Source organism: Lepidochelys olivacea (assembly GCF_965140295.1).
Source record: "Lepidochelys olivacea isolate rLepOli2 genome assembly, chromosome: 14".
In the NCBI taxonomy this organism is placed as follows: domain Eukaryota; kingdom Metazoa; phylum Chordata; order Testudines; family Cheloniidae; genus Lepidochelys; species Lepidochelys olivacea.
The window spans coordinates 3489524-3560564 of record NC_140424.1 but is presented as its reverse complement, the minus strand read 5'-3'; the positions used below and the strand labels follow the sequence as shown (position 1 = coordinate 3560564).

Here is a 71041-nt window from a genome sequence, read left to right as displayed (position 1 = left end):
TGTTTGCAGTGCTCCAAACTGGAGTCGCGGGAGTGGGGGGAAGCGACTGAGGGGCACTGGTGGAGCTTGCCCAGCACCTGCTTGCACTATGCCAGGCTTCCCCCGGTACCACTGCCCCTCTCGTCCAGAAAAGCCAGTAGCCAAGCCCTTGAGGCAGGCCCTGTGTCTGCAGGCCTGTCCCTATGGCACCAGCATACCCGGGGCACCCTAGCCAATCGATGAGACGTGGGATGCTGGCAGCAGGCAGCTCTGCCCCATGCCCTGCCTGAGAGCCCTGGGTCTGATGAATTGTTGTTGTCATCTGCACGGCCGAGCCAGAGTCCATGGGGGCAGCCCACAGCCAAAACCACAGGAGAGGCAGCTGCTGGGCCTGGGACCCCGATGGCTAAACCCACCCAGGCCACGGGCCGAGGAGAAGCAGGCAGATGCCCTGCCCGCCCCGGAGCACGTCCGACTGTCCTGCCGCGGAGCCTGTGCAGCTTGGCCTGAGGGGGGCCCGTGCCAGGGGTGGGGGAGAGAGAAAACAGCACAGACTGCAGCCTCGATTCTCCCTCGCCTGGGTCCTGGCCTCCTGCTGGGATTCACTCTGCCTCTCTCCCGGCGACGATGGGTGTTACCTGTCGCCAGCTGCCAGCCGCCCCCCCACGAGCCAGCTGCCGCTGTGCAGGGGCAGAATAGCAAGCAGGCACTTGGAGGCGCCGGCAGAGACGGGCATTTCTGTGGGGCAGCAAGCGGCACCTCCCTCCCTCACGGGCTCCTCGACGGCCGCTCGCTGAAGCTCCAATGAGACAGGCTAGCTGTGTGTCTCTGCCCGGTTTCCCCCGTCGCTGGCCACGTTCCAGCCAGAAGGAGCCTGCGGCGGGTTTGCCCAGTGCCACTGAATGACCCGCAGACACTGCCCGGCCTCCTCCTGCTCTGTGGATAGACAGCTGTCAATCCACTGACTCGTGACAAAGCCAAATTCCCTTCCCCACTGAGAGCAACCCCTCCAGCCGCTGCCTGCCTGCGCGGCATGGCCGTACAGCCAGCTTTGTAGCGGAGGGTGGGTTCAGGCTGGTCACATTACACCGTTTCGAGCTGCTCCTTCCCACTGGCCCAGCTGCAAATATGCCCCTGTGCTGGTTCTTCGCCTCCCCACCCTGGGGTAGGACGGTTCCCCATGTTGGAGGAAGGGCTGTAGTCCAGAGCTCTTTACATGGCTTCTTGACAACTCCCAGCTTCCCTTTGACCATGGGATTTCCTGGATTTGGTAATCGCGGGCTGGGGCCAGCGGCACGGGGAAGACTGGCTGTGCCCCCCGCACTGGCAGAATCCCTTCCCTTCCCAAATCCCTGTGATACTGAGCTTCTGGACATTATCCTGTGTACTATCGGAGTGCCTCGAGTTCCCAAAGAGCGCAGGGGAATCTGAAGCACAGTGGATAAGAGATGTGCCCAAGGTAGTGGGCAGAACTGGGACGAGTTAGGCTCAGCGAGGCTTCATGGCCACTAGGCCACCTTGAAAGCTCAGGAGGGCTGCTGAGGATTGAACCAGGCCCCTCCGTCGTGCAATGCACCGAGCTACATTCCTCCCCCGCAACGTGCACTCAGAGCCCCACCCAAAGCAACGCGGGCTGCGGATGGGGCGGTGCGTTGTCATTCTGTTGTTCCCTCCCCTCCAGGTCTGCGGCTGCCTGGGCATCTTCCGTCGGTGTGGCGCTCTCCTCGCGGTCTTGGTGCGCACTCACTGTTCTTGCGAGCAGCCCAGACGGAAGCAAACCAAACCAAAAGCCCCCATCCACCCATTTCAGCGCGTTGGGTTTCTTGTTTGTGAGTTTTCTGCCCCTGCACTGTAATTGTCCTAGTGAGAGGTCCATATTTTGATGATGGTTTTCAAAAAAATAAAGAACTCAAAAGGATAATCAAATCGGACGTGACACGCCCAGCCCCCAAACTCTCAGTGCAGAAACTCTGCTGCCAGTGAATGGGACAAATGCGCACTGGGGAAGGGTGTCACGGAGTCCCTGGGCGATGCTCTGGAACTGCTCCCCATGAAGCCAGTCAGGGCTCTGGGGTAGTCGCCTTCCTGTGAGCAGCCTGTCTTCAGGACACACAGCTCACCCAGCTTCCACCTTCCTGGGTCTGACCTCAGAGCATTCAGCATCCTCTGCCCCTCCGTGCGCTTCCCCCCAGTGAGTCCACTCAGGTGGGGCTCCTGGGGAAGCCAGAGGGTCCTGCACCCCAACTTCGCAGTCAGACGGGACTCTCAGCCAGCCAGTAAAACAGAAGGTTTATTAGACGACAGGAACATGGTCTAAAACAGAGCTTGCAGGTGCAGAGAACGGGACCCCTCAGCTGGGTCCATTTTGGGGGGCAGTGAGCCAGACAACCACGTCTGCACTTCACTCCATGTCCCAGCCAGCCCCAAACTGAAACTCCCTCCAGCCCCTCCTCCTCTGGGCTTTGTTCCTTTCCCGGGCCAGGAGGTCACCTGATTCCTTTGTTCTCCAACCCTTCAGCTCTCACCTTGCAGGGGGGGAAGGGCCCAGGCCATCAGTTGCCAGGAAACAGGGTGTTGGCCATTCTCTGTGTCCAGACCCCTGCACACACCTGCCCTCTAGGGCTTTGCAATGATCATACACCCTTACCCCACCCCCTAGATACTTAAGAACTGCATAGGGGAAACTGAGGCACCCCCACAATATTCGGAGGAAACATTAAGAACAGGCCCACTTCGTCACAAAGGGGCCGGGGGGGGAAATTACCATAATCTTCCTCTGCAGGATGACCCCAGATTTGAGTGGAGCTGCAACTGGGGGCTCGGAGCCAGGTGGCGTGGCAGGCTGGTCTGGCTCGCAGCTCTCCCCAGGCAGCGGTAGACGTGTCCTGCCTGTCTAGGTGCTGATGTGGCCCCCGTTGCTGTTGGAACTGAGTGCTGTGGGGTCGGGCTGTATTGTTATCTCCCGTCCAGAGTTGGGAACAATGGCACAGAGCGACTTGCCCAAGGTCCCAGAGGATATCTGTGGCGGAGGTGGAAGTCTCCTGAGTCCCAGTCGAATGCTTTACTGTCCCCTTGCTGGTCTCTGAATGCATCCAGCTCAGAGCTAAGGGCTTTTGCCCTTGCATGTCTCACAATGGAATCACCTGATTCTTCCACCTTTAGACTGGGACCTGGCTGCAGTAACCTGGGCACCGACTGCTTCCAGCCTGTGGGTCCGAATAGGTTTCAGCACCTGTGTTTCCTCCTCTGGGGGAGCCTGCACCAGCCCTATCACAACCACTGCCCTTCCGAACGCCAAGGGGGGTTCTGGGCAATTGGAACAAAGCATGAGAGAGAGAAGGATTTATAACAACAAACAGCCCGTAGGCATGTCAATCTCTCCGACCGTCCTGCCGTCCCATAACCGCAGCCTGGGCAGGCCTGGCTTCTCCAGTCCCCCTCACAGACTCCTGGGTCAGAGCCTGTCAGCCTGGTTCCCCCGCAGCAAGTGTCCTTTAAACCTTCCGAGTGTTCGTTGTTCTTCAGGGCGCTTCTTTGAGCCCTTGCAGGCTCTAGCCCTTTCTGCTCCCGTCAGTCCCATAGGCTGGTCGGTGACCGAGCTGGTGCCATCAGAGCCAGAGGTTCTGGCATTGTGGCTTTAGTAAGTGGAAGCCGAGCCAGGGGACATCTTGAGCCACCTCCTCCTTCCTGCCGGGACCAGTCCAGACCGTCGTCCACTGGGAAGCGCTGAATCAAAGACACTCATCCATCCAACGCCGGGTTATAACCAGGACGCGCCAGCCTTGTGCTGGGAGCCCTCTTAGCCACGGAGGTAGCCCTACTCCTCCACACTGAGGAAGCCTGGGGCGGTTTTCTCGTGGGGGATCTGCTCTTTAGTTGCGTGGGGAGTTTCTGCTGATCAGCGTCCCGACGGTTTCCACCTTGGGGCACGTGGCCTGCGGGAGAAAACGTTTGTGTGTCGTTTCTGCTGTGCGATGTTGCTGCAGGTGTGTCTTTGGGCCGGCCCCTGGTTCCGTGCCCTGCGATGCTGCAGCAAGGCTGGGCCAATGCGTGGCAAAGCTGCACGTGGATTCAGAGCCCTTGTGTGCCTGGCCAGCAGGGTTCAGGGGTGTCCTGATAATCCCAGGACAGGCAACGCACCCCACGCCCAGGAGCGCCCTCTGACCAAGGGAAGGCTGTCCTACCCTGGAGGGAGACTGGTCATCCGAGATGGCCACATCCGTCAGCCCAAAGCATGTCCTCCCCTCCGCTCCAAAGTACCCATGACCAGGCTGATAAGGAAATGGGATCAGGCTGGGGACTGGTGCCATGGGCAGCAGACAGCAGGACCAGGGCCGGGGGGAACATTTTCAGGGGCAACTCAGCACTTGGCTTCCATGTTAATGGGTCTCTTGTGTGGAATGCTCTGCCTCCTGAATACATCCAACCAGGGCCCTTCACAAGAACCACACCACAAATTCCCTGCAGCTGGGGGAGTGGGTGGATCAGAGGTTGATACCAATGCACGACGCCCATCACATTGATTTGAACCCAGCTCGGCTCAGTGGAGACCACTTATTACCCTCTGCTGGCTGTCTGGTGCCCCACGCGCAATGGATCTAAGGGGTCTCAGACCAGCTCCTCACAGGCAGGTGGCTGCATCACAGAAAATGCCTGCATCCTTTCCTGCTGGCTTTGGGAATATTGTCAGGTGCCCAGTTTGGGGATAAACGCATTAGAGATACGAAGGCAGATGGGACAAGAGGCAGACAGCTGGTGCTAACTGACCTCCTTCGTGGCATCTAAGCAGAGAGGCCAAGGAACTAAATGGCTCCTGGAGAATGAGCTCAGACCTGCCCCGCTGCTGCATGTACTGTTTGTTCTGCGACTAAGCGGCGGTCTGCCAGGGGCTCATCAGACTGGCATTGCATTGACGTGCACGCCACAAAGCAGGCGCCCCGAGGCATCCGTCTCCTTCTCACGAAGGCCACTTGTTTTGTCGGACTTGTGTTTAGGCAGGCAATAAATATAAAGGTGGGTACCTCCGAAGATAAATAACCCCAGACAAGGCAATCCATCCACTCTGCCCTGAGCCCGGCCTGCGCGATCAGTCGAAAGGTAAACGTAGTGGTGAAGCGAGGGAAGGAACTGGCGGAGCAGGGCGAGCCGACGCCAAAGGACAAAGGAGTGGGCTATCGGCCGGCCCGCTGTAGCAATGAGCAGTGACAGCACGACACAGAGCTTTTCGATCCATTCGTAGCCCGTCATCTTCTAAGGAAGACAAAGCTTTTCAATTCTCTCGCCCTCCCTCAGGCAGCGGGGAGAGCGTGAGACGGAGCGAGCATCGCTGGGAGGCTTTATTGGGTATGTTCGCCTCTGGAGGACGGAATCCAGCTTAGAAAGCAAGGGAACTCATTCGGAGGTTGGAAGGAGGTTGCTGGTTGCGGTGTTCCTTCGTGTGCTTTGGAGAGGAGAGCTGCACGCGCGGTGGTACCGATCAGATCGTAGCCGACGTGCAGGAGCAGCCTAGCCTTAGCCTTCCATGCTGTTGGCTGTGGCTTGCTGTTCCGCAAAGCCCCCTCCGGCCACGGTGCGCCGTTCCCCATCTTTGGAGCTCCACTGGTGCAAGAGCAGCGGAAACAGAGCTTCCAGCCCTGCCTTCTGCAGCTCCCGGCAGGGCAGGGTTAACCTTACAGCCCTGCCTGCCAGTTTCCCTGGCACTGCCTCAATCTTGCAGCTGCATCTTGCAGCTGCATCCCAGCTTCAGGGCGGTGGCCAGCCGCGCCTGGCTCCAGAAAAGCGGCCACACCCTGTCTCTCGTGGCGCGGAGGACAGGCCTCTCTTGTTAATGGCATCGTTTCCAAATAGGCCGGGCTTGGATACAGGGAAAGGCAACGCCCTTTGTGCTCCGGGGCTTTGAAAAATTCCATCCTGGGCTGGATTTTAAGAGATCTCAGCCCGCACCAGGGTCTCAGGCAGGATGCGGGGGAAGGCGGGGGATTTTCCATTGCTCTCAGCTGGGCCTGCTGGGGGCTTAGGTTTTTTGAGAATCGGGCTCTTACCATGCACTGCAGTGTAGGCAGAGGGAACACTCGACGCTGCGGTAAAGGGGAATGCATCCTGTCTCTAATGGTGTCTGCTGGACCTATGCCCCGGATCAACCCAGTCACCCCTAATGGGCCAGGCAGGCTGAAAGGAAGCTGCAGCCCAACCATGGAGCTCGCAGCCTGATAGATTCCCCAAGCCGCGCTGATATGGTTATTCAAGAGCCCTGGTGCCTGTCCACACACGCAGCCATCCATCATTGCAAAGCCTCGCTCGGCTGGCTGCATGGGGGGGCTGCTCAGCAAGAATACAATCAGCAGCCATTGAGCGGCCAGTGGCTGTATATCATTCCTGGAGTCTGTATTCAGGGACATGGCAGGTGCAATCCAGGCTGTCTCCAGCAGCGCACTTCCACCCCCCAAAATTACAGCCATGGCTTTGGGAACATTAAAAGTACCGGATCTTTTAAAAACCCCTCTCTTCTCTGGCCCTGCAAGGGCCCATTGAATCACACTGAGTTCCTGTTAAAAAAGACATCCTGCCTTCCTGCAAGACACATGAGTTTTTCAGATCCACACTCCCTGGCACACCTTGTTTTGGTACAGCAGGGGGAGGGCATAACTATGCTACAGGTCCCTGAGTCGCAGGGCAGCTCTGTGCCTGCCGCTGTATAAGGTTAGAGCAGTCTAGAGGCTGCTCCATCCTATCCCAGCTGATAGTGGTCCATAGGCATACAGGGGATAGCCAGTCAGGGCATGGCCTGGATTCCCCCCTAAACTCAAGGTAGGGTGGTACGGGAACCAAAGAAGCCATCTCTGCAGGTGCGCAGTGCTTCCTTACTTCGCCGGCTTGTGTGCTGCTGGAATGGAGTTAATGGGGCTGGCACGCACCCGAGAAGCCGGCCCTAAAACATGACATGGGAGCGAGTGGGACATGCTGCTAGCTGCCTAGCAAATTCCTCTTCCTGCTCTGTGGCGAAAGGAACCCCAGCGTTCTCCTGGCCCTGGTTCCTACCCCTTCACTGGTTAAATGCTCGAGGCCCAGAATAACGCAACAGGGAGCCGGGGGCTCGGGACTCGGGGGGAGAAGCTCCGAGCAGTGCCTCTGGGGGCCAGCAAGTCGCCCACCCTGAGACGTCTTTACAAGTCGAGTGTGCCGGGATGGAATGCAATTAAGTTGGAGTCCTTTAATCTCCCTCCCCTCCATCTCTCCCCACCCGAAAGGACCAGGAGCCTCTTTGCAGACCTGTTTTTTGTTTCAGTGCCTTTGCGGATCAAGCGCTTGCAGGGTGCTTGCCTCGTGGTTCCCCCTCCGCAAGACACCTGGGCACGCTCGCGCACACCCCTCTTCCACCTACAGGCTTTGCATTCCAGCTTCGTTTCTCCATCACGCTTCGTGTGCAGCCCGGTGTCTGTGGCTCAGCAGATGGCCGGAGAGCGCTTGTATTCTGGGGAAGTGCATCGCCAATGGCTTTACAGTTCGCCCTTTTACAGTCTCCATCCCCCATCGCCGGGTGCAGGTGGAGTTTTATTTAGATCTTTGGTTTTGTGTCTCCTGGTTTGATTGGGGTCTGACATCCATCGGTCAGAGCAGCCCATCTGGCCTGTAGCATGGCTTAGCCAAGGGCCAATGGTTACTAACAGTAGCACGTCTTGCTGCAGCTTTCCAAAAGGGGCAGGAGCTGTCAGGGAAAAGCTCCCAGAAGTGCCGGGATTAAGCAAACCCCAGGACCAAACACACCCAGTGAGAGCGATCCAACAGCCGAGGGCCAGGCTCAGATGATCTCAGATGGCCACGTGCTCCTGCTCCTGCCCGATTCTTGAGCAGGCTCCTCCTGCAAAGTGCTGGGTGCCCTCAGCACCAAAGCCAGCCCTCTCTGTGCTGTCCCGGAGGAAACCACCCATAGGCACCAGGGGACTTCAGCCGCCATGTCCTGTTGAGCCCTGGCCCCTCTGGCAATTGCAGTTCCTCTGACACAGACACCTGCCCGCTGACGGCTGGAGTGAGACAATTCCGTCCTCGCGGGCCTCTGAATCAGCAACTGGTTGGGAACAAAATCTGGGCCCCTCCCAGCCTGGCCTGGGTTGAGACCAGTGACCTTTGGACTGAATGGCTCCATCCTCCCATTTCCAGCCCCCCACGTCAGGTGGATGCAACAAATAGGGGACCGGGGGTGGGGGAGGCACAGGGAAGCAACAAGACTAAGCCGGCTGGTGTGAAAGGCAGCGGTCACAGCTGCTGCTGGGGCATTTTGTAGAGTTTTAAGACGGGATCTGCAGGAGGCCAGTGAGGTGACTTTGTGGGTATGTACAAAGAGCTCCTTCCTTGCATAGCAGACGCCTGTGAAAAGGCACAAAGGAAATGTTTATAATGGACAAGATGGGCTGGGATCATTCGACTCTCCTGATGGTTCCTATTCAGTGGCTGTCACGGAATCATAGGACTGGGAGGGGCCTCGAGAGGTGTCCTAGTCCCATCCTCTGCACTCAAGGCAGGACTAAGTATTATCTTGTCCTCTGGAATGTAATTCAATTGCATAGTCTATTGGGTTCAAGAAGACTTTCGGGGCAAGATGTTACCAAGAATCCTATTTTACATTTATCATAAAGGGTTCCCTACCTGTATTCGGCTGCCAGGGCTTTTCTGACCAGGACAGAAGTTGCTCACTCCAGCCGCTCTCCTGCTGTGCTTCCTTAAAGAGGGCTGGCCACATCCGGCAAGGCGGTTTGCTGAGCAGACGTGCACGGCAGATGCCGGAACCGTGAAGCAGACATGTGAAACTGATCTGTTTCTGTGACTGGCCAGCGATGTTAGCCCGGGTGAGTGAACTTGGAGACAAGTTTCTCCTCTCTTATTTCTTGATGTGAAGTCCAGCCAGCGAGACCCAGCCCTGGAAATGGAGATGAACTTCAGCTGGAATTCAGATTTCTCAAAGCTATTTCTCTCCCCCTGCCCTCCACATCAGTAACAAGAGTTTTACAGCAGTAACTTCTCTGTGCTTTGTTATAGCCTCATACGTTCACCCATTACTTATTTTAAAAGTCATTCCCGCAAGAAAATCCTCTCCATCCTAGCACTATGCCGTCTTCTGCGACTAAGCTTAATTCTCTGTCTGCCTCAGCCAATACAGAGGAGTCCATTGTATCTACCACGGCCTTTAGAGAAAACCTGAGCACTCAGATCAATGATCCCCTTGGAGGTAGACCAGAATCATGTTCCCCATTTTACAGCTGGGGAGCCAAGCCACACAGAGATTCAGTGACGTGCTCAAGGTCACACAGAGCCAAGCTCAGAACTCGGAGGCCATGGCTTCTACCTCCTAGTCCAGCATCTTAGCCGCAAGCCCAGCCTTCCCTTGTGGTAGCCAAAACCCCTGGAGCTGCCCAGCTGTTGAAGGAGAGTGGAGCACAAGGTGACTGAACTGAGCAGCCAGCCGGGGGATGCCGTTGTAAATTCCGTTTCAAAATAAGAAAATGGTCAAGGTGAACGAGACTCGGCAACAGAAAGCAGAAAGCTAGAGTCCCTAATAGCAGACGTTTAAATAGACCGCTGCTGTTGTCCTACTTTTTCCTGTTTCTTTTGTGTGTGAGACTGTGATTTGCTAGCAATAAGTGAAACATTACAGCAAACACCACTCTCCCCCCTCCTGACACACACACATACAAAATGACTTCCCCATTCTCTGGTGAGTGTTGGGCTTTGTTCCTGCTTTAACTGCCTGCCTCACCCTTATGCTTAAAGGGACGCCGCTCTATTGATTTATGGCTGGAAGTGGGCAGTGTGTGGATCACAGCATATTTAATGCCATGCTGGAGTCACGGCATTAATGCCTCTGTGGTCTCCGGCAGTTTAACCATTTGAAAAATTCATGAACATCAGGAGAGAGAGAGATGGTAGGTGGGTGTCTTCTTCCTTCTCCTAATCTCCAAGAAGCAACAGGCCCTTTAAAGTTTAGCTTTGCCAGGCTCCCTGTGGCTCTGGCATGTTCAGAGCAAAGCTAACCTCTAAATGCACAGACAAGAACAAAGAGAACTGCAAGGAGAAAGTCAGCAACAAGCCCACCATCCGCAGGAGATAAAGAGCACCTGATTCTCGCCAGGGGCAGAAGAACTGAGCATGCTCACCAATTATTATTGGTCAGGGGCCAGATTCCCGGCTGGTGTAAAACGGTGTAACTCCATGGACTTCAGCTGATATTATCGTGGCAATCTGACTCCAAAAGGGCGGTGCCAATTTATACTAGCCGAGGATGTAGTCCTACGATTACGGGTATTTTGGTGTGGAACCGCCACTGTGATCTCTGGCTACATTATCCATGTGTTCGAATAGCACCAGTCATAAGGTACTTCTAGACTCCCCACAACAACCAAGCTAAGTCCCCGAGAGGACCAGAGATGGTGTCTACTAGCCAATGGGACAGTAAATGGTGGGCTGGTCTCACTAGTGCAGGTATTTCCCATGTCCCTAATAAAAGACAAAAGTGGTGTCTCTGAAAATTTCCTGGTTCCTGGAGAAGGAGAAGCTAATTCCCTGGCTGTCCCACCTATCGTTCCCTCCAGGGGTTCTCACCAGACAGTCTGGAGTTAGCTGCATCTCTGGTGTGACTGCGGATTTCCCTTTCTCGTGGCCCCCCACAATCCCACTCCAGTTCCTTGCAGCCTGCTGAGACCGGCACAATTTATCGCACTTGGCACCCCAGCTGCACTCCGCTGGGAAAGCTGCTTTCAGCAAGGACTGACTGAGATCCCGGTGCCAAGAGAGCAGCAGAGGAAGGATGAGGCTTTTCCCAAACACCGACACTGAGTTTCTTCTTTTTTCACATGCCAGCTGTGACTACCCGAGTGGAAAATGGGGCCTGATATGTTTCATGTCCATGATGACAGTGAGAGAGAAACCACTTAGGGTGAACAGGGCCTGATAATGGAGTATCCAGGTATTAAATGGCTTATCTGGTAGAGTGACACTTCAGATTATACCCTCGGCATCCAAGCCTCTCTGAGCTCCTTCAAATGGTTAAAAAAGCCACTTCAGGGCCAGATTCTGATCTCAGCTAAAATAGAGCCACTCCACTGACTTCAGTGAAGTTTCTCCAGATTTACGCAGCTCAGAATCCAGCCCTGAGCCTGGCCCTATTTCAAAATGATGTTCAAGTTCTTCAAACAGCTTCTGATGCCTCAGGGGAAACTTTGATCAGTGTTTATTCGCCTTTTATCCTGTAAAGGGCTGGCTCGTGGTCCCCGTGCGACACTTGTGTTTGCACAGGAGAATGGAATTGAGCCCATTTCTCTATATTCCTCTTCCCCGCTCCCTAATTCATTCTCACTTTCAGAACATTTGCTTGAAAACAGGATCTTTGTTTCTTTGGATTTCATCTGCTCCTGCTGTCTGTTCCCCATCTAGAGACAGAAAATAGGAGGCAAGGCAGGGGAATGATCTAGTCCCGGAATGGTGTAGGGTGGGACTTTTTTTCCAAAGTCCTCTGCGAAGCATCAGCTGTTCTTTAAGATTCTCGCTGATGGAATGATAGGGCATCTGCCTTGACATTAAGAATGAATTGATCGGCTGTTCACCAGCCTTGCTTAGTAGGACAGTTTTCTCTTAAAGAAAAGAAAAGAAAAGAAAATACCAAGTGATTGTGAATAGTTTTCAGTCCCTGATAATAATAAATGCATTCAGCAAATTGCACTCATTTTGGAGCAGCTAATCTTGATGCAAAGCCTTTCTTCTCTGCACCAGAGGGGGGAAAAAACATAATAAACGGGGGGAAATCAATTTCTAATGCACTTTGTTCATTGAATAGGGGAATCTCAATCCAAACCTGTCCTTTCATGTCTTCTGTTAACTCTGTCAATTTCCCACCTCACCCGTCTCCTGTTAGTTTCCAGCATCAACACAGTTAGGCAGTAAAGAAGGGCCCCCAATTTTGTAAGGACATAACAAGGACTGCATGGAAATATCTATGCCTTGATGTATTCTACTTTCCTATTGTGCCATCTGGGGCTGGAGTAGTAGCGAGTGTCTGAATATGGCAGCTTCCTCGCTGTGCCCAAGGGAAGGCCATGATTTTTCAAAGCGATTAGCGATCAGGGAAGTCTCCATTTGTGTATTGTGCACTCATCCTCTGAAAATCAGGGCCCTTTAAAGTGTTTCAGGTTGGACACCTGAAAATTAAGGCATTCAAAATCACTAGCCACTTTTGAAAATCTTAAACCGGAATGGTTAGTCATATGGGCCCAAAATTATGAGATGGTGGGGATTTTCGATCCTATTTTAGCCCATCGTTATCTAACGTTTTTGAAAATCAGTGTGTTTCTAGGATCGACACAAACACAATGGTTAGTTCTCCTGGGCTACCCTGCTGGCTGACAGCAGTCAAACACTGTTCCCAGGTGTCATGGATTCCCGGGGCGATGCTCTGGAACTGCTCCCTACGAAGCCAGGCAGGACTCTGGGGAAGTCTCCTCTCTGTGAGCAGACTGTCCCCAGGGCAAACAGCGCACCCGGCTTCCACCTTCCTGGGTCTGACCTCGGAGCATTCAGCCTCCTCTGCCCCTCCGTGCGCTTCCCCCAGCGAGTCCGCCCAGGTGGGTTCCTGGGGAAGCCAGAGGGTCCTGCCCCACAACTCCGCAGTCAGACGTGACTCTCAGCCAGCCAGTAAAACAGAGGTTTATTAGACGACAGGAACATGGTCTAAAACAGAGCTTGTAGGTACAGAGAACAGGACCCCTCAGCTGGGTCCATTTTGGGGGGGCAGTGAGCCAGACAACCACGTCCGCACTTCACTCCATGTCCCCAGCCAGCCCCAAACTGAAACTCTCTCCAGCCCCCCCTCCTCTGGGCTTTGTCCCTTTCCCGGGCCAGGAGGTCACCTGATTCCTTTAAACGCGGCAAAGAGTCCTGTGGCACCTTATAGACTAACAGACATATTGGAGCATGAGCTCTCACCTTGCAGGGGGGAAGGGCCCAGGCCATCAGTTGCCAGGAGACAGAGTGTCGGCCATTTATGTACACTGGCCCTTTGCTCTGCAACAACTACACCCCCTTATCCCACCACCTAGAGACTTAAGAAATGTGTCGGGGAAACTGAGGCACCCCTACGGTATTCAGAGGAAACATTAAGAACAGTCCCACTTCGTCACCCCAGAGTGGTGCTAATACGTGGACCCACTAATGTGGAAGTAAACTGCATGGAGCCATGTTAGTTTGAAATTGCAGTAATGAGTGAACCTGTCAGTGTTTGGCTCATGGGGGGGGAGAAGACCAAATCTTTTGGGACAGGCCCCCATTGCACCAGGTGCTGTACGAACACAGAACACAAAGATGGTCCCTCCTCCAAAGAGCTGTCAATCTAAGTCAGTGGTTCTCAACATATTTATGGGCCGCATGTGCAGCTCCCTATGTGTTCTGTGGGCCACTTTCACACAGTGTAGATATACTCCTTGTATGGCCCTGAGGATGTCACATGGACCGCAGCTGTGTGCTGATTGGGCCCCAACTGGCCCATGGGCTGCGAGTTGGGAACCACTGATCTAAGTAAATCTTAAGGTTGTTTGGGCTAAAAGTGACCCTGACTTGACTCTGTAGCCATTGCTAGGTGAAGGCCACTTGCTTTCCGAGGCATTTCCTGTCCCTTTAAGAGAGAGAAGGGCCAGGATCCCTCTAGTCCACCATGTCCCCCTGTCCCTTCATGCCCATGCCCTGTGCCATTCTGCGCAGCTACCGCCAGGTTCTCACTGAGTGACAAAAGCTAGCTCCTCCCCAATTCAAGTTGCAAGCTTGGCTCTACGCATGGCCCCTCTCTCCCATCAGAGTAAGAATCCTCAGGTCCCACCCTCCTCCCCCAACACCATTTTGGACCTGATCCTGCTGTCCTTCCTCAAGCAAACCCTGGCAGTGAGCCCAAGCAAGGTCTGCAGTAGTGACTGGAAGGATAGACAGCCAAGATACAAGTGGCATGTGATGTCAGAACAGAATTTGGCCCTAAGTGTTTATACTCTAGTTTAAGAGGATTCTAATGGTAGTGGATTCTACTGATGGAAAGATAGATTTACGCATACAGCAAGACATCAAGTTAGCAGCATTGTATGGGTGTGAGTCATATATATATATGTGTATATCTATAAAACAATACAGAAGAATGTTCAATAGCCTCAAGGTAATATTAATGTGAAAATAAGCAACAATTTCCCCCTTCTGCGTAATGGCTCTCTCCTTCCACCAGAAAGAAATGGTTTGCAACTACATTAAGGAGAGTATAATTATGCATAATAAAAATACGTCTGCCCTTGTGTATGTAAACACAGATTTGACTGAGTACCCTTCTGCAAACAGCCCTTCTGGCTTGCACAGCTCTACAATAAACCATGTTAAACATATGGCTGGTTTCCAAGGAGTGAGGGTGACTCTTAACTCAGGATGGCTGGAAGCAGAAGGGCTGGGAGGTTGGAACGAATCTCGCTGACGAATGGGACCCGGAGCAGATTATCTTTGGCTGCTATTTAACATTTACTCAGACCTATGAAAAGGGATGGGGGGGAAACACTGATCTGGTTTCTTTATTTCCCCTCTCTTTAAAAATGCTCTCTGGTGCTGCTGCCTCCGATAAGATGCTATTATCTAATCACCAGGATGACACCCACGCGGCTCGCTTGCTGTTCATGCCACTCTTTAAACTGGCTGGTGCAAATAAAGTCTCATGGGGAGGCAGGAGCTCTGATCTCTTGTGGATTTACCACATACACACACACTCTCTGTCTCTTTCTCTGACTGGCTATCTGATGGTTAGGCTTTAAGGAATACACTCCCTGGCCGGGTTTTCCTGTAGGCTCAGTGCCCAAGACTCGTTGAATTTCACTCCTTTCAGCATGGCCCTGTTTTGAAGACATGGAGACGAAATAGCAACTTAGCTCAGCTTTGTACCGGTGGTTCTCCGCTGGCGGGTGATCCGATTAGAGCCGACTAGCCATACGGGGTGACGCCTCCTCCTTGGTTCCAGCTGCCATTGCAAGAAGTTGCATGTGCATTTAATGCTTTGCTAATGTTTCATTCCCATGCCCGGGCTGTCTTTGTGTTCCATGTACAATGCCTAGCACAATGGGGTCCTGGCCGACAGCTGCGGTCCGAGGCGGTACAGTAATGCAAATAATTATTATTATAACCAATTATTGGGGATGTAATGTCACAGTGAATGGGGTGGGAGGCAGGGCCTATGCCACCGTGAATGGAAGGGGATGGGGGGCCTGCGCCATCGTGAATGGGAGAGGAGGTAGGCCCTGCACAATAATGAATGGGAGGGAAGGCGGGGCCTGTGCCATCGTGAATGGGAGGGAAGGTGGGGCCTGCGCCATCGTGAATGGGAGAGCAGAAGAGCAGGGGAGTTGCCCAGGAGGGATGCCGGCTCTATGAGAACACTTGTGACCCCTGCCCTGCTTCATCAGAGTGGCTTCCTGTCTGATAGTTAATTATTCATTTCCTAATGAGATGTAAGGCCTGCTTGCATGTTTTTGCTGGCGATTTCCCCTCCCTGGTAATTAGAATCTCTCTTTCTGTTATGCTGGAGTTTGTTCCTTTAAGCAGGTTGTGCTTAAACCTAATCAAGGAGGTGAATCTCCAGAGCGGATGTCAAGCCCTTGTTTTCATTTCTGCTCTGCTTTCCAGTCACCTAGGGATGCTCATGCATCAAGCCACAGAGAAGGCTCTTAATATTCCACAGCAGTCCCGCCACTCACTTCACAGGCGCTGCCCACTGCGATACCTGAAATCCTAGCTCTGCATGTAAAGCTGGGAGTGGGACAAATCCATAGAGCACTCGCTCACAGGGGTAGGAGCTGGGGCTGCTCTGCTGGGACATGTCACGGCCCCACAGTCACCGAGCTATCTGCAGGGGTAATAGGTGGCCTCCAGTGCCCCATGTAATTTTGTGTGCCTAGTATGAAAGTGCTAGAATGGACTAGCTCATGCGGCTATGCTTCCACTGCCCTCTACTGGTTGGATCAGAACTGTTCCCATGTGTGTCATGAGCTCTATACTGCTAAAAGCTAAGAGCTTTTTAGAGCTTCTCAGCTTGAACTCAACACCCTTGTATTTCAGCCCGCAAGGACAGCACACGGCAGCCACCCAGCCTGGAAGGGACAATGGGCAAAAAGTCGCACTCTGCCAGCCAAGGGCAAATGGACAAAAAATACAGTCTTGGCTGCAACTAGCGTCTGGGCTGCAGTGCCCACCACTTCCCATTCCCTGAGTCAGGCTTTCAGGAGCTCCGGCCAAAATTCACTGTGTTATTACCAAACCGCCTCCTGCTTTCACTGGCAGGACCCTGCTGAGCAAATTGAGATTCTGCGACTCACTACATATTTATCATCATCACCATGAAAGACATCCAGGGGTGACCAGGAGCTCTGGAAGGCGTCCAGAAAGCTACTAACAAACTTAAAGCTACGTTGAGAGCAGCAAGTTAGAATGACAGCCGCTTTCCCTGTGCAGCCCTGTGGCGCTCAGCCCCCGAGGACGCCAGCTCCACTCAGAGAGGCACTTGGTGTTCCCGGGAAAGTGCAGCGTTCTGCACATGCAGCTTCCCTTGAAACCATATGCACCCCGGGCCCCAGCCAAGCATTGCCAAGCATCCTCTGCTCCCATTGACTCTAGGGGAGTGGAGAGCGCTCAGCACTGCGCAGGACAAGCCCCCGTGTGCAGCAGATACTTCCCAGACTGCCTAGGGCAGCAGAATAATAACAACCCTTAGCGCACAAGCAGAGCTTTACAAACGTTAATTTCCCCTCCCAGCCTCTTGTGAGTTGGGTAAAGTTTTGCAACAAATGTGAAGCCATCAAGGACTTTGCAGCAGTTGCTGCGCAGCCCACCGTGGCCGCTAAGCACTTTGCCAGGATAGAACACAGAGCCTCCTGCTCCTAAAGCACAGGTGCCTGCCACTTGAGTGATAGCAGACTCTCCACTAGTTTTGAGCAGTATAGGGCCTGTGACACACAGTTGAGCAGTTCAGAGTCCAGCCACCTAAGCAAAGTGGCACTTTTACCCACCTGCATTCTTAGCATGGTTATGCTGAGAGGTACCAATGACTGCTTGGATCACCACCTCTTGAACCTAGGTGTGAATGCAGCCTGCAATTAACATGCCTGTCACTATAAGTTCATCACAAGCCCCCATCTAAGAAAAAAAGGGGTTGGGAACCCACCCCGGAGCTTCTGGACTGTGTCGGCAGATGGGTTTTGCTGAGTAGTGGTGAGGGGGTGTACGTGTAGGCAGAACACGCAGAGCAGAGGACAAGAGTCAGAGAGCCGAGCAGCAGCCTGGAAGCAGAGCATGGCCCTCAGAGAAGCATGGAGCAGGGTCCTGGGCCGAGGGGTGCAGGCTGAAGGGAGCATGGGGCTGTAAGCTACAAAATTGCTCCTTTGGTTCTTGATTCCGCCTGCACTCGGAGAAACAGGGCTTTTTACATTCCTTGTACATAAACAAGACAGCCCTGAACTTTGACGAACCACTCCAGTCGAAAAGGAGCAACGTTACTTTGGTCCCTGTTCAGCAGGGGACAGATCTGCTGGGCAGAGAAGAGATTGCACTCAGGTGAGGTTCAAGATGCCCAGGGTCACATGCAGTGAAATTCACCCCTATGTTCAAAAGCAAGTCACCACTTCAGCCCTCAAATTAAAATTTCAGAGGGGCAAATTTCATTTCCCGCCCCCACCCAAGGTCACATTGGGTGCCTAAGGTCACACAGAACAGGTCAGAGGTGGGACAGTAACCCAGGCATCCTGACTCCCAGCCCCCTTCTCTAACCACTTACACAGTTTGTCTCCTGAACCAGGCTGCTTCTGAGCCCGCTCTTCTGTCTGCCCCTAGAGAGGGGCCCAAGTCAAATCGTGGAGGAATTTTGGGAGGTGCTCGAAACTTGGGTGCACTGAATGGCTTGAGCCCATCTCTAGTCCCCATACAGAGCTTGCAGGTATGTGGGGGAGACATTGGCAGCATCCCCAACCCACCCTTTTGCCATTCTCAGGAGTGAGTTCCCTTCAGATGTGTCTACACTACAATAAAAGACACATGGCACGGCCGCGATCGGCCTGGGTCAGCTGACTCGGGGTTGGGTCTGCGGGGCTAAAATTGGCAGTGTAGACATTCAGCATTGGGCTGGAGCCCAGGCTGTGAGACCCATCCCCTCACGGGGGCCCAGGTCCCAGCCTCCAGCCTGAGCCCGAATGGCTACACTGCAAGCCCAAGTCAGTTGGCCCAGGCTTGGAGACTCGGTGCTGTGGGGGTTTTATTGCAGTGTAGACATGCTCTCGGGCGCATTGCAAAGAAGCTAGCTGCAGCCGGTCGCTGATTCCCCAAGAGGTCTTGGCAACCCCTAGTCGGTTCCTTTTCCCCAGTCACCCCCATTAGGATTATTCCCATGTGGCTGCCCTGTGCGTAGGATCCACAAAGGACCAGCCGCGATGCGCCAGGCCAGCAGCTGGGGAGAGGAAGAGGGGGCTTAGGAAGGAGGAAGGAATTCTCCCACGGCCCTGGCTCTCTCGGACAGACGTTCATTACTGGGGATGGGGAGAGCAGCCAGCCAGCCAGCCAAACCCTTCCAGGAGCATGGGAGCGACTGCTGCGGCAACTTGAAAGCGCGTCTGGAGGAGAGCGGGCGTCCCAGCATTCAGCGAGGTTAAACGCTCTGTGATTCTGGCATCTCCTTTCTCAAGCAGAACCAAATCGACTTTTCATATCAAACCGGTAGCCCGAGGGTGAATTAAAGATGCTAATTTAATTTCATTAGCTAGAAGGCGCCGTGGAGGAGGGGAGGCAGGGGGGAAACGCATTTGATGTGTTTTAAGCACTTCAGTTTCAGGCTTTTTTTAATTTTTTTAATTTAATGCCAGTCATAAAAGAGCCCGTCTTGGAGGAGCTAAAACCACATGAATTATATGTGTTGATTTATACACCCACTCTGACTTGAAATAATATTAATAAAGAGAAAGCAACTTCTTCCTGGGGGAGAACAGGGAATGGGCGACCAAGCATGTCTTTCTTGTACCCATGGGCCCCTGTCAAGGGGCCGTGAACTGGATGTATTTACATTTACACCCATTTCAAAGACTCTTTATGCTGCCAGAAGGCTGGAAAGGAGCAGCTGTAAAGATGAGAGTCAGGCCCCTTTCTCGAAATAGCTATTTTAACTTCCCAGCCAGGGTTCTCTGTGGGCCCCGTCTCACCGGTTTGAAAGAATTTACCCTCCCAATGCCCCCTGCAAGGGAAGGATGCCTTAGGCCCATTTTACGCATAGGGAAACTCAGGCAGGGGGTAGCTGAAGGAACCCTGCTGCCCTTGCTACTATGGCTCTGCCTCAGTGTGGGTCATCGCTTCCAGGAGCTAGGGGGGAGCTCAGTCTCTGAGGCCCTGTGGTCCTTGGCCTCTGTGCCCAGAGTGCCAGCAAAGAAGACATCCATCGCACCAGGGGGATGTGCACCAGCTAAGCATCAGTGCTGGGAACAAGGCTGAGAACTATCACCCACAGCACAGGGCCACCCAGTGGGAATGTGTCCAGTGTCTGGGCCAAACCCTTCACCCACCCACCCAGTTTGGCCCTGCCTTGTAATCGGGATCCGGATTTCCCAGCTCTGCTCAGACGCAACATTGACCGGCTCTTGTCTGCTCAGACTTGCTGCGGAACAGCATTGCCGATGAGCTAGCAAAGCCTGCTGACACCATTCATCTCTGCCGTCCCGGCTCGGATACAGCCTCCCCTTGCCGCCCTCCCCTCTCCCCAGGGACGTGCAGCACGAGCGCTAAGTCCTGAAAAGTTTCTCTCTGTCATTTGTCATCGCGAGTTCGCATCCACATTACAGGCCCCCCAGAGGGACTTCTCAGCCGTCGTTGTTTGGAAATAGGTGCCAGGCAGCCGAGAGAAGCTTTCCTCTGCCTTGTTACTCAGCTTAACTGCATGGATCAGCATGCGCCCTGGAGGACACGCCTTAGCTCGCTGGGCTGGGCTGTGGGGGCAGCCCACTGCAGGCACCTGAGGGGTAGTCCACAGGAGGCAGCAAGCCAGGGAAGAGAGAGAGGAGACTGGCAGGAGGGGCTGCTGAAATGAAGAGGCAGCAGCTCAGCTGGCAGCTGGGCCTAATAGTACCAATCCCTTCCCTGGCTGCAATTCTGAAATGACAGGGTTGATTTCCATTTGATGGCCAGGGTTATAGCACAGGGCCTTCTTGCTGCGTTCGCTGCTGTACAGCCTGCCTGCGAGCCTAGCAGCCTCGGATGGGGGTGGTTATTTTTCACATCCAAGGGCCTGAAAATTACTCTGGCTGACATTTTAACAAAGGGCCACAACCACCTGGGCGGGGGTGCGTACTGTGAGCTTTCAGTGCCTCTTGGTGCTTGCTCTCCACAGCAATCCCTTCATGGCTTAAAAGCTCAGCTGTCTTCAGCAATCAGCACCGTCCCCGCCACATCATCAGGGACAGGCCCGAGCTGCCCAGTTTGCATGCAGATCGGACCTGCCACATATCCGGGCTGGGGTGGCACCTCCGAAATCAGTGGGAACTCACCCTCTGCCATGCGGAAGGGATTAACCTTTGATGACTTTTGACCCATGCTGTGTGACTGGGGGAGACATAAAGACTAGTGTCTGACCAACACTCGTGCATGACTTGCCTTTTATTGAAGGGGTGTGTGTGTGTGTGTGTGTGTGTGTGTGTGTGTGTGTGTGTGTAAAGGAACCCCAACCCACAACCAGGATATATACCCTGCCAGTAGCTACCGTTACAGTAAGGTGTGGATTGGTTGTGGCACCTTGGGTCCATTAGCAAGGCCAAGAACTATGACCTTTAGGTGTATTATAGCAACATGCATGGAACTTGGAGGGAGGAGCGGAGTGTGGAGGAGGCACTGGGAAGTCAGTCTGTGTGCACATGGCTGGAATGCTCGCTGCAGTTACAGCACCTCTGTAAATAGTTCTCTTAGTAAAGAGCCAGTTTGGTTTAGTTTCACAAGCATGGCCTCCTTTCATGTTATTACCCAACATGTGATGTGTGAAACCTGTATGGCTGAGCCATGCTGTCCACAGTGAGGATAAGGGACCTACTACTGCTGTAGGAGATTCTCCTTGAATCCAAGTGACAGAAGGCTGAGTTTCTAGAACTGAAGGACAGAAGTTCTAACCCTGCTCCTCCTTTCTGAAGTTTAGATGCCAGTTGTGCCTGTTGTCTGGATTTATTCACACAAACCGCAGAGCTGGAGTCTGGCTCTGAAGTTTGGATAGTTCGGATCCAGGATTCCAGTTTGGACTCTGGTCTAGTAATAACTGTGCTGATGGGTCATCTCCCCGCTCAGCGAGCCGCCTCATCACGCCCCTTTGGAATGTGGCAAGAGGAGACAGGACCCTCTCTGTATTCTAGAACATAATTGCCCTCCTGGTGAGGACAGATGAAAAATGATATGACTCCGCTTTATTTTAAATATTTATTAAAATGCCCTAGGAGGAATTCCCATCCCAGGGCTTAAGATGGAGAAGTCTTACTCTGTAATTACAGACCAGGACCTCTGCAGTAAATTCCCAACAGAGCTTATTCCTCCTTGTACGGGAAAGCCCTTTCTTAGGAAGGTGAAAATTACCCACTGGTTCCCTGATTAATTCGCCCTTCTCTACCCAGCAACCACTGATGCCTACCTCTACCGCCTTTGCTAATAACCGTGCTTAACACTTCACATCTTCAGAGCCCAGTACAAACCTGAATTAATCCTTCAACTTCCTCTCCGCCCCCCATGAGGCAGGTGGATAAATAACATCAGACCCATTTTGCACAGGGAGGAACTCAGACACAGAGAAGTTAAGTGAACAACCTGAAATTGCGCAAGTATGGGGCCAGACTTTCCAAAGAGCTCAAGGTCATGTTCTCCAGTGCGCAGCACCGAGAATTGTTGTAGGGGGCTGGGTGTTTCTCGCTCCCAGTTGAGTGCTCATCCCATTAGCTCAGTGCCTCTCAACCTTTCCAGACGACTGTCCCCCTTTCCGGAGTCTGATTTGTCTTGAGTACCCCCAAGTTCCACCTCACTTAAAAACTACTTGCTTACAAAATCAGACATAAACCATACAAAAGTGACACAGCAATGCTGTTACTGAAAAATTGCTTACTTTCTCATTTTTACCATATCATTATAAATAGGGCTGTCAAGCTATTAAAAAAATTAATCTTGATTAATTGCACGATTTATACTGTTAAACAATAATAAAATACCATTTATTTAAATATTTTTGGATGTTTTCTACATTTTCAAACATATTGATTTCAATTACAACACAGAATACAAAGTGTACAGTGCTCACTTTCTATTTATTTTTTATTACAAGGATTTGTACTGTAAAAAACAAAAGAAATAGTAGTTTTCAATTCACCTAATACAAATACTGTAGTGCAACCTCTTTATCGTGAAAGTTGAACTTGCAAATGTAGAATTAAGTACAAAAAAATAACTGCATTCAAAAATAAAACAATGTAAAACTTTAGAGCTTACAAGTCCACTCAGTCCTACTTCAGCGAATCAAGCTCAGACAAATAGGTCTGGTTGCAATTTGCAGGAGATAATGCTGCCTGCTTCTTGCTTACAATGTCACCGGAAAGTGAGAACAGGCATTCACATGGCATGGTTGTAGCCAGTGTTGCAAGATGTGCTAAAGATTCATAAGTCCCTTCATGCTTCAACCACCCTGATGACAGATTCTGCTGGATAACGATCCAAAACAGAGCAGACTGACACATGTTCATTTTTATCATTTGAGTCAGATGCCACCAGCGGAAGGTTGATTTTCTTTTTTGATGGTTTGGGTTCTGTAGTTTCTGCATCTGAGTGCTGCTCTTTTAAGATTTCTGAAGGCATGCTCCACATCTCATCCCTCTCAGATATTGGACGGCACTTCAGATTCTTAAACCTTGGGTCGAGCGCTGTAGCTATCTTTAGAAATCTCCCATTGGTGCCTTCTTTGCGTTTTGTCAAATCTGCAGTGAAAGTGTTCTTAAAATGAACAACATGTGCTGGGTCATCATCCAAGACTGCTGTAACATGAAATATATGGCAGAATGCAGGTAAAACAGAGCAGGAGATGTACAATTCTCCCCCAAGGAGTTCAGGCACAAATTTAATTAATGCATTATTTTTTTAACGAGCATCAGCAGCAAGGAAGCACGCTTTCTGGACTGGTGGCCGAAGCATGAAAGGGCATACCAATGTTTAGCGTAGCTGGCACATAAACACCTTACAGTGCCGGCTATAAAAGTGCCATGCAGACGCCTGTTCTCACTTTCAGGTGACATTGTAAATAAGAAGTGAGCAGCATTATCTCCCATAAATGTAAACAAACTTGTTTGTCTTAGCAAGTGGCTGAACAAGAAGTAGGACTGAGTGGACTTGTAGGCTCTAAAGTTTTATATTGTTTTGGTTTTGAGTGCAGTTATGTAACAAAAAAATCTGCATTTGTAAGTTGCACTTTCACAATAAAGAGATTGCACTACAGTACTTGTATGAGGTGAATTGAAAAATACCATTTCTTTTGTTTATGACATTTACATTGCAAATATTTGTAATAAAAATAATATAAAGTGAGCACTGTACAATTCTGTGTTGTAAAAGAAATTAATATATTTGAAAATGTAGAAAAACATCCAAAAATATTTAATACATTTCAATTGGTATTCTATTGTTTAACGATGCAATTAATGGCAATTAATTTTTTTGAGTTAATCGCATGAGTTAACTGTGATTAATCAACAGCCCTTGTTTTTTGAGTGCAGTTATGTAACACAAAGGTAGAATTTTTTTTAAGTTGCACTTTCACCACAAACAGATTGCACTTCAGTACTTGTCTGAGGTAAATTGAAAAATACCATTTCTTTTGTTTATCATTTTTACAGTGCAAATATTTAGTATTAAAAATAATATACACTTTGATTTCAATTACAACACAGAGGACAACATATATGAAAATGTAGAAAAACATCCAAAATATTTAATAAATTTCAGTTGGTATTCTATTGTTTAACAGTGCGATGAAAATTGCGATTAATCGTGATTTGTTTTTTATCGCAATTTTTTTTCATGTAGCCTGTTGTAAAACTAGGCAAAGATCTAGATGAGTTGATGTGCCCCTGGAAGACCTCTGCGTACCCCCCAGGGGGTTGGGTACCCTTGGTTGAGAACCCCTGCTCTAGACCAAGCTCCCTTCCCCTGGAGCTGAACTTCATTGTGGGTCTGTATTTTTCTTCACTTCCTAATTTGAGGACCAGCCTCGCCAACGACATCGCCGCGGCCACCTCCACCAATCGCTTTTGCTGGTTCACTGTGGCTGTGCAGCCAAGGGGGAAAGTGCCTGCAAAGCCCGCAGATGCCTGGTGTATTTCTGTAGGCCCCCTGCGACATTGTGGAGCGTTGCCCGTTAGTTCTGCCCATAGCAAGGGAACACAGCAAGTCTGGGCGTCCTCCAGGCCACGTGGCCAGACGCCCTACGCGCCAGCCAAGTGCACACGCCTGGTAATCAATGGTTATTTCTTTGCATACACGCGTACGCTTGCTCGTTCTCCCTGTGGCTCCATTAGGGTAGTCTCTTTCGGCAATCAATCCCAGTTATCTCAGCCTGGGCCAAGGACAGAGGGCACTCTGAAGGGACTGCCTCGAAAACCCCTCTCCACTAGCCTGGGCGCGGTGACTTATTACTTCTTAACAACATAAATGTGCAAACACGATAAAGTCTTTATTGACCCTCAATAAGCGAACCATCCAACACCGGGCACAGTAATAGGGTGTTATAAATATGCAAAATAATAGCGTATTAGCACATCAGTACGCTGCAGAGCTTGGCATCACATTGCAAATCCCAGGTGGGGTGCGGCTCGTGGGCAGCCCGCAGGATGCAAGCACCACTCGCACGTATTCGCTGGGATTGTGGGTAAGGAAAAGGAGGGGTGCGTGGGACTCTTGGGCGCCCCCTCTGGTGAAGAGCTGCTTATCATGTCCCCCCAAAACAAGGTGGTGTGCTGAATACACTGAGCGGCAGTGATGTGTGGGGAGGGGAAGGGACATCGAGGGACAGGGACCCGAGCATGGGAGCATGATGTGAAACCCAAGGGGGCCCTGTGGACTGAGCTAGCCTGCAGAACGAGCAGGGGCCTTAGGAGGGGGCACCCGACCCCTAGGAGCAAGAGAGGAAAGGGGGCAGGAAGGCTCCCCCTCAGCTAGAAAAAGGCTGAGTCCCTAGGGTCCTGCATCAGCCCCTGAGGAGAGCGGGAGCTGAGCTGACTAGCCAAGAGAGCCACCTCTTACAGGGCCCCTGTTCTTTCCAGGGGCCCGAGGACAGGGGAGAGGGCTAGGACCCCTGACAGCAGCTGATGCCAGAGGAGGGCATCCCATGTCATTAACAGGTTCTGGTCCCAAGCAGGCCGAGAGGTTCCAACCAGCCCCTAAACCCCTGAGGGTTCAACCCTCTCATGAGCTTCTGTCTGCACCCCACAGTACCTACCCTTCACATTTGTCAGGTTAATATTAGCAAAGCACTCTCACAGGCAGGTGCTATGGAAGCACTGAGTATGGCTGTTATTTAACAGCTGCTGTAACAGCTCGCAGATATGGCCTCTCTGTGGGCTGTCCCCACGGCACTGAGATGCTCCTAGGCTTGGCCATCCTGAGGCTGGTGGCCAGACATGGAGAGGACCCTCTGCTGTGGGTCTGGCAGGTCCAACAGCGCCCAAATGCGTTAACCTTCCAGGCGTGCTGTGCTCAGCCAGTCCCAGAGCTCCCTTCCTGCCATGGCTACGGGACTCCTGAGTTTCGCTGCTCCCATGACAGCTGGCTGCACTTTGGGGGAGAGGGACCCAAGGACGGGGAGCTGCTCTAACGAGGCAGGACGCCCGCCAGCGTGGTCCTGCAAAGCACAATGTAAAGTGGGAAGGAGGAGTTGGCAGCCACCGCCATCCCGATCCAATTTGCTGCAGCATCTGGGCCCCAGCTTGCCAAGGACAATTCCACCACTGAAAGAAAACCCTAATTAAAAGCAATTTCTATGTCCCATCCTGTTTGCGACCATATGCCTGAGCCGCTGGCTGACTCTCACGCGAATAGTCTTCTTCTGCTCAACTCCGCAGCACACACCAGCCATTCACTCCCTTGCTGTGCTGGTGGGGAGGGGGTCTCCAAGAACTCCTATCTCCCCCCCCCGCCCCCCACTCAGCCCACCAAACTCCAGAGAATTAGTATTCAGCATTGATTCCATAATGGACCCTCTTCATGCCGGTTTGGTTTTATTATGATGCCGAGAACCCTGCTTAATTCTCTGCTGTCTTTCTTCGGCACTGTTGATTTACACCGTTAGTGTTTTAATTATACAATTCAGCACTCCTTAAAACATGAAACACGGCACAACTTTCCAAGCAATTAAAAGGCAGCCGAGTAGATCAGCCAGTCTGAGTCGAGATAAGTAAATCAAGCAATTACAAAAACTCATTTGGGGAAAAAGGATCGTCCCACCCAGAAAATCTCTGTTGGAACAAGCGCTTTGACCCCTTTGAAGCTTTCTCCAAGCCAGACTCTCTTTGCTCACTCACACACTCTAACCATGCAACACACAAACACGCTGTGAACTCACACTGGTGCTCACACATGCTCATACACACATACAGACACACAAGTTCATGGACTCACACACATCATACACTCTCATTCAGTCTCGTACACACATTCATGTCTAGCCCTACACAGTCACACTCATTCACACACACGCTCAGAGCCGTGGGCACTCATTCAGGAGGACACATTCGCACACTCACATTCACCTCGATGTCATTCTTGTGCACACACCCATTCTTGCACACTCACGTGCACACGTGCACACTCAACCACACTCACCGCTAAGTACACCCCCACTGGCACAAACACTCCTCCTTATTCATGCCCAATCACACTTGCATTCGTTTCACGCTCAGCTTTCTGCATTCCCCAGCAGCTGTCCTCGTGCGCACACTCACTCTCACCTCCACGTGCACTCACGCAGGCATGCGACCTCATTCACATACTCGTGGTCAGTCGTACACAGGCACCATCACCATCACACCCAGCCATTCGTGTGCACACACTCACTTTCACACTCACATTCTCACACGTGATCATATCCCTACAGTCGTGCGAAGCCACGGGTCCAAAATAACCACCAAGCTCCTTCAGAGAAACCCATCTCCATGCAATTTGCCGGTTCAGCCTCCTACCTTCCCTCAGGCCACTGGATTTTGGGCTGCTCACTGGATTTCCCCCCACACACTCCACCCTGTGCACTTTTGCTGATTGGCTCAGAGGCTGAGAGCGGCCATCCATCACTCCCCCGGAGCGAAAGGTCAGCCGGGCCATGCACATCTCCTGGCAGGGTGCTTGGGAACAGAGGCTTGAGCTGCAGAATGAAGATGAAGCCCTTAGCACTGACCAGAAGGAGAACAGACAGGGCGAGTCGGCGACTCGCAGCAAAGCCTTGCAAAGCCAGGCCTGCGCTCCTCCCAGCTGACAGGGTCGCCCCACAGGCCCAGGTGGCTCTGGGAGGCAGCGGCTTGGCCTGAGGGCTGGGAAGGTGTCTCCGGAGCAGGGAATGGAGCGGTCGGTAGGACACTTACTCACCGTTGCTAGAGCAAGAAATCAAACCCAGCTGGGAGTCACAAGTTTGCTGGGTCTCAGTTCAACCCACCCCCACTGGACAGGGACCCCCATCCCAGCAGCCAGTGCAGAGAAGAAGCCCCGGTAGCAGCAGGAAGGTCCTGTACCTGAGCTGGGAACGGGCATGGCCACGCTTGGTACTTAGCCTGGCAAATCAATAAAGGGACATGCCCACGACGGGGCAGCAATTCACTCTCCTCCGGGAGGCGGGTTTGCTGCAGACACAGGGTGCAATTCTGGCCCCAGTGGCGTCAATGGGAGTTTTGTCTCGGGCCGTCAGCCCGATTTCAGCAGCCAGCTGTTCTGCTGGGCTGTTTTATGGCATTGGATGAGGCTTCGCTGCGCCTGTATTGATTGACTGTGCTTCCAACAATTGTCTGAGGTGCCAAAGCTCCCCAGAGGCCCCACTTGTCGCTTTGCTTATTAATCTCAATAGATCAATGAAATGTTTCTGCTCTGTGCTGTCAGGACCAGGGCAGGGGAGAAATAATCGGGATTTTGCTTTCCACTCCCCGCAGTCTTCCCAGGGGTATTTGGCTTTGGTGTATTTCCCCTCACTTGAACCCTTTAATTGGATGTCTTCAGCTACAAAACATCTCTAGCTCAACCATCAGATATGGGCTGGATGCAGGAATTGCTGGGTGAGGTTCTTTGGCCTGTGGTATGGGATGTCAGACTAGATAATCACAATGGTTCCTTCTAGTTTTCAAATATCTGGCTCCCTGAATGTTCGGTGAATCCTTCTTCAGGATCACAGCTTCCAAGGACAGCAGCCACATGGAAATGCCACCTGCCCCTGTAAAACAAAACGCCAGCTCCATACAGCCCCCCAGCCCTCTGTCCTTGTTGTTACGTCTGCTTTAACTAATGCAGACAGTGTCCTCATCTGCAAGCTAATTTGGACAACGTCACGGGAGCTATATTTAATGTAAATGGAATGAGCAAAACTGGAAGGATTTATGGTAATAATAACCAGCATGCAATAATACCGAGTAGGTCACATACCCGAGGAACAATGGATTGAGGAGAAGAGAATTTAGTTCCTCAGCGAAAGCCACATCCCTGGGAAATCTTATTACACATAATAGATCTTATTAGTATTGTGATTGCTGTTTGGTCTTTATTTGTGAGAATGGCCCTTTCCCAATGGCTGCTGAGAGGGGAAGGGAACCAAGGGGGCTCTGGGACCCCCAGGCATGGGGGAAGCTGAAGGAGGTGGGGGTGTTGCTGGCTGCTCAGCACAGGTGCGGGAAAAGGGGTGTCCGAGGCCCGCAATGCAGCGCACACACCCTCCCGCCAAGCAGTTCTGTGGGGTCCCTTTCCCCTCTGTCCTTCTTTCCCAGTAAGCTGTTCCTTCGCCCTAATATGTTACTGATCCCAGCTGCCCCCCAGGGGAAAACGCCCAGCCCACAGAGTCCATCTTTCCGAGCCTTGATTGCTGGTGCTGTGAGCCCGGCGTTTGGTTCGGTCCGTCATAGGGAGGGGCCAGCGGCGGTGTTAGGATTCAGAACCAAATTCCCCCCACGTTTGGGAGCTCGGGGCCCATTTCCAATTTCAAAACAAACGGAAATCGTAAGTGCGGGGGCTTCTGCTGCCAAAACGCCCCCACTTCCCCAGCACCCAGAGTGGTGTTCTCCGAAGCAGCACAGGGCCCAGGAAGGCCAGGGCACTAAGAATTCCTGGCGCTGGCAGCATGAGTGAGGGAAGGTGTCTCTGAACTGGGGCCGGGCATGGCGAGCGGGAAGGGGCGCGGAGGGGACGGCACACCCCCGCCTCTTGCTGGAGCTACGCACTACCGGGGCACTCTCAGGGGGACTCCTGGGTGCCGCAGACACAAACCCTCGGGGTGCAGCACCCTCCCACCAGCACCTGGGCTGAATCCCCGCGGCACAGTGCTTCCCAGCCGATCCCTGTGCAGCACCAACAAGCCGTGCTCCCTGGGCATCGCCCCCAAGACTGCAGAGAATCTGTGTGAAGGCCAGGCACGGCCGGTGTGAACGCTGCACTCCTTGGGAGCTCTGCCTTGCCCTCGCTGCCCGGGCACTGAACGCTGCAGGGGCAGTGCCCCCCTCATGCCGGAACTGAGCCGGTCCACCAGGTTTGGGATTGGGGTCTACCCTTACTGCTTGGAGAGGTTCCATAACACATATCTCAGGCCTCCAGCTGATGCAGAGCTGGGAATCCTAGCGCCATTCATTTCCAGCTCTCTCCCCAGTTAACCTCCCATCCGGCCTTCCATCAATTCCTCGTCCTGCAGCGATGCAGAGTGGGCAGTGGGATGGATTCCCCTCCCACTCCCTCCCCGCCCCAGACGATTGGTAATCAGACAGGGATCACTGGAGCGGAGAGCAGGAATATTACACAAGGGATGATGGGGACTCGTCCCATCTGCACCAGGCCTTGGGGAATGTGTTCGCATGAAGTGTTCTCATTAGGCTCGTGTGGGAAAGCGAGGGGAGGAGGATGGGTTCCATGGGCAAGATGAGGATTTGCAGGAGCACCTGAGAGGCTGATCCATCCTAGAGTGGGAAGATAATTGACCCATTGCTTTGTGGGGAGTGTCAGAGATGGACCCGAGCCCCAAACTTCATATGTGGGTCAGGGCCTGGATTTCAGAACCAGCATATCCCCATTGGAGCTGGGTTCTGCTCTGAACTGGGATGGACTTGGGATAAAACCCCAGTGTGTGTTATGTGTCCCCCTGGTGGCTGGTCCATGAAAGAGAATAACAGCCTACTACTGCTACCAGCTAGCAGGGTGACTAGGAATCAGCAACTGAACCAGCATTCTGGTCACTCTTTGAGCAGTTAGCTCCCTGGCCACAGTCTGATCTGGTCATCAGGAACTGCTTTCCTTAATTGGCCCCTCCCCAGGGAACTAAGTATCCCATTAACAAGGCAAGTAGATAAAAAAGCACCGGAAGGAAGGGTGGGAGAGAAGCAGGAGAGAGAAAGAGAGGCTACATGGCCTGACAAAAGGGAGTTCTCTGGGAGGAGACACCTTTGCAGGCGGGTCAGGAACATCGGAGGACACTAAACATTGGAGCTGCCCTAGTACGTGGCAGGTAGCAGAGTGAACCATTGTAAATCAACTGCCCGGTAGTGTCTGCACCAGAGAAGATCTCTGACTGGTCTGTGTGAAGCAAAGAGGACGGCAGGAGAGGGGGGCCCTGGCCATGGTTCAATCCTGTGGGCTGATCCCCGTGAAAGTTCTCCAGACCCACAGGGAGGTTTGGGTCTCAGTCTTTCATTCGTGGCTAAGGCCCGGCCTGTCACTTCTGAGTTTGCTCTGGGAAGAATCTGAAATGGGTTAAAGGCAACGCTCAGGCACGCTGCGAACACCCTGCTGTCTTGGCAGAACCAGGGCATCAGGGCTGCGCTCCCCTTCTCTCAGGAATGGAGCCCCCGGCTCCATGGAGAGCTCTCCGAGTTGCCATGCCTAGTACCCCCGCCCCATGCGGAGTTGTGGGATGAGCGCTGAGTGGGACCAGGTTGGCCCGTACCCCTCACTCCTGGGCTCTGCTGCCAATGCTGGGCCTGGGCCCTTGCTCTCTCGTTCTCCTGTGTTTGGGGGGTTGGGAGAATCACCCTGCTGCTGCTGGTCAGGAAGGGGCAGGCAGGCCTGGCACATTTACAAACCAGCGTGTGCTGGACTGTGGTCCTCCTGCCATCATTGGGGTCCAGCAGCTGGAATTGGAGCCCTTCTGTTTACTCTGGCCTCCCATCCTGAGAGGGTACTGACCCAGGGCTTTTCCTTGACTGATCAGCACTTGGCCCTGGCCTGGTGCCGTGTCTCCTCCAGCCCCGGAGAAGCAGAGATAGGCGACATTTAAGGCCCCTCTGAGCAGGGACGCAGCCGGGAGCCCTGGTCAGTGCAACCATTTCATCTCCGCCAGCCCAGTGCCGTGACCCGGAGCCATGTGCTGGAGCAGGCAGGATGGGCTGGGCCACGGGCATTGGCATCATTACCATGGCAGTCATGCCTAGAGGTGCCAGGTGGATGTGAGGCCCCACTGCGCCCGGCACGGCACTGCACAGCCCAGCATAGAGATGCATCAGTAAGTGGGAGGGGAGCACAGGGTACCAGCCTGGAGACCCACTCTGGGAGCCTGCTTCATTGGTGGGGAACCCCTGGACTCGAGGGACTAGCGGCTCTTCCCACCCTACATGCTGCCTACATGGGAGTTCTTCAAGCCTCTCCAGCAGCAACATCTCGCTTTCCTGTGACACCTCCTGATTGCCCTGCAAGGCGTCGCTTTCTTGGAAGAAATATGCTCCAGTGGATCCTCCCCCGGCCCTGGGCTTCCCGAGGTGGGAGCGGAGCAAGGACAGCACGGAAGGTGGCCCGGGGTCCATGAGGAACAGCCACGATAGAAATCCGGGTGGCCACGGTGACTCCGGGATCTGCCACAACAGCCGGCAGGAGTAACGGGGCGGGGGGGGAAGGTGTGGTCCTGAGGGGGAAAGACCACCCGGCGTCTCCGCCATCCAGCCGCAGCTGGGAGTAGCCGGCGCCCTGACGAAAATTCCGCCTTTCAATCTAAATGGGATGAAACGCATGTTGCCGTTGGGCACGGAGACGTGGTTATATATAGCGACCGAGTACGTGTGCAGCAGCAGGGAAGGAGCCTTCAGTCACAGGGCTGGCCTGGGGTGGGGGGGTCTAAGCAATCTCTCTTTTTTCAAATTTAATTTTCCCAGTGTGCGTGGGAGCTGCACATTAAACAGTACAAACCACACATTCCCCAGCAGCCGGCGAGAAAAGAGGGGCCATTGATTTTATTTAGATCCCTGGGCTCGCTTACCGGCAGTCTGGCTTGGGGTTTTTTTACCCCGCCCGTTGTTTCTTTTTCAAGCAAATTTCACACCGGGGGCAGCTGTTGGAAGTGCAGCCGAAGAGTCAGAAGCCCACTGAGCAGGCAGGGCCAGCTTCCCTGGCTCACCGGGTCTCTCTGCATCCCACGTCTTTCTGCCACTGCTGCCCCAGGCTTGGAGCTGAAAGGTGACACGGGCCATCGTCGGCCCCCTGCGCGAACCAGGCTCCCAGTCTTTGCAGTCAGTTTGTAAGCTCCTTCGGGCTGGGCCAGTGTCTTTGCTGTGGCTGCACAGGGGGTCTGGGTCCCGGGCAGGGGCTCTTAGATGCTCCAGCCATACAAATAAAAAAGTAACGATCAGCTCAGATTTTGCACACACACCGTTTACCTAAAGGCCAAGAAACGGGAACATGAACAGAGCTCCTGCCACCCAGCTGGCGTACACAGTGCAAGCAGGTGAAATGCAGAACTGGCAGGGGCGCAGGCATGTGCACCTGGTAAACAACCGGGGGCGGGTGGGGGAGGAAATAACCACGCAACAGAGTCCGGGCGGAGCCCAGTGCCACGGAACCGCCTGGCCAGCACCGTGTCGTGGCAGGGAAGGAAAGAACAGCGATTGGCCCCGTTAGCATCTGGCACATGTCCCACAATGGCTTGCACACCAGGAAGGTGATGGCTGCGCTTGCTACTCTGAGTCCTGCCCAGTGGGCTGCGAGCTGCTGCATCAACGGGAGGCATGCTGGCCCAGGCAGCAGGGTTACGACTCTGCTCCTTTCAGGTACCAGTTAGCCAAAGGACGCCACTTCTCCAGAGCAGTGCCCCTAGGTGAGACGCGAACCCATTACCTTCTAGCCTAGCAGCAAGATTGCTCCCCTGTCCCAAGTGAGCCATCCTGCCTGCTTTAGTTAAAGCAGCAGATAACTCAATGGGAGCGCTGAAACCAGCAGGTAATTAATCTGTGAAACTCTTGGTGCCATCAAGCATCATCACCCAGCATTTTTCCACTGCAGGGGCAAGCGGGGAACCACAGTGGAAAACAAAGGGTCCCCACCATATGTAAAACCTATCTAAGGCCGGGGAGTGACTTAGTCAGCATTCATTCTTCGCAGAACCCCCTCCCAGAATGACTGCTGGAAACACAGAAACAAGGACAAAGGCAGGGAGAAGGACTGAGCCCAGGCTGGAAAAGGTGTCAGGCCTGTGAAAGAAATACCTGGAGTTTTAAGCTGCAAGCAAGAGCAGCCTGTCTTCAAGAACCACTGCAATCTGCCAAAAACAACATTTAGGGTGAGAAATTACTATTTGTAGACAGTTTCTATAGTGTATTAAACTTAGTTTGCATGTTTGTTTTATTTGCTCAGTAATCTGCTTTGATCTGTTTGCTATCCCTTATAATCACTTAAAATCTCTCTTTTGTAGTTAATGAACTTGTTTTTGTTTTGTCTAACACCAGTTTGTGGAATTCATAACTGGGGGGCAAAAAGCTGTGCAGATCTTCCTCCACATTGAGGGAGGGGGTAAATTTCATGAGCTTACGCTGTACAATTTTGAGTTTGCACCTTAGAGGGGGTGTGCACTTGAGGGCTGAGCAATTCCTTAGCTGACTGTTCCCATGCAGAGCTGACTTCAGTGTCTGTCTTTCTGCAGCTGTGTGTGTCCCTGCCTGTGTGTGTGCTGGAGGAGGCTTGAGGGCTTGGACTGTGGGCATGCTGCCGGCTGACAAGAAAACTCCTGCATGGAGCCTAGGCTGGGACAGGGAGCCCAGGGCTAGCAGGCCAGGGCAGGGAGCCCAGGGCTTGCAGGCCAGGTCAAGGAGCCCAGGGCTTGCAGGCCAAGGTAGGGAGCCCAGGGCTAGCAGGCGGGTCCAGAGAGCGCAGGGCTAGCAGGCGGGCCAGGGAACCCAGGCTAGCAGGCCAGGGCAGGGAGCCCAGGGCTAGCAGGCTGGCGTAGGGAGCCCAGGCTAGCACAGGGAGTCCAGGGCTACCAGCAGCAGGGACACTCCTCCCAAGTCTTGTTGTGGAATCCAGACGCACTGGAAACACAGCAGCATTGGATGCAGGGATGGTGATGGGGACAGTTCCTCCTACTGGTGCAGCGCTGGGGTAACCTGCACTCACATTCCTCACCCTTCCGCTCTCACTGATTCAGGGCTGTTCCTCCCTTGAGCCCACTCCTCTCCACTCCAGCTCCACCCCAGTCCCACTGGTGTGACACCATCACTGGGGTGCAGGATATGGCATGAAGAGCCCGACCCTGAGCAATGACTCAAGGGGACGAGCAAAGACACCCTGATCTGCGGGCAGCACCATGTGGCTTAAAACACTCGACTTTGGATCGAACTGCCCTCGGAGAAGGACGCCGACCCAGAGCTCAGATCTGGGTCCCTCTGACCAGCCTCTGACCGCCCTGCTCTGTGTCAGGACTTTCCCTTCCATTCATACTGAGCAGAGCTCTCAGGGGCCTGAAACATCTGACAACACAGGCGCCCCCCAAGGGATCTTGCTGTCACGGTGCATGGAAAGCTCCCAGAGGCTATGGTGATGGGCAGCAGGAGAAAACTCTTACACTCTCTAGGCTGGTGAAGGGACAGCACCATCGCAGCAAAGGGAGCTCTGTGAGCATATGATTCAAGCAGTTCAATATGGATCCTTGCTACGGTTCTTCCTGGCTCTCCTCCTTCACTCCCCCCAGCATCTCCCTTCCCCATGTTCCACTAAGCCCTCCCCACTCCCAGGCCCTTTCCCCCGCAGCCTCTCCCAGGCTCGCTTGGCTCTCTGTTTTCATTCCCAGCCCCGGGTGTGTGCATTCGTCACCCCAGCCCCATCCATCTTCCCAGGATCCAGATCATTCTGGCTGCTGCTTTTCTCATGGTTCTTATTAACTTGTTCCTGTCGGCCTCTCCAGCCCGGCAAACGTCCCCCGTGCTGCGGCTCATTGCAGCCGGCGCCGTTCCTTTTCCATTTCCAGGCTCTGCTCTATTTACCTGGGGGCCTTCTTTCCTGCCACGCAGTGCGCCTCCGTAATCAATTGGAACCGAGTGTCGTGCTGCGGAGCTGCCGCTGGCTGGCTGCAAGGGCCCCGCCTTCTATTTTTGCCTATCTAGCTAGCAGTGTGCCAGGAGTCACCCCTCTGTGCCAGTCACCAAGGAAAGCGGGAGGCAGCCAACGCTTATCAATATGCTAACTTGGAGACGGTGGGGAAAGTGGGTCAGTTGGGTGCTGATTCATACCACACCGGCACTTTCTGAGTCCTCTCCCTTCTCCCTGAGGAGAGCCACCCACGGGCCGCTCTGAAGGAAAGGACAAGGTTGGTGGGGAAGTTCCCTGTGGTTTTCTGGTCCTTTCCTCGAAGCGGCAGGGGCAGCGGGGAGAGGGTCTCTGAACCCAGGGAAGCTGGTTCAGCCTGAAGTTGGTAAACTCAGTGAGCCATTCTGAGATCTGCCACTGTAGGTGTGAGCCACGCCTGCCCGTTCTCTGCCCAGAATCCCTCGCACTGAAACCCTGCAGGACTCACCATGGTGTTAGCTTCTTTCAAAGGCTTCCTGGGCATTCTCTGGCCCCGGGGGAGGCGAGTCAGTGTTATTGACCCTGTCATGCAAATGAAGAAATCAAGGCACAGAGGCGAATGCCAATGGTTCCAAATTCTGGGCACCCCAGCTGAGAACGCCCATGGCCTGGTTTTTAGAGATGCCGAGTGCTTGCAGTCTGAGCTGGCCTCATGGGGTGGGACACCTCTGAGAAATCAGGCTCTGGGGTTCTCAGGCTGGGCATGCAAGAGCAACAGCTGCTTTTGAAAACTCTGGCCTAAGTGATGTGCCCAAGACCCCAGGCAAGTGTCAGTGTCAGGAATAGGATTCGAATGCAGGAGCTCCTGGCTCCCAGTCTTACGCTCAGGCCAATCCATGCAATCAGCTCCAGTGCAAGCAGAGATCGGAAGCTCTTTGGGCCAGGGGCTGATGTTTTTATTCTACACGTGTGTGCTGCACCTGACACAATGGGGCCCCAATCTTTTAGTAGCTAGTGGGCTTGGCTATTGCTGCATTTAATAATCTCCATTCATCTGCATCCAACAAATTCCTTTTCAGTTTGCGTTCAGGTGGGTTCCCATCACTAGAGTTTCCCTTGGAGTTTTTAGCTTTGTCTGAACAGCTGAACGCCACAAAGCTTTTCGTGCCTCCAGCCCTAAGCCATAATCCCTCCCCAGAGACGCTAGGGAGAGCAATGCCACGGTTACTTGCAGCATGTCATTCAACCACTAGATGCGGCTGTGGGTGGTACAGCATTCCAGGCAGGGTGTAGTCCATGGCAAATAAGGCAGGCAAAGCTGGAACTCAAGCTGGGTGGAAGGCTGGGGGGGTTATGCCTGTAGTGTGCAGTAGGGGTTGGTTAGGGTCCGGATTTCGGATAGACTATGATTCCAGACACCAGGGCAGAGACAGTCTGCCTGCAACACAAGGAAACGTCAGTCAGCTCCCCATGAAACCGAGCCCAGAACCAGTCCGATAATGGAACAAGCCTGGAGTGTGCAGGGAAGGCCTTGCACAGATCCCTCTGGTATGGCGGCACCATGGTGTTTTCTCCACTCGGGGATGGCTGGAGCAGGGTTGGAACGCCCCCAGGACCGAGCCCTCAGTTCACACTGTCTTCTACTAAACCCCTTGGGTGGTTAGACTCACAGCCCTGTGCAAGCAGAGAAGGGGGGGGTTTTCAAATGTAGGTGCCCAAATCCCCTCAGGCTTCCTTGACCCTGTTCCTCCCTGTGCAGCCCCAGGTGCTGCTTGGAAACAGAAAGACTCCTGGGGGAGTGTGGAAACATAAACCACTGCACAAGGACTTCTCCCCAGGAAACTCCCCTCGCTGTGTCCTCCTGTCCTGCATCTGTCTGCATGAACCTCTCAGCCAGCGTGCAGCTGGCCCACTTGCTGCTGCTCTTCCAGCCTGGCCCTGTTCTGTCCGCCCCTCTCTCTGCTTCCTTTCTCCCTCAGTCACTTTCCCTGTCTTTCTCTCTCTCTCTCTCTCTCTTTCTCGGGTCCTGGCTCACTCCCTCGCTGGGTGGCTGTTTGCTCTGGGACGGTCATGCTCAGGCCCTCTGCCCCTTACTGGCATGGGCCCCGCCTGCCCTGTGTTTGCTGACAACCACCAGGGAGCCTGCAAGGACACAGGTGCCCAACTCCTGGGGCCCTAGGTGCCCAGCACACTCATTTCCAGCCACGAGTGGGGCTCCCTCTGGGGCTGCCCCAAGGATCTGGGGGCTGCCAGAGTTGCTATTGCTGCTGTAAGCCAGAGCTCGTCCACAGCCTACGCTGAAGACAGCTTCTGTGCCTCGGGGGCAGAGGGGCTGATCTCCCCGAAAGCCTTCAGCCCAGGTGATCACCCCCCACAACCTCCAGGAGTAACTCTTGCTGCCAGACCCGGTCACTAGTTCAACCGCGGGAGCGGGGCTGTCTGCATGGAAAGCTGTCAAACCACTTCTTGAGACAGGAAACACTGACTTGTATATTTATTTTTTTTAAAGCAGCAAAGTGCCAGCCAGGCGCTACCTCCTTCCTCGCTACCAGCCGCACGGTTCCCTGTGGATTCGCCCACCCTCTGGCGACTTGGTTCTATCCATGGTGCCCCTCACCCTGGTACCTTCACTGATGCAGACGGAGATGCCTGCGGGGAGACCATCTCGCCCCTGGGAAGCGGGCAATGAAGAGCACAGCGGCGGAGGGAGCTGCCTATGGGAGACCTGAAGCCTGGGGCGGGTTTGCTAAGTGAGCCAAGCAGAGATGCCTGGCACAGGGAGGGCACCATCCGCAGCTGGTGCCTTAAGTACGAGAGCTGAAGCCGGCCTTGAGGGGAGCTGACGCTGGGAAGTCTGCAAGGGAGGCAGCTCCGAGCAGGGCAGCAGCTGGCCGACCCCGTGAGTGGGTCATATGGGGACTGATAGAAGGACTCTGCAAAGGGACCTGTTCATTCACCCAGGCTCAGAGGTTACACCCAGGCCCTGGGACAGATTCCAGGGTACCACCGGCACAGTGGGGCGTTAGGTTGGGTGGGGCAGTGCATGGTATGCCCTGGCCTTACACCACCAGTGACCTGGGTTCAAATTCCGATTCGGGGCCGGAGTTAGCTGCGTCTCACCCTTTTCCCCCTTGAATCCACAGCATCAAACGCGTGTTACAGGTGGCAGGTAGATCTGGGCGCAGGCTCCCTGCCAGAGCTGTGTGTCGCATCTGCCGCGGGTCGAGAGCTGGCAGGCTATGCCCCACAGGTGTGGGCTGGGCCCGGCTCAGAGTCAGCGTCCGAAGACTCCAGCTTCACCGAGTTTTCCTCTGCAACTGTTCCTGGCCCTGGAAAGTGAACGGGGTATTTTCTCCCTTCTGGAGGGGTGGGGAGAGCACTTTGGATTTGCAGGGCAGAGGAATGGGTCTGGACACAGACATTGCTGATCAATGCGCGTGCAAACACAAACACACACACACTGAGGAATCAGCTCCCATCTATTAACACACACTGACACCTACTGGCCAATTTGGCACCTACATCGGCATGTCTGTTGATCTGACTTGTCTGTATTTCCCCCGCTGTAAGGGAGAGGGGCTGATCCCGGCACCCTCTCCTGCCACCCCTCACCCCAGCCCTTCTCCTAGGGCCTGCAATGACCCCCACACACACCCCTTCTCTGGTTGCAATCAGACCGCTCTGGGGAGGCCGGAGATTGCAAGAGGCTCCAAACCAAGTTCAGTTTGGGATTGAGTTGACCTCATAAATCCCATATGTCGCTCAGCCTTTGGGTCCTCTGCAGCTCCGCTCAGACATACGTAGAGGGGAACAGGACTGAGAGTGAAAGGAAGGGGAATCACACAAGTTAGGCTACATCTACTCTGTCCATTCAAAGCAGGATTGGCCATAATGGGCCTCCACCAGCATCTCAAAGGTCCTTCCAACGCTGAGCCAGTATCATTCTTCCCAGGTGGTAGGTGTGGAAACTGAGGCACAGGGAGGAGACAGGAGTCACCAACTACACTAAGGACAATGAGTCAATAGCAGAACCTGGGGCGTCCTAGGTCTAACCGTTCACATTCTAAGAGTCCTGTTGCTATCCCTCAGAACCCAGGAGTCCGGGCTCCGCCCACCTGACCCCACACTTCCTGCAAGCAATCCTCAATAATCCCCTTTTGTGCCATGCACTACATGAGCTCTTTGATTACCCCCACTCCCAGCCCCCAACCCCAACTGGCACTGCAAAACTTCCCTGCTGTTTTCCTTCCCTTGCGTCTTCATTTCAAATGTATTTTGGTGGCTGCCTGGGTCATGATCATAACCCTGGGAATTCCCCGGCCAGGCAGAGATATCCATGTGCCTCAGGGCCATAGGGGAGGCTTTGCAGATGAATGGCCCAGGGATCTGGCTTGACGCTCACAGCTAAAGAAAACCCACCACCTGCCCTCCCTGTGAGGAAAGAGAGAGAGGAAAAAAAATGTATCACAGGCCTGCAAACTGGCATGTGAGGCAAATAGCTGCATTCCCACCCCCTCCCTCCCCGCCCCAGGGTTTTAACCATTTCAGTGCCACAGCCCGGCACGTGTTCTGTTTCTCTTCTTGCACGTTGACTTCAGTTCCTCCTCCCCAGCACATGAGGCAGGGAATTGTTTCGAAGCAAGGAGCTCTAAGATGTCGAAGTTGCAGCCGCTCAGAGCAGTTTGCCCTGGAGCAAGAGTGGAGCATTGTGATCTCCGAAGTCGTATTAGCCCCACCGTCTGTTCGGGACGTGGGGCTCCGAGCTTTGCCACGCAGCTAGCTCGGCTCAGAGGGGCCTGCTCTGCTTTGTGGGTTTGGCTCCAAAATCATCGTGCTTTGAAATGTGTCTGAAAAGCAGGGAGAGGCGTCTGCACACGGACATCCACAGCAGCCCTCCTGCAAGAGCAAACCCGTGTGGGCAGCCCAGTGCTCAGGAGTGACCCTACAGTAACAAACCAGCGTACACAGCCCAGGGAATCTATGTCAGCTTCACGCTTCCAGAGAGTCACTGTCAAGAGCAGCGACTGGGGCGAGCAACACGAGGGGCAGGACTCCAGCAAAGGGGCTGCAGCGCTGTGGGCCCACAGGACAAGATCCAGGGAAGTCGGGGCTCATCCTGGGCAAGGAGAGGGTGGCAGGCAGCCTTCCCTCTCCACCTCCTCGGGAGTCGCCAGCCTCTGTCCCTGCTGCATGTGTCTCAGAGGCCAGGTCTTTCCCCAGACACCCTTACACAGTGCCCCCCAGGCCTGCTGGCCACCTCACCAGCTTTGCTTCAAGACACTGGCACCCAGCTTGTGGCTGGGCTCTGCCAAGGAGGTGGAGGAACTAATGGAGCCTTGTCCCGCTCCCTTATTCCAAAGCTTCCCCGTTAGCAAGGTAATTTAGAGCCCGCCTCAGTGGTGGGGACACACTGAGACTCAGCAGGTGGGAGGGGATGGGGGAGACAGGGATTCTCCCTCCCCCCCAATCCTACCTAGCTCTTTTTGTGTAACAAGGTGGCTCTGTGGGGCCGAGCCCACCGCATGGGGACATGGGGCCCACGGGAGGGCGGTTTGCCCCTTCCCCATCTCACAGGCTCCCCCCAGCCCCAGGATGGGAGCAGCGCCTTCAAATCTCATCAAGAAATTTCAAGCCATTAAAATACAATAAAAGAGAAATTAAAGGTAATCGCTCCGTAAATTATAACTAATTGAAACATCAATTGTGATTTTTATGATTCACAATTGAGGTGAGTGATATCCGGCGCAGGACGACAGCTGCATTAGAGCGAGAGGGAGCAGGGAGAGGTAGCTGGACACACACACACACTGATAGGCCCTCTCTGCCACTCGCTGTGCATGCGCACACATATGCAAACACACACACACAAACCCCACCCAGAACGATATGCACACTCATGTAGACAGATCCATGTGCAAATGCACAGAAACACATGCACACGGAGCCACAAGGACTCCACACACACACACACACCGTGCACACGGAGCCACAAGGACTCCACACACACACACACACACACACGTGTGCATACACTCCCATCCAGCAGGACACGGGTGCAGAGAAAAGGGGAATTCAAGATCCAAAGATTTTCTTCTCAGACAATGCAATGGCGGTGTCTCTGCAGAGCAGTTATCCCTCATTCTCTGTTAAACATGGTTGTTTAATAGGTTTGCAATGAAAAGCTGGTCTTTAGGGACTTGTGCATGTCTCCCCAAGGTACACAGCAGTAATTACTGCAGCTCCAGCCATCTCGCTTTAATGGCGCCATTCCACGGGGGCGGGGAAGGTTTGTACATATGGATCTGGATGTGAACTTCAGCACACTACTGTGTGCATGGCATTGTGCACGGTGGTTAGGGTGTGTCTGTGGATGTTCACTCACGTGTGGGTTGGGTGGGTGCTGGGGGGCATCTGCCTCTTGTGTCTCAGGATCAGCGGCTCCCTCCCAGCTCTGGGTCACCCGTGGCGGGAGAACTTCACCAAGACAGATGTGGGATTAACCCTTTAGCACCTGGAGACATTCCCATCCTGAGCTGAGGGTTCCCTGGCGAAGGAAAAGGGAGGGCAAGATACGTTTGTGGTGTTCTTTTCCCTTTCTAGGGCTCCCGCTCACCAGCTCCACTTGTGAGGGGTCCAGGGATGAGCTAGATTGAATTGCTGGGAGCCCCTCACACAAACTCTCTGAGGGTAAGAGAAGCAAGCTTAGCCTCCATGAACCCGCTCAGCTGAGACTGCCAGCAAGGGCCAATCTGTGCCAGAGAGGCCATGCTGGTTACTGGGATGTGGACGGCTGTCCTCCAGGGGCTGGGCTAAGAGACGCACCAGACTTGTTCCACACAGGTCACCAAAGAGCTAAGAATGGCAATGACTTTTGGCCACCAGCAAGCTTGGCCAGAAAGCGCCTTGCAACAGCTCAGAGCCATCCAACCACTGCAGCTAATGCTTTTCAGAGCTGGCTTGATCCCGGATGGCAAATCAAATGGCCTTGCTTAAGGAAAGATCAGCTCAGTCCAGCCCAGCCCTCTCTGCTTCCTCTTGCCTGGAATTGAATTTCAGTTACAATTATTGCCGGGTTTATTTAGAGCCTCGCTGTTGCCTGATCTATTACAATGTTATTTGGAGGTTCTGGCTTTTCTTCTTCTGCAAGGGGAAGCTATTTTGTTCCAATTGAAAACGTCCTTCTGTAATTAGACGATTGGGAAGTAGCCACGGAGGCAATCGATACAAGGAAAGCAAAGTGTCGCTGGTTGCAGAGAATACCTTTGAAAAATCATTTCCCATCCCTTTTGACCTTTCTCTGGAACCCATGCAGGGATCTGGGCTCGCAAGCTCAGCAGGGACAGGCCTGGTCGGTACTCGGGGAGAGACCTTAATGGAAAACCTCCCTCTGCAGTGGTGCTAGTCGCACCATAGGTGGCGCTCTTCTGTTTCCCTGTCCTGGGGCTAGGGAGCGCTGCGCTACCAGAGGGGCTCAGTTTCGGGGGAGGCATAAAACCGAAGTTCTAACCACCTGCAGCCATTAAAGACACCGCAGTGTTTTGTATAAGTCCATTATCAGCCTCGCTGTGCTGGCTGGATTCCAGCTCACGTCAGGACATTCTGCCTCCCTACATTTCACCTTGGCCATGGCCATGGGTGTCTCCTTCTTGCCCTGGGCTAGGAAACAGCTAGTGGCTTCCGCCTCTCGGGGCAGCTGCGTTTCAGGGGGGAAGAGGTGGTTTTTATACCCATGATTTTTGCTAAGTGCTTTGAGTCCCACTTTGATGACAGACTCCATCTGTCACAGGAGAAGATCAATATAATAAAACCCTGTGTTCTAACCATGCTATCACGAGAGTCAGGACTCCTGGGTTCTAGTCCCAGCCCTGGGAGGGGAGTATGGTCTAACAGGTGGAGCAGGGAACTGGCAGTCAGGGATCCTGGATTCCAGTCCCAGCTCTGCCACTGTGTGGCCCTGGTAAGTCACTGCCTTTGGTGTATCTCAGTTTTCCCATCCGTCGAATGGGTCTAATAGTACTGCCCTGGTTCAGTTTGCTAGTGTTTTCAAAGTCTTTTGAGGTCATCCCATGACAGGCTGCATGTGCAGACCAGGAAAGCTCCTGCCAAATATGACGCTCAGAACGCCAAGCCAGGCAACCTGCTGCAGTGACCGGGCCAGAGGGAGGGGCTGCCCCTAGCCTTGTCCAGCAGCAGCTCAGCAACCCCTTTGGCACGGTTCAGGGAAGGAAGCCACTGCCTGGCACTGCTCCCTACCCGGGCTGGCTGCAGATCGGCGCACTCATTCCTTACAGCGCTGACCATCCGGGTCACCACTGCGGCTGCTCTTGTCAGTCTGTGACTATGAAATTCCTCATTAGCAAACGAGACTCATATCAGTCTCATTAAGACGAGGGATGGCCTCACCTTTGTGTCTCTCTTCTCCCAGAGGGATGGGTCCATGGGCCTCTCTGGCCCCATGGAGATGCCCACGTCGTCCTCGGCTCTGGAGGCTGGCCTCTGGCCCACGTGATGTCCGAGCTGCCTGGGCAGAATGGCAGAGCTGGAGATGAGCTGGGGTCAGGCTAGGCGGGTCTTAGGGTCTCCCGCATATTCTCCCCCATGGTGACTCAGAGCATTGACCATGTCAAGGTTCCTTCCCCACTCTGAACTCCAGGGTACAGATATGGGGACCTTGACATGGTGGCAGAGGTGGGATCATTTTGAACCAGAAGCACAGCAGGATTTTAAAAGGGTTTGTAAAAGGTGATTGCTGCTGTTGATTCTGTCTCTCTGCCTGGGGGACAGAGCAGCAGGCATCACAAAAGGATTTTTCTGTCGGCTGAGAACAGCTGTCAGAGAAAACAGGTATCAGGTTACACCACAGCAAAATTTTACAACCCAGGTTTTTTCTTTCCTTCTAACTCTCGGGCATAGCTTGGTTAAAAACAGAGAGGTTAGAATGATAGAAAACAATACCCAACAGAAACTGGAATTAGCCAGATTTGAGGCTGAGGAAAGACAAAAGGAACATGAAAGACGGGTAGAGCTCAGACAGATGGATATTGAGGCACAAGCGGCCAAAGAAAAAGAAATGGAGGCTGCCCACAGGAGAGCTATGGAGGCAAAGGAAAAAGAAATGGAGGAGAGGGAAAAAGAGAGGAAGCATGAACTGGAGATGGAGAAGGCAAGGGCTGAGTGGAATCTACTGGATAACCCTAACAATCCTTCCCCAACAATCCACAAATGGGAGTGACTATGTCCACGGTATGATGAATCCACTGATATTGCTGAATATTTTCTCACCTTGGAGAGACGGTGCACTCTCCATAAAATTCCTGAAGCTCACAAGATGACCACATTGGTCGCAAAATTGACTGGAAGAGCTCTGGACATATTCAGTAAGATGCCTATTGATGAGGCTTCTGACTATAATAAATTCAAGGATTTGGTTTTAAAGCAATTTCAAGTTACACCTGAAACTTACAAAGTAAAATTTTGAAGCCTTAAGAGAGGGCCTGGACTAAGTAATGTGGCTTATGTAAACCAGATGACAGATCTGTTTGATAAATGGCTCAACAGACTGACTGAATGGGCATACCACTCCAGATTTCAGAGTAACAGCCGTGTTAGTCTGTATTCGCAAAAAGAAAAGGAGTACTTGTGGCACCTTAGAGACTAACCAAGGTTGACTAACTCCAGGTTGACACAGGTAATGCTCACCCAATTAGAGCCCAACCTTACCGGGTGTCTCGTCAAGCTAAAACTGCTATAGAACGGGAGATCCAGGATATGCTACAGATGGGTGTAATCCACCCCTCTGGCAGTGCATGGGCATCTCCAGTGGTTCTAGTTCCCAACCCAGATGGGGTGATACGTTTTTGCGTGGACTACCGTAAGCTAAATGCTGTAACTCGCCCAGACAACTATCCAATGCCACGCACAGATGAACTATTGGAGAAACTGGGACGGGCCCAGTTCATCTCTCCCTTGGACTTAACCAAGGGGTACTGGCAGGTACCGCTGGATGAATCCACCAAGGAAAGGTCAGCCTTCATCACTCATCTCGGGCTGTATGAATTTAATGTACTCCCTTTCGGGCTGCGGAATGCACCCGCCACCTTCCAAAGACTTGTAGATCGTCTCCTAGCAGGATTGGGAGAATATTCAATCGCCTACCTTGACGATGTGACCATATTTTTGGATTCCTGGGCAGAACACCTGGAACATCTACAAAAAGTCTTTGAGTGCATAAGGGAGGCAGGACTAACTGTTAAGGCTAAGAAGTGTCAAATAGGCCTAAACAGAGTGACTTACCTTGGATACCAGGTGGGTCAAGAAACTATCAACCTCCTACAGGTCAAAGTGGATGCTATCCAAAAGTGGCCTGTCCCAAAGTCAAAGAAACAGGTCCAATTCTTCTTAGGCTTGGTCGGATATTACAGGCGATTTGTACCGCAATACAGCCAAATCGCCACCCCCACTGACAGACCTAACCAAATGCAGTTCAGTGGACTGAAGAGTGTCAGAAGGCCTTTAACCAGCTTAAAGCAACACTCATGTCTGACCCTGTGCTAAGGGCCCCAGACTTTGACAAACTGTTCCTAGTAACCACAGATCCATCCAAGCGTGGTGTGGGAGCAGTTTTAATGCAGGAAGGACCAAATCAAGAGTTCCATCCTGTCGTGTTTCTCAGCAAGAAGCTGTCTGAGAGGGAAAGCCACCAGTCAATCAGTGAAAAGGAATGTTACACCATTGTCTACGCCCTGGAAAAGCTACGCCCATACTTTTGGGGACAGCATTTCTACCTGCAAACCGACCATGCTGTGCTACAGTGGCTTCATACCGCCAAGGGAAATAAAAAACTTATTCGGTGGAATTTAGCTCTCCAAGATTTTGATTTCGACATACAACACATCTCAGGAGCTTCTAACAAAGTGGCTGATGCACTGTTCCATGAAAGTTTCCCAGAATCAACTGGTTAAAATCGTCCTTGAGATGTGGAAAATATTGTTAGTCTTTATACAGTTAGTAGTGTATTTAGAGGTGCATGTGTCTTACTAACTCTGTTTTCTCCTAGAGCTCCAGGAGGAAATCCCAGCCAGCGTTTCACCCTATCTGTGATTTGGGGGGCATGTCATAAAAATAAAGGGAAGGGTAACCACCTTTCTGTATACAGTGCTATAAAATCCTTCCTGGCCAGAGGCAAAACCCTTTCACCCGTAAAGTGTTAAGGAGCTAAGATAACCTCACTGGCACCTGACCCAAAATAACCAAAGAGGGGACAAGATACTTTCAAATCTGGAGGGGGGGACGATAAAGGGTTTGTCTGTCTCTGTGTGATGCTTTTGCCAGGAACAGATCAGGAATGCAGCCTTACAACTCCTGTTAAGTTAATAAGTCATCTAGCTAGAAATACATTAGATTTCCTTTTGTTTAATGGATGGTAAAATAAGCTTTGCTGGGTGGAATGTATATTCCTGTTTTTGTGTCTTTTTGTAACTTAAGGTTCTGCCTAGAAGGATTCTCTATGTTTCGAATCTGATTACCCTGTAAGGTATTTACCACCCTGATTTTACAGATGTGATTCTTTTACTTTAATTAAAATTCTTCTTTTAAGAACCTGATTGATTTTTCATTGTTCTTAAGATCCAAGGGTTTGGGTCTGTGTTCACCTGTGCCAATTGGTGAGGATTCTTATCAAGCCTTCCCCAGGAGAAGGAGTGTAGGGCTTTGGGGGATATTTTGGGGGAAGACGTCTCCAAGGGGGCTCTTTCCCTGTTCTTTGTTTAAAACGCTTGGTGGTGGCCGCATAGCGTTCAAGGACAAGGCAAAGTTTGTACCTTGGGGAAGTTTTTAACCAAAGCTGGTAAGAATAAGCGTAGGGGGTCTTTCTTGCAGGTTCCCACCTCTGTACCCCAGAGTTCAGAGTGGGGAAGGAACCTTGACAGTCCACTATGCCAGCACCATCAGTGCCTTTGGTCTCCTCTCTTCACTCCTGCTGGCCTCCTCCACCCCAGGGCAGGGATCTCTCCAGTTGCCTCCCACCCCTAACCCCCTCCCTCCTCAGCCTCTTCCCCTAGCTCTTCTCCAGCCTATATCTGGGTCCCGGTAAGGTGCAAGCTCCCTGCCTGCCAGGCTGAAGTGTCAGGCCAGGACCTCAACGCCCGTGGCTGATGGCTGGCAGGTGTGACCCAGTTCTGCCCTCCCCGCTGCCCAAGTCTCAACCCCTCCCCGAGTCCCTCTGCTAGCTCCCAGCTCATGCTTCCAACATCCAGGCCAGCTCCGTTCCCACCTTGCTCCTGGTGATGGCAGCTAGGAGCAGAGGGGGGTGCTCCAGCTCCAGCATCAACCAGGGGCCTCCTGAGGCTCCATCCTGGCACACTCCAAACTCCCCGTGCGCCAGCACTGGGAGCTCTCCAAGGGCCAGAGTGAGACAGATGGGCTCAGCCTCCCAGGTCACCAGGGAAATGGGGGTCTGAGAGCTGTCTCTGGGTCTAAGCTGCAGGAGTTGTGGGGCAGAAGGGAGACATCCCAGCTCATCCTCTGGACCGCCACTCTCCTGCTATGTTTCCCACTCCCCTCTCCCTGCCCTGGCTCCAAGTGCATGCCCCTTGGTGAAGGTCTCCGCTGCGAGGAGTGATAACAGCCCATCCCCACAGGTTAATGGGCTGTAAGCCAGTCCCCATAGGAGGCCACCGAGTATTATCCTGAGCCAGGGAGCTGGGTTATTGCCTCATAAAGCAGTGTGAGGGCTCCAGTTATTGCTCTCCTGCTACAAACTCTTAAAAATAATCAGGAAGCTGCTGAGTGACAGTAGAGAATGAGCAGGGTGGGAGGGGTTGGAGCAAAGACACAGACACGAACAGCCAAACAAATTGTAAGCCGGAAGCCTGGCAAACAATCCATGGGGCCGCTGGACGATCGAGATGCTAACGGTGCACTCAAGGAAGACAAGGCTGTTGCGGTGAAGCTAAATGAATTTGTTGCATTGGTCTTCACTGCGGAGGATCTGAGGGAGATTCCCAGGTCTGAGCCATTCTTCTTAGGTGACAAATCTGAGGAGCTGTCCCAGATTGAAGTGTCAAGAGAGGAGGTTTTGGAACAAACTGATAAATTAAACAATGATAAATCACCAGGAGCAGAGAGTAGTTCTACAATTTCATATTTGAGTTCGTTCAGAACTCTTGGGTGAATCCAACTGTGATATGTAACCTATCGCTTAAATCAGCCTCTGTACCAGATGACTGGAGAATAACTAATTGTAATGCTGATTTTTAAAGAAGGTTTCAAAAGCAATCCTGGCAATTGCAGGCCAGTAAGCCTCACTTCAGTACCAGGTAAATTGGTTGGAACTATCAGCACAGAATTATGAGACACACAGATAAACATGATGTGTTGGGGAAGCCAACACGGCTTCTGTAAAGAAAAAGCATGCCTCACCAATCTATTAGAATTCTTTGAGGGGGTCAACAAACATAAGGACAAGGATGATCCAGTGGATACAGTGTACGTGGCCTTTCAGAAAGCCTTTGATAAAGTCCCTCATCACAGGCTCTTAAGCAAAGTAAGCTGCCATGGGATAAGAGGGAAGGTCCTCTCATGGATCAGTAACTGGTTAAAAGATAGGAAACAAAGGATAGGAATGAATGGTCAGTTTTCACAGTGAAGAGCATTAAATAACGGGCTCCCCGAAGGATATGTCCTGAGACCAGTGCTGTTAGCGACGTTTACTGGGGACACACTGGTACAGCAGTAGTGTAGGCAGGAGGGGACACTTGGGTGGGCCCGGTGTGGGCGGGCAATGATGGGGGAGTGGAGGGGTAGGAACGATCTGGCTGCCTCTCCCCCATCCGGCTGGCCGTGCAGGGGGGCTGATAGATGCTCTGGCCAGGAGCTCCTGGAAAAATGGGGGCCCCGTAAAAATGTGAACCCCTACAGCCCCACCCACTCTGCCCCCCCCCACTGCTCAGGGCTTGCCTTGCTCTGCCCGCCCAGTGCTCCTGCAGGGAGTGGGATCAGGGTGCGGGGGCTTGCCCCACTCTGCCCAGTGCTCCTTCTGGGGATCGGGGCATGGGGGCTTGTCCCGCTCCGTCCTGTGCTCCTGCCAGGGATCGGGGGCTTGCCCCACTCCGCCCAGTGCTCCAGCCAGGGACCAGGGTGCAAGGGCTTGCCCCTCTCTACCTGGCAGAGCATCGGGATCAGGGCACGAGGGCTTGCCCTGCTCCGCCTGCCCGGCGCACCAGCCGTGGAGCAGGGTTGGGATGTGGGGGCTTGTCCCGCTCCAGCGTTCTAGCCAGGGAGTGGGGGTCAGGGGCTTGGAAGTCCACACGCGCCCCACCTCACTCCCCAGCACAAGCACCAGAGCTGGACACGCCCCCCGACCCTGCTCCCCAGCTGGAACACCGGCTGGGTGGAGCGGGAGCAGAACCAGGACTGCGGGGATGGATCTGGATATTAAGTGAGTGGGCTGCGGGCCACCCATGGCTATGCATATCTGTCACATATCTGTTGCTCATCAATAGGGCAACGTGTTCCAATTCACGTTGGTCCCGATCCGCATATCTGTCCTTTGCAACTTACAGTACAGCAAACGACTGATATGTGGCTTGGGACTGATGTGAATCAGAACATGTTGCCCTATTGATGTGCGATGGATATACGAAACAACGGATAAAGGGGAGACGTATTCCAGGGACCTCCTGTATTCATAAATGATCTGGAGAAAGGGGTAAACAGTGAGATAACAAAGTTTGCAGATGATACAAAATTACTCAAGGTACTTAGATCCAAAGCTGACTGTAAAAAGTTACAAAAGGATCTCACAAAACTGGGTGACTGGGCAACGAAAGGGCAGATGAAATTTAGTGTTAATAAATAGGGCCCTACCAAATTCATGGCTGTGAAAAATGCATCACGGCCCGTGAAATCTGGTCTCTCCGGTGAAATCTGGTCTTTTGTGGACTTTTAACCTACTATACAGGTTATTCATGGAGGGGACCAGTGTTTTTCAAACTGGAGGTCCTCACCTAAAAGAGGGTCATGGTGGGGGGGGTCAGAATGTTACTGTAGGGGGATTGCAGCATTGTCACCCTTACTTCTGCTCTGCTTTCAGAGCTGGGTGGCCAGAGAGCCGCGGCTGGCTCTGAAGGCAGCGAGCGCCCTGCCAGTGGCAGAGTGGCAGCTGCTGGCTGAGGTTCCAGCTATGAGGGCAGCAGCACAATCCCCCTACCAAAAAAAACAGGAGGACTTGTGGCACCTTAGAGATGAAAGCATTTATTTGAGCAGAAGCTTTCATGGGCTAAAACCCACTTCATCAGATGCATGCAGTGGAAAATACAGCAGGAAGATATATATATATATACACAGAGAATATGAAACAATGAGTGTTATCATACACACTATAACGAGAGTGATCAGTTAAGGTGAGCTCACCTTAACTTAGCCCACGAAAGCTTATGCTCAGATAAATTGGTTAGTCTCTAAGGTGCCACAAAAGTCCTCCTGTTCTTTTTGCGGATACAGACTAACACGGCTGCTACTCTGAATCCCCCTACAATAACCTTGCAAAACGCCTCCCCCCCCCAAAAAAACCTCCCTTTTGGGTCAGGACCCACAGTTACAACATGGTGAAATGTCAGATTTAAATATCCGAAATCATGAAATTTACTATTTTAAAAATCCTATGACTAAAATGGACCATGAATTTGGTAGGGCCCTATTGATAAATGCAAAGTAATGCACATTGGAAAACATAATCTCAACTACACAGACAAAATGATGGGGGTCTAAATTAGCTGTTACCACTCAAGGAAGAGATCTTGGAGACATTGTGCATAATTATCTGAAAACATCTGCTCAATGTGCAGCGGCCGTCAAAAACGCGAACAGAATGTTGGGAATCATCAAGAAAGGCATAGAAAATATCATTATGCCACTATATATCCATGGTACGCCCACACCTTGAATACTGCCTGCAGTTCTGGTCGCCTCATCTCAAAAATGATATATGGGAAAGGGTACAGAGAAGGGCAACAAAAGTGATTAGGAGGACAGAATAGCTTCCATACGAGGAGAGATTAAAAAGACTTAGTAAAAAGCTTGACTAAGGGAGGATAGGATAGAGATCTATAAAATCATGACTGATGTGGAGAAAGTGAGTATAGAAGTGTTATTTACCCCCTTTACATAACACACAAACCAGGGGCCACCCAATGAAATTAATAGGCAGCAGGTTTAAAACAAACATAAGGAAGTGCTTCACACAACCCTCAGTCAACCTGTGGAACTCATTGCCAGGGGATGGTGTGAAAGCCAGAAGCATACCTGGGTTAAAAAACTAGTTAGACATGTTCATGGAGGACAGGTCCCTCAGCGGCTATTATCCAGGATGGTCAGGGACGCAACCCCGTGCTTTGGGTGTCCCTACACCTCTGACTGCCAGAAGCTGGGAATGGGCAACAGGGGATGGATCACCCGAAATTGCCCTGTTCTGTTCATTCCCTCTGGGGCATCTGGCATTGGCCACTGTCAGAGACAAGATACTGGACTAGATGGACCATTGGTCTGACCCCAGTATGGCCGTTCTTATGTTCACATTTAACCTGACTTTCAAAATATCCTCCCTGGGTTTTATGATCCCCCTCAAGACCCTGAAATGATGCATCCATTTCTGGGTGCATGAGGAGTGTGGATAGTGGGTCTATTTGGAGGCAGTGTGCTCTAGTGTGCAGAACAATGGAGTGAGACTTAAGACCTGGGTTCTCTTTCCACGGACATAAGGTAAGTCACATGTCCCCTCTCTCCGCACCTCAGTTTCCCCTTTGTCTGTCTTGTCTATTTAGACTGTAAGCTGTTTGGGGCAAGGGCACTCTCTTGCTAGGAGTCCATGCAGCACCCAGAACAAGGGGGCCTCTGTCTTGGTAGAATGAGAGTTGCCCACTAGTGTCTGGTTTGCAAAGAGGCTAAAAGCCCTGCTATTGGTATATCCCACAGCAACGTCCTGGTGTCTCAAGTTCTCGGAGCCTGTGTTTTGGGGCAGCAGGCTCTAACGCTCCCCAGGCTGCTAGAACCCCTTAGGAGTGTTTATAAAGCTCCCCCAAGCTCTGGTTTTTCCCAACCATGCTACAGCTACGAGCAGGTGCCATGAAACAGGGCTTTACGCTTACAGGGACAGACCACGCTCAAGTCCAAGCTGCAACAGCCAGTGACCCTGTGGTGCTAATGCAATTTTTTTTTAATTTAAAGGGACTGTCCTATAAATAACACGTCCTGGACTTTGGGCAGGTCCTAATGATTTATGGCCTTTAATTTTCCCCAATACTTATTCCTGTTCCCACTTCCCCTTTGGCATGGCAGGTGTTTATCTTCCTTTTTTTTTTTTTTTTTAATTTGAAACATCCATCTGGTGATTCCGGTGATTGCAGAGTTTGCAATACTGAATGCATTAAAGCCCTGACAGCTCTATTGATTTCCTTTCTCCTGCTGCATAACATAAGATATGTACAAGCAGATAGGCTGGCCCCCTGCCCCTTAGTCGAAAGGGTCTGTCCCTTTCTGTAGATCTAATGTTCCTTCTCCCATGCACATTTTGATAGATAGGAAAAAATTTTGTCCCTTAAGGTGAAGATGAATTCTCCTTCACTCCAGTATAATTTTGCTAGATCTGTAGAAATGTCCATTTAATTTATCTTCTGTCCCAGCAGTAGATATTTTACTGGGATTTGTAGGGAAGAGCCCAGAGGGGGAAAGCCCAGATGCTCTGGTGATGGGTATGGTAGAAAAACCGATGTGGAGATAAAAGTTCTGATCGAGATCCAAACTTCTGTAAAGCTGATAGGTTGGACTGATTGATTGCTGGCAGGAGTTGGCTCCAGAGCTTCACCCAGACTGTAGAGAAGGCCTAGAGCAAAGCTCACGCCTAGATGCTGATCAGGGTCCAAAGTTCCTCAAAGCGGTTCCTGGCTGGTGTCTTGGTTCCGGTCTGTCTCTGTCGTACCATGGTCCAGTTTCCTGGCCCAAGGGGCTGATCCTGCTCCCGTGCAGCTCACAGGGAGTCTTGGCACTGTCTTGAGGGGGAGCTTGTGCTCTAGGGCTGGGGGAAACTATGCCACCAGTGTCCTAAGTCACCTGACCCTTCTGCCCAGACTTGCAGCATGACCCCACACACACACACAGAGGTGTGTGTGTTTCATGATAAATACAAGCCTGTCTCTCTCCTTCCTAGGGCTGGCTGGGAGCGGAGAGGAGAAATCATGCCAGCAAAGCCTGAGCTTTCAGCCTTCTCCCCTCACTTGTTCCAGGCTGGTTCAGTTGTCTGACAGACGAGCTGCGGTTTCAGAGCCCCATGTGTTTCTATTCCCGGCACTGACCTGCTCTGTGGGCCTCAGTTTCCTCACCTGAAATCTGCGGGGAGATGAGACTTGCCTTTTTTTGTGAAGTGCTTTAAGATCAAAGGATGGAAACTGATGCAAAACTGAAGTATTAGCAAAGTCACCCTCCCCTTCCCATAGTGATCAGGGGGAGGGGAGATTGGGGGTTTGGAGGGAGCAGGTTACTGGGTCTCTCCAGGTGCATTCGAAGAAATACAGGTACAGCCGGAAGGGAAAAGAACAGTGGGTGAAGCCTCTGGACATATATTTTGGATACATACCCCTCCAAACCCCCTGAAGTCCTACTTATTCATGACTCATTTGCTGGTGGCGGCTGAATCTGCCCATCCTGGGAGGGCTGGTCTCAGTAATGCATCCCATAGAGGAGTGCAGAAGCAGCTTTTCAACAACGCAGCCCCACAGACATCGGGACACTGTCAGTGAAGTGTCTGTTCCTTCCCCTTGTCCCTCACCATTCCCCTCACAGCCAGCTGGACATGCGTCCGCCCAGGACCTGGGCTCCTAGCATTTCTAAATCCCAGCGAGCGGAATCAGGGCAAGGGTGCTTATAGAGAAACTCACACCTAGGAGAAATTCCTGATGCAATCCCCTTGTTGGAGGATGTCACTTTCACAGCCAGGCACCTGCTGTGTGGGTCAAGCAGCCCCCTGGCCCTGTTGGCTTGTTACCGCCCCATTCCCCTAAACTCCCAGCAAAGCACTAAACCCAACATTTTCTTAGTCCTTAGCAAATGATCCAGTTTCTCTCCAAGGCCTGGTATGCCCCAGTCCACGGCTGCTCTTTGGATGGCAGCAGCACGACCGATGGATTGAGGATGCCACGTAGAAGGAACCTGATTACTGTTCGGGACAAAGCAAGCCACACTGAGCCGTGGCTGTTGGGGAGGGCTAACCTTTCCCAGGGTCATCACCCAATGCAATACCTGGGACCAGGCTGCTTTGCTCTTTACATTGACTTTGTGCAAGGGTGCTAAAGCGTTGCTAAAGCTCCCTCCCGTGGATGAACTGTTCCATTACATCCCTAGCTCTGACATGCAGCTCTTTGAAGGGGGCCCTGAACAGGACAGCTTGGGGGAGGGACACACTGTGGGGAGGGAACTAGGCTTGTGCCCATCCTAACGGATAAAGGAGGCCTGAAATATTTTTCTGTTTTGAAAACTCTGGTGGTTCTCTGCCTTAGAAGCCAAAAGGAGACAATGGCACCACCATCGTAAAAATTGCAGACCTAATTTGCCACCAGCTCGGTCCTATAATCTGTATTGCAGCAGCACCCAGGAGTGGCAGTCATGGACCAGGCCCCCATTGCGCTAGGCACTGTACAAACCCAGATGGGCTCCACTTCTGTGTTCTAAACTTTTCCCTGCCCCTTTGCTCTATTCAAATTGTAAGCTCTTTGGAGCAGGGACTGTCTCTGATTCTGTCTGTCCAGTGCCTAGCACAATGGCACCCCATTCTTAGGTGGCCCCCAGGCACTGCCATAATTAACCTGATAAATAATGATAGCCCTAACCACACCCTGCTTTCTTCTTCTCTAGCAGCTTCCCTCTGATGCCTTCAGATTAGTGAACTGAGCCTCACAGCCACCATATAAAGTAGGTGTCATTACCCCCATTTTACAGATGGGGAAACTGAGGCACAACACAGGGGGATTTGACGTGTCCAAAATCACACAGCAAAATTGGAGTTAAACTGAGAACAGAACCCAGTCTCATTTTGTGGTTGCCTTAACCACAAAAAAGCATACTCTCTCCTCTTGTATCATAGAAACATAGGGCTGGAAGGGACTTCGAGAAGTCATCAAGTCCAGTCCTCGGAGCTGCGGCAGGACCAAGAACATCTAGATCATCCCTGACAGGTGTTTGTCCAACTTGTTTTTAAATGCTTCCAATGATGGGGACTCCAACAGCTCTCTTGGGGAGCCTATTCCAGAGCCTAACTACCCTTAGAGTTAGAAAGTTTTTCCTAACATCTAACATAAATCTGCCTTGTTGCAGATTAAGTCCACTGCTTCTTCTCCTACCGTCAGTGGACATGGAAAACAACTGATCCCCATGCTCTTTATAACAGTCGGTAACATGCTGGAAGACCCAGATCACAGCACTAAGCAAAGAGAGGTTGTAACAGTCAGCCAAGAAACTGCAATGGATGGCATTCAACTCTACATTAACAAGAACGTGGTCGTGTCTACAATGACCCCCAGCTGGGAGTAATGCAATATTAGTAGATCCGGACTAACCGGCAAAGGAAATATTATAAGGAACACACACACCCCAACCGTGAGTTGTGAATTAATTGTTTATCATTAATTAAAATCTTAATACAATTCGTATAATTGTAATAAAAATCGACAGCACTATCCTTAGCTATTCATATCAATGAAGACAATAGCAAACACGACACCAACACCCCCCCTCACAACCACACACTGTAACCCCTGTCTAAACCTAGGGTCCCAAATAAACCAGCACGTCTCCGGCTAGCCAGCCCTCCTCACTTGTGTTGCTGTGAGCGCCCCCCGGCGCCTTTTGCCTGCTCTCGGCACCAGTAGCCGCCTGGGTCTGGTTTAAGTGCCCGGATGCGGAAGTACTTGTTCCTTTTCACCGCCGCGTCTGTGGCTGTCTGAGTGAGTGGCCGGGGGGTGCGCAGCTGGATCCGCCGGCATCCTCGGCGGGGCCGGGTGCGGGGGTCCCGAGGAGGGGATGAGGGACACGGGGGAGCGGGTGCGGGGCCAGGCGGGCGGGCCGGTTGGCGGGGCGGGGCGGGGCGGGGGCGAGGAGGGGCGAGCTTGGGGCTTCTCACCCCCCCCCACCCCCGCGCTGACGCCATCTTGGATTTTCTCTCCCGCAGGTCCCCGCAGCCCGGCCGGTCGCCATGGTGAGCCAGCACGTGGGGGTGATGGGCGCCTGGGTCTCGGGTGGGACGGGGCGGCGGGCCGGGCCCTGGGGGGACCCTGCGGCGTGGCGAGGGCGGGCCGGCCCTGCGGGGAGTCTCTCCCCGTCTGCTCTGGGGACCTGGGCTCACGCCCCGCTCCCCCAGTGCCCCGGAGGGTGGGCACGGGTGCGAGGGGCTGGCGGAGCATTTCCCTGGTGCGAGCCCGCTGCCGGGCAGCTGAGCGGCCTAGGGCTGGCTGGTTCGGGGACACATGCCTCCCGCAGCTCGCCAAGCTGAGGGGCGTTCCAGATAGGGAGTCTTCATAATAATCATTTAAATTTTTTTTTTTTTATGTACGTATTTCCAGCCTCGCAAAATCGAAGAGATCAAAGACTTCCTGCTTACAGCCAGGAGAAAGGATGCCAAATGTGAGTAGTACTAGTTGCCCTGGGGCTGGGTTGAAGCCCTGCATGGGGCCTGCTTGGCTTCCGTCTGTCTTCTAAAAAATCATCTCCTGTTGAAGTGCTAAAGAGGGCTTTCCTCCGTAGAAGCTGAAGGGAGGGAATCTTTTTACCCTAGTGCAGACAGAGTGCGTGGGCCCCACAGCATGTCTGCTTACTTATATGTTTAGCTATGGCCACGTGGTTGTTAGGGAGCGATGTTGGGACTTAAATTCCTGGAGCCGATGAGTACACGTTAGACGATTGGTCAGGGGCTTGCCCACATGCTACAACTTCCTGTCCAAGGGCAACTGTATAGAGTCTAAGTTAGTTGACACAGGACTGACCATGAATGACTGCTCAGTGTAGATCCTGTTCACCATCTTTAAGGCTACTATTCTGTCCTGGATTCGGTGACTTTCCAGCACCTCTGGGACTACTTCTGGGGCACAGCTGGAGCAGGTGTCAGCCCCCTGGGATGCTGGAGCAGCTGGCAGGTGTCCGGTCTCCTTGGGCTTCAGCAAGGGTCAGCCCCTACCTCCGGAACAGCGGTGGGCATGCTCTCTCTCACCCCCACCCCCAAGTATTTTTTAGTAAAAGTCAGGGGCAGGTCAGGGGCTTCTGTGAATTTTTGTTTATTACCCGCAACCCGTCTGTGACTTTCACTAAAAATAACTGACAAAATCTTGTCATGTCTGCTACTAATGGGTAAATCCTGTCCCTAGCAGGGGACATAAACCTGACTCTGCTCTAGATCCACACACTTCCGTCTGTAACAAGAGTGGGGGCTGTTCTTCCCAACACAAATGAATGTGTTAGTGACTTATTCAATTGTTTAAGATTAATATATAGTAGTGTTAGTATGTGTATTAAGTAGAGGTGCACTTCCTGCCCTGTGGAGCTCTGTCTAAAAGTAGTGGTTTCTCATTGGATTGGTACTTAACATGGTGACCTTGATTAAATGGTGTAAGATGGGGAGCGGAGCAAATTCTGGGATTACAATAGTTTTCTCATACCTTGTGTTGAATGCTACAAAAATAATCATCCAGGAAGTGGCAATCACTAAATAAATATAGCAGCATCTGAGCTTAAATAAAGCAAGTAGAGGCTAATTGCAATGCCTGTTAAATAGAGAGTCTGACTGTGGTTATACCAATGTTAGTTTGTTTTTTCTTATAAACTGCGTTTGTGTTTGTTTTGTCATGACCCAAGTTCAGGACTACATTTCTCCTGCAAGAATTGATGCTATTGGGGCACCTCAAGTAGTGTAAGGAGTGCGGCTCCTTCCCTTCATGGGAATGTGGTGAACAGGGACACACAACCTTGCACTTGGGTTTTGGCAAATAAGTGATGTTGGAAACTATTTGCAACTATGGTATGATCCTGTGTCTTGTCAGTTTCAGTCTAGCCTTTCAGCCACATATTTAATATCAAAAGCTTTTCATATTCTTTTGAAAGAGGCACCATTAACTCACTCTTTTGCCTGTAATTGTCGTACCTGCTATTGTTTCAGGTGGCACCTAAGATGACTAATTGCAAAATGAGAAATGTCTCTTCGGTTTGCTTTTAGCATTTGACAGTACTTCGTGTGTGGTTTCCCAGTGGTTCTCAAACCTTTGTATTGGTGACCCCTTTCACACTGCAAGCCTCTGAGTGCAACCCCCCTTATAAATTAAAAACACTTTCACACAATTATAAATGCTGGATGCAAAGCAGGTTTTAGGGTTGGGCTGACTGCTCGCAAGCCCCACATAATGTCACGACCTAGTTTGAGAGCCCCATTTACACTGTTCCATTCTTTGTGTGGGTCTTGCACTGCAACAAAGAGGAAAAATACTTGAAAATGGGCTTTGTAAAACCCATTATGTGAGCAAGAGGTGAGGGCATGGTGTAGTACTTGAAACATTATTATGGCTGATAGTGTCATTTTTAAAAAGCATTTCAACCAGTTCTGGGTTCGGTAAACCTCCGATTAGCTTCTGTAATGCAGAACTCTTGGGGCTTTTTCATACTCTGCTTCAAGAAGGGAGGCTAAGAAGCACAGTTTCATATGTTTGAAGGAACTGTCTAGTTAAATTGGTTTTAAAGACAAAGATGAAAAACTGGATTTAAAGCATCTTCTGCAGCCTTGGATAACTTGAATTGTATGTAAAAACATGGTGGTGGAACTTGAAATGTTGTTTATGTGCAAAAAGATCATAATGGTAAATACAACCTTATAACACTTAAACTGTCTCACTCTGTTGGAATTTGTGGCACTATAAATTTCAGTTCATTAAGTTTTGTGTGTGTGTGTGTTGGGGGACAATAGCCTGAAATATACAGCTGTTTGCTTTGTGAAATCCTCATGTGGTCTATCCTCTTTACTGGCTGGAGTGAGTTAAATCCAGTGAAAACACTTCAGCTGCAGCTGACACTAACAAACTGATGAGGTTTTTGAGCTGGATTTTCACTGTGCCCCTTTGTGATGGCAGTAGGGTGGCCAGGGTTAGATAGTCTTGAATTCTGCTCTGCTCTTAAACATTTGAGGCAGAATAACTGGTGTGCAAGGCCTTGTAGTGGGAGGGCTACTTTTTTCACTGGGTTCCTGAGACTTTCCTTGGCTGGCTGGAGTGGCTTGCAAAAGTTATTGTGTGCGCAAGGCACTAATGATGTGCTAACTCCAGCTTCTTTCTACTGCAGCTGTCAAGATCAAGAAGAACAAAGACAATGTGAAATTTAAGGTGCGTTGCAGCCGGTATCTCTACACTCTGGTCATCACAGACAAGGAGAAGGCTGAGAAATTGAAGCAGTCCCTGCCACCAGGTAACTGACTGTGGGGGAGGGTGTCCTGTATTTTATATAGCATTTTTTCAGATCTCAAAGTACTTATAACCAGCCTCTTGTGTTATCTAGAGTTACCAGTGAACTGGCGCCCCTCTTTCATTGTGACGTGAAGTGGAACAGGAAAGTGAAGGCTTTGGGACCCCCTTTGTTTGCTCTACTTTTGAGAGCCTCACACTGCTAGGCTGAGCAGGGGATGTGTGAAATGGCTCTTTCTGCGCATACAAGAGCTGCCAAAGAATACACACACGTTTGATGAAGGGTAGTGCTACATTATGGAGCACAGACCCTCGTTCTGGCTCGCTGTTCATTCCCTCAGCTTGATCGGATCTGTAAGCTGTGGGTATTCACAGTATTCTACAGTACATGAAATAGGGGAGCAGCAGATACACTGATTTGGTCAACTTACTGTACCCTCTACCCAAGAGGTGGGCAAACTATGGCCCACGGGCCACATCCGGCGCATGGGACTCTCCTGCCTGGCCCCTGAGCTCCTGGCCTGGGAGGCTAGTCCCCGGTCCCTCCCCTGCTGTTCCCCCTCCCCCGCAGCCTCGCTCTGCCACTGGAGCAACACTCTGGGCGGCCAGGCAGCGCAGTTGCAGAGCCGCAGCCTGACCAAGTGCTCTGGGCAGCTGGTGCTCCAGGCAGGGGGCAGGAGAGGTTGGATAGAGAGCAGGGGAGTTCAGGGGGTATGGATAGGGGTCGGAGTGGTCAGAGGGCGGGGAACAGGGGGGTTGGATGGGGCAAGGGTCTGGGGGGGGCAGTCAGGAATGAGCGGGGGGGGTTGGATGGGGTGACGGGGCAGTCAGGGGTGGGGGGTCCGCGGGTGGTCAGGAAGCAGGGGGTGGTGATGGGACAGGAATCCCGGGGGGGGGGGGACAGGGAACGGGGGGTTGGATGGGGCCAGCAGGGGGGTCAGAAAGGAGGCGGGGGCTGGGCCACACCTGGCTGTTTTGGGAGACACAGCCTCCCCTAACCGGCCCTCCATACAATTTTGGAAACCCGATGTGGCCCTCAGGCGAAGAAGTCTGCCTGCCTCTGCTCTACACCTACGCACATCCCATGCATCATTTGAGAGCTTATTGAGCCTACTGTCAAGTGCTGCCGTTACCATAGAAACGGATAAATGATGACACCATCAATATGTTTAAATGACAACTTTGGGGTCAAAGAAACTCAAATTTATGTCTTGAAATAATAGTCATTAAACTAACAGAAACCAATGCAAATACTTCAAAGTGTTACAACAACAATCTAAATGGTAAAATTTGATACAGGTAATATTGAAATGTAATAGCACTGGTGACATTTCTAGTCAACATCATCTCATTCATCATCGTGATCTCTGTCGAGTGTGTAGGTTACAACAGTGTGTGCAGGGAAAATTGTCCTGACTGCAACAGAGTTGATTGTCTGGCAACTGTTATTGGTTTAGGCACAAATAAGATCTTGCTGAAGATCAGATGTCACTGGGGCCTTGAAGCATACAGGAAATAGTTCATCCACACTTTTTCCATCCATGTTGCAGGGGTGATCCAATATCTGTGCACAGGCATCCAAATCTTTGTTTGCCAAGAGCGTGTCCTGACGTGCTCTTCAAAACTACTGACATGGTGGGAGTTTGGCCAGTGACACTTGCCTTTTTGATGGCTAGTTTGAGGCACAAGCAACTGAGGTCTTTGTGGGTCTCTCTTTCTTTCTTGCTCTGGTCATGCACTGCTACCAACTTCTTTGCTGCAGAAATTGCACCTTGTCCATCTCTCTCCCAGTTTGGCAAGGTCTCTGAAGCAGTAAGCTCCGTCTGCTTTGACAATGTTAAACAGATTTTTTTTTTTCCCCTAATACAAAATATGGATGACTCAGGGTCACATCCTGTTAATGTGTGTACTGCAGAAGTCAGGAGTGAGTGTGTGGAAAAGTTGCATGCACAGGGATGAGGTAATGCTAGTCAGTTGTGCTGGTAACAGTGACTGTTTCACTCCACATGTTATCTGTGTGTTCCATTTTTGGAAATTAGCGAACAGCAAGGACCAAAATATCTGAATCGGGGACCTAATTACTACGGCTCCTTTGACACCGAGACACACACGTCATATTGGCACGTACATAATGCAGAAGCTTCCTTGTGAATACTGTACAAGCCTTAGGCTTCTTTAGCCCTCTGCGGGTGATGGACTTCACTGCTTCACTATTGGAAAAGCTTCCAGCAAGAGGGAGCGGGTTTGCTCCTGCGCGCTCAGCTGCATATTCACAGAGGAATTTTACCAAGTGCCTGCTTGTTGCCTGCCACGTTTCTAAACTTTTTCCATGGAGGTGCAGGGTGTCCACCCATCCTCTGGTAACTCTTGCATCCAACCTTATGTCCTGTCTGGCACTGTTTTTCTGCAGTTTTCACAGAGTTACTGTTGTTATATCTGTCAAAAACTTTGATTATAGAATTAATTTTGTCAAATCCTTTTAGCGCCTGCCTCAGGTACTGAGCAGCCAATTCATTGAATGTCTGTAATTTTCTGTAGCCATGATTTGTGTGACAGCCACAGCATCTCTGATGTACACTGTGGTTTCTTTGTTGCATGCTCTTAACTCATGGATTCTTTCAGCTTGATGCCCTAATTCAGCTTTGTCAGTTCTCATTGTTCCATCAGTGTGGAAGAGGACATAGGCACAGGTCCTACTGGGCAACTAAGAACAGTTGCCATTGAAACATCATCCCTTCATTTTCTAAGGACAGGGCTCTGTGGAAAGCAATTTGTGGACTGACAGCTGTAATGACTGTCCCTCCCTTTCTAGACTAAATGTCTGATTTCTTGGCTGGACTAAAGAAGGTACAGATCCCATCAGAAATCAAGTGCACCTCTCTCAAACCTCTCCTTTTGTTCTTCACCTACATCTTTTGTTTTCAGTAGACTCTTGTCTGATGCAACATCCGATGTACAAGTAGATATGTTGTTAAGCATGTCTGGATGTGATTCAGGGTCAAATGAATTTGTCATTGTTACTGACAGTGGTTAGTAAGAGCTGTAACATGATCTTTATCCTTCTTCAGTGCAGGGGCAAGGACTTGTTTGTGGACTTCATTACTAGTTCTTAGGCCATTTCTTTCTCTCATAGCTTTTGCATATTCATAATTTGAATGTTACCTCTAACACTAATGCTAACCTGTGCATAAGTGTCACTGAATTAAAAAGCTAGTTCCTAGATCAGTGATTCTCAACCTGTTTATCACTGTGGGCTGCATATGCAGCTGACAGCGTGTTACCTGGGCCTCAGGTTGAGAACCACAGTGTCGCTTCTCTCTCTCTCTCTCTTCCCCCCCATCCCCAGCACTTCCTGCCCAGGGACCCCCTCCACAGAGTGGGGCCAGGAGCAGAGCCCTGGGTGGAGAGCCAGGTGGCAGGGCAGCTGTGCAGCAGCCCAGACCCAGGCCGCGTGGGGCCCGCCAGCCTTTAGCATGCATCTGGGTTGCAACTGTATGCTAATTGGGTTGAGAACTACTGTTCTCGACTATTTCAAAGGCTAGGACTACATGCATAGGCATTCCAGACTAGACGCTACGTTGTATGTGCAAAAGCTTACAAATGGAGCAGCATGACATTAGGAATTCATGTACATTGTATCTATCCACTCTGCCAGACAAACTATGGACATATGCAGTCAGCTGCTACTGCTGCACAACCTTCAATGTAAGGCTGATCTGGTCAGCAAATTCTAAGTGAAAATATCCGACTATTACAGTCACTTGTGGGGTACTTGGACAATTGAGAGTCTGCGATATGAAACCAATTCATGGTAATACATGGCAAAATGTTGATAGTTGCCATTTTTTGTCACGTGCCAAACAGCATTATTTGTAGGGGGAAAATTGCCCTTGCAGAACCAATGACCATCTTTATCTGGGAAACACTACATTACGGTGTGTAACTTAAACAGTAAAACCTATAGTCACTGCAGTGTTTCTGGAACAGCAAAGGAGGATCAACAAAAATTATTAGAGGACTAGAACACGAGTTATGAGGAGAGGCTGAGGGAACTGGGGATGTTTAGTCTACGGAAGAGAAGAATGAGGGGGGATTTGATCGCTGCTTTCAACTACCTGAAAGGGGGCTCCAAAGAGGATGGCTCTAGACTGTTCTCAGTGGTAGCAGATGACAGAACGAGGAGTAATGGTCTCAAGTTGCAGTGGGAGAGATTTAGGTTGGATATTAGGAAAAACTTTTTCACTAGGAGGGTGGTGAAACACTGGAATGCGTTACCTAGGGAGGTGGTGGAATCTCCTTCCTTAGAAGTTTTTAAGGTCAGGCTTGACAAAGCCCTGGCTGGGATGATTTAATTGGGGATCGGCCCTGTTTTGAGCAGGGGGTTGGACTAGATGACCTCCTGAGGTCCCTTCCGACCCTGATATTCTATGATACGTCCTCATTTTCGGTACCACGGTTTCACTGTGCCTACAGGGATATGGCCCCACTTGATAGCCTCACATCACACCTCATCTGCACATACATTAAAGAAGCTTCAAATGACATACTGCATGGGTGAGTGTAGGGTGGGGGCATTCAACTCCAAATATATGGCCCTTTTTTTTTTTTGGAGGGGTGCCTTATGCCTTAAACGTCACCTCATAGGGAGAACTACTGTGGGCGGGGTTGCCCTGTCTGTCTAATTTTGGTTCACTTAGTATCACTTGAATGCTGTGCATGTCCCATTGTCTTAGGGGCTTGTTGCTTCTGGCTGTGTATCCCCTATTCCTGGTAGTTCGCTTTGTGCTTTGCCGGAGTCCAGTGTCGGAGAAGTGTCCAGCCCTGCAGTCACTGGTTTCATGTGTTAACGTAATGAAAGTGACGCTTTTTGAAGAGAGCTGCTAAAATATGGGAGACGCTTAGGAGGCTGACAACAGGGGTCACCGCAGAAAGTAATGGCCTTCAATTAAAAGGGTGAATGAGACTATGCATATGGGGTAACATGGACCAACAAGCAGAGAGGTGGTTGAGGCGCCAGCAATAGAGATCCGATAACACCCAAAGGACTCTGATTGTCTGGCAGTGCTCCTCCGGGAGCCCCTGGTGTCACATGCACTCATGGGCAGAGTGTGAACTGCAAGTCCTGCCCTGAAGGGAATGATGGAGGGACTGTAAGTGGGGAAGGAGATAATTCCCTCTTGCCACAGCCATCTGCTACTAGGAGAGGTTCTGGTGTTGCCATAAGAACGGCCATACTGGGTCAGACCAAAGGTCCATCTAGCCCAGTATCCTGTCTTCCAACAGTGGCCAATACCAGGTGCCCCAGAGGGAATGAGCAGAATAGGGGATGGACTACTTGACGATTCCCTATCGCCCATTCCCAGCTTCTGGCAAAGAGAGGTTAAGGACACCATCCCTGCCCATCCCATAGAGTTTGAGATCAGCAAAACCATTCTTGATGTGTCAGCCCAATTCAAGTGGCTTTTTGGTGCTGAATTCCAGGTGTGGGGGCTAAGTGCCCTCCCTTGGGGCAGCAATGGGGTTTGCTGCCCCGCCGACTGTATGAAAATCATGGACTCTCTCCCAGTATTAATTCTGAAACAGAATATCTGGCCCTAGCCTTGCAGCATCTGAGCAACTGCTCTTGCTTTGAAAGCTATGGGAGTGAGGTCTCAAGTCTGGAGGCTTTAGGCTTCAGAGAAATCCACTCCTGACCTGTCATTGGGGACCACAGTCCTTTCAGCAGCTTGTCTCCAGGATGCAGTGCACCTGTTACAGCGTTTCACAGCCAGGCAAGCAGAAATGATGAGTGTGATCGATCTCTCTTTAGCTACTCAACCTTTCTTTTTCCCCTCCTTCTCTTCAGGTTTGGCTGTGAAGGAGCTGAAATGAACCAGTCGTGCTCAGAGCTTTTCAGGTGTGAGATAATAAAAGAGGGAACTGCTCTTGCGTGTCTGGCTTCTCTTTTCTGAAGGATGACTTGACCAACCTACTGCTGCTTATGTAACTGCTCCAGAAGGAATGTCATCAAACGGGCAGGCTCTATCCCAGCTGAGCATGGCCAGGGTCCTCGTGCTACCCCAGCCGGCAGTTTGGAGTAGCTGCAGGAGCCGCGCCTGTACCACCTGTACTCCACTGAAAGAGGTGGTAGCCCAGGGCTTGCTGGCCAGAGATACGTGGGTCACGTGCTGGGTTGGCCCCTCAGTCTGTTCAGATGAAGTTATCATCAGCTGCCATATGGTCTGCTTTTCATTTATCACCCGCGTCCGAACGTGCTGGGTCTCTTTCGCCCAGCGCAGCCGGCACTTCTAGAAGTGAATAGAGATGGAGGCACCAACTCCAGCGTGGGAAGTTGCTGCTGACATCACTCTCAAACCTTGCCTCTAGTACGAAGTGGGCAGCAGCCATACCGCCATGCTCCTCTAGCAGAGACGCACCTGTGCCAGCTACAGAGCTGGAGCCAGTGTAACTGCACCTGCACCGGGGCTTGTCCTGGCAGAGCTGTCAGTGGGTGCGGGTTTCCCCCCGTGCTCCTCACTGACATGTATGCGCTGGCAAAACTGAGGGTAGGCCAGGCCTGGCTCTTTGGACTGCAGCGTGTCCACGCTCGTGCTAACGTGCAGGGAAAGCACTCGTGGCTCGCATCCCACAGGTTCACCGGCTGTAATGCCGAGATTTCCTTCCCGTGGGCTGGGGCTGCAGTTGGCCTTGTTGGTTCCGGTTCCCTTGTCTAGCGTTCAGTTAAGCAAAAAATGCCGCGTTCTCAGCCTGACCTCCAAAGGGCTTGGATGCCTTCGAACTCGCTGGGAGACGGGCACTAAGGCCACTCCCACCTCCCACAGGGTCTGGCTGGTGCTGCTGTAACAATCGCTACCTCAAACTGAGGAAAGAAGATGGCAAACTTGATTTTAGAGGGATAGAACCCCTTGAGTTGCCAAGCTTTCCATCCCCATGCTGAGAAGGCAGCGGTGCCGGTCGCTGGCTCTAAGCCTTGAGTTCTTAAGAGACATTAAGCGTGGGGGTGTTGCACCTTTGTTCTAAGAAGTTTACCCACCCAGGGCTCTGCACTGAACTTTCTGACAGTTCAGCACTGGGGTTTGTGGTTTTCTGTAGTACAGACTGAATTCAGATTAGCAAGTGTCTGTGGGTTCATATGCAGGTTTGCAATCACATAGCATCCCTGCACACGGACTGATTTCATGGCAAACTGAGAGAGGTTTGTTGTATTTTTAGCCTTGTAGCATAGCTTAGCAGAGAGGTGGACAAACTACGGCCCGAGGGAGCAGGGGGCAGTTGGATAGTGGGTAGGGTCCTGGGGCGGGGGGGTGTCAGGGAGCGGTTGGATAGGGCAGAGGTTCTGGGGGGGGCACTCAGGATGGGGAGTGGGGGGAGGTAGATGGGGGTGGAGTCCCAGGGGGCAGTTAGGAGTGGGGGTCTGGGGGGGGGGTTCTGAGCTGGGGGGGGCCAGGCTGTTTGGGGAGGCACAGCCTTCCCTACCTGGCCCTCCATACAGTTTTGCACTGCAATGTGGCCCTCAGGCCAAAAACTTTGCCCACTCCTGGCTTAGCAGCTAGAGAACTTGGAGTTGCCAGCACCATATGACTAGCTAGTCTCTCCACAACCAGTTTGGAAGCCCCTGTTTTGCGACCTTTTAGTGCTAATGCTTTTCAGAGTGGTTTGATTTTACTAAGCTTAGTCTAGCAGAACAAAGGGGTAGATGAGTGATGGTTAAAGTGCTAGCAGAACCTTTAACTGGCAGTAGATTCCGGCAGCACTGATACGAGCTCTGGGCTAAGTGTCCCATGTCTCCCAGAAAAGGGCACACACATGGGTGCCTCATAGCTTCTTCCCCAGTTCTGAAGCCTCGCTAGCCAAATGTGGGTTGGCGAGGGGTTGAGCTGAATAACTTAACTGCCCAGGATAAAGAGTTCTCTGCAGCAGGCAGAGTGGATCTGCCTGTTGTCAGTGTGCTGAATTTGTGGAAATTTCCGGGTGGATTAAGCTGAGATGGCTCAACCACACCATGTGAGATTCAGGTCAGTGCTTTAGGTTAAGTTCCTCTTCTCTTCCCCACATATGCTGCGTTTCATCAAGAAGGCTTCCAAAGCACTCTTCTTCGTGCCAGCTGTTCTGTGCTGCTGCCAGGATTCGGGGATCTTCAAAGAATTGATCATTTCTGAGTAATATTGTTGGGCAACTCCTATGTAGTAGAGTAACAGCCGTGTTAGTCTGTATTCGCAAAAAGAAAAGGAGGACTTGTGGCACCTTAGAGACTAACCAATTTATTTGAGCATGAGCTTTCGTGAGCTACAGCTCACTTCATCGGATGCATACCATGGAAACTGCAGAAGACATTATATACACAGACCATGAAACAATACCTCCTCCCACCCCACTCTCCTGCTGGTAATAGCTTATCTAAAGTGATCATCAAGTTGGGCCATTTCCAGCACAAATCTAGGTTCTCTCACCCTCCGCCCACCCACACACAAACTCACTCTCCTGCTGGTAATAGCCCATCCAAAGTGACCACTCTCTTTAAAATGTGTATGATAATCAAGGTGGGCCATTTCCAGCACAAATCCAGGTTTTCTCACCCCCCACCCCCCTCCAAAAACCACACATACAAACTCACTCTCCTGCTGGTAATAGCTTATCCAAAGTGACCACTCTCCTCGCAACGTGTATGAAAATCAAGGTGAGCCATTTCCAGCACAAATCCAGGTTTTCTCACCCCGCTCCCCCCCCCCACACACACACAAACACAAACTCACTCTCCTGCTGGCAATAGCTCATCCAAACTGACCACTCTCCTTACAATGTGCATGATAATCAAGGTGGGCCATTTCCAGCATAAATCCAAGTTTAACCAGAATGTTGGGGGAGGGTAGAAAAAAACAAGGGGAAATAGGCTACCTTGCATAATGACTTAGCCACTCCCAGTCTCTATTTGTGCTGGAAATGGCCCACCTTGATTATGTAGTACGAGCTGCCACTAGGTGGCACCATACAATAAGTGCAAATCAAGACATTTGCAGTGTTGTAGCCTTGTTGGTCCCAAGAGATGAGAGAGAGAAGGTGAGTGAGGTAAAATCTTTTATTGGACCAGCTGACACTGATGCAAAAGACAAGCTGTCAAGTGCCCCAGAAAGGCAAGAAAGCTTGTCTCTTTCACCAACAGAAGGTTGTCCAATACAAGAAAATACCTCACCAACCTTGTCTCTTGCAAATTTTACGTGCATCTTGAGCAGGGAGCTGAGAGAGCTCAGAGAGACCACGTGCCAAACGAGTGAATATATAATTTTGTCCCTGGAAGAAACTGGCCGTTCTGCTGCTGTGAAATGGAGAATCGACATGGGTTAGTAGAAAATTACAGGAGGAAAAAGAACCAGTGACAATCTTCTTTTTTTTTTTTTTATAGATTGATTTTAATGTCTGTGCATCCAGCGATTCATTTTTGTCCTTCCCATCCTATGGTCCCCAGCTGCCTGGCATGTTCTCATTAAAACAGCATAAAAGCTCCAAAGAGCGGCGGGTTCGTCTGTGCTCCCTGGTAGATCACTTAAATTGTCTCAGGAGAAGTCGCACAGTTGGCATCTCATTTCTTGAGATTTTCATTTTTCTGCTGTATTTGAACTCTGAATGGGCTTGTGTGAGTGTTTCTGTTCAAGTGTCTCATTAAAATTGCCTTCCTTTTACGGGGGACAGAGCTTAAATTGTCCTTAATCATGCATGATCTGTGCTTCCTGGGGGCTGGCCTTATGTTGTGAACATTGCTTTTGCAACAGAACGGGCTGGGATCTTAATGTTACAATTTTTGGTGAAAAATCATAACCCTAAAATCACAGAATTGTGATTTTTCATGTGAGTTAGTAATAGCCATACTTCTAACCGCAGACATGGTAAATTGGTTCTAAATCAGGAACTAGGACAGGAAAAGAAAAGAAGAGCTATAAAGAATAAACCCTGACAAAGGACGGTATTTTATCTAGGATGTGTGGTGACAACATAAACCACATGAGAAACTAGATGCATTCATCAGAACCACAGATATGATATATAGAGTATCTTCTATACTGCTGTAATTTACTGTTTATAATATCCCAGCATGAGCGAGATGTTGTGTTGTTTATTAAAACAATTGATTCGAAGCTGTGTAGGAGCAAGTGGGGGTAAGCAGGGGTAAGGGCCATCTGGCTAGTCAAGCAACTGCTATTCTTCAGAAAGCAGCCCAGCATCTGAAGAATGGTGTTATTACAGTGAATTCATTACATCAGCCTGGAGATTGACATCCTGCTGCAGAGTCTTGAAATTGACACACACCTGTTAGGCATGGGTGTAGGAAGCAATAAAGGTGGAGTGAAGCAACTGTGTCTCGTGTCTTTCAGAGGCTGGGGGTGAGGAAGACTTATGGGGTCGGCGGGTTAATTTCCTGGCACCCGTGACATGATGGTTTCTGGCAGTGGAGTCTCAAGATCTCTGTGGTATGGATTTAGAAGCAAAACCACATTGAGCCAAGGTAGCTACGCTGCAGATCTGCCCCCTTCCAGTGCAAGCCATAACAAGCATGCAAGTCCTCTAGCATCCCGCCTACTCCACTCATCGATCCTTTCCAATATCTACTATCTCCCTGAACAACCAGTGGACGCCCTTGAACTCTAGCCTCTGTGGATTGGTATTAATGTGTTTCAGTGTGGAGTCGGGGGGGGCAGTAAGTGAGGGTTGGTGTAAGATTGCAAATAGCCGCTGCTAGATGTGTGTTCTGTAATCTTTAGGAAAAGGTGATCAAATGAGTGTAGGTAAGATGCTGAATGACTTAACTGCTTACTTCCTAGCCTCTCACGGCTTGCAGAGGTGGACTCTGTGGTCCAGCAACCTTTATAAATCCAGTGTTAGCAAAGTTTCTTGTTCGGGCCTTTCCCTGGCTTAATATATATGACCGTTGTTGTTCATGTGGGATGCAAGCTGGGTGGAGACATGTTTTTAACCATATTCAGCGGAGCCAGGCCTCCTGCATTCACCTACCAGAGCCCCCTGCATGTGCCTTCACGTTCCGGGTTGCGCTTTGGGATGCGTACTAC

General features: G+C 51.6%; 1 protein-coding gene across 1 annotated transcript; it reads left to right on the top strand.

The window, feature by feature from the left end:
* The first annotated feature begins 56389 nt into the window (after nt 1-56389).
* On the top strand, nt 56390-65905 carry RPL38 (ribosomal protein L38). The gene is made up of 5 exons (XM_084646771.1): nt 56390-56492; nt 56717-56743; nt 57108-57168; nt 59863-59985; nt 65827-65905. The coding sequence occupies exons 2-5, from the start codon at nt 56741-56743 to the stop codon at nt 65850-65852; spliced, it is 213 nt and encodes a 70-aa protein (XP_084502897.1). The 5' UTR covers nt 56390-56492; nt 56717-56740; the 3' UTR covers nt 65853-65905.
* Nucleotides 65906-71041: the final 5136 nt, after the last annotated feature.

Coding starts and splice junctions, on each gene's coding strand:
- RPL38 (XM_084646771.1), top strand. Junction 57,169..59,862: donor CAGGAGAAAGGATGCCAAAT/GTGAGTAGTACT, acceptor TTTCTACTGCAG/CTGTCAAGATCAAGAAGAAC. Junction 59,986..65,826: donor GAAGCAGTCCCTGCCACCAG/GTAACTGACTGT, acceptor CCTTCTCTTCAG/GTTTGGCTGTGAAGGAGCTG.